The 71,524-nt window shown below is 46.5% G+C and overlaps 3 protein-coding genes across 4 annotated transcripts; 1 reads left to right on the forward strand and 2 right to left on the reverse strand.

Moving 5' to 3' along the window:
* Nucleotides 1-346: 346 nt before the first annotated feature.
* On the reverse strand, nt 347-42,796 carry LOC132225186 (transmembrane protein 185A). 2 transcript variants are annotated; one of them, XM_059680474.1, is made up of 7 exons: nt 42,606-42,796; nt 17,851-18,027; nt 15,530-15,737; nt 7,913-7,996; nt 4,120-4,296; nt 3,418-3,541; nt 347-2,000 (listed from the first exon to the last, which is right to left on the reverse strand). In XM_059680474.1, exons 1-7 carry the CDS (start codon nt 42,641-42,643, stop codon nt 1,756-1,758), a joined length of 1,053 nt encoding a protein of 350 aa, XP_059536457.1. In that variant the 5' UTR covers nt 42,644-42,796; the 3' UTR covers nt 347-1,755. The 2 variants fall into 2 exon arrangements, with proteins under 2 accessions (XP_059536457.1, XP_059536458.1); XM_059680475.1 differs by lacking the exon at nt 42,606-42,796 and adding an exon at nt 16,290-16,330 and having other exon boundaries at nt 17,851-17,968.
* Nucleotides 42,797-49,641: 6,845 nt separating this feature from the next.
* Nucleotides 49,642-53,411, reverse strand: LOC132224159 (melanoma-associated antigen 10-like). The gene is made up of 3 exons (XM_059679264.1): nt 53,108-53,411; nt 52,070-52,176; nt 49,642-50,908 (listed from the first exon to the last, which is right to left on the reverse strand). The coding sequence occupies exon 3, from the start codon at nt 50,832-50,834 to the stop codon at nt 50,094-50,096; it is 741 nt and encodes a 246-aa protein (XP_059535247.1). The 5' UTR covers nt 50,835-50,908; nt 52,070-52,176; nt 53,108-53,411; the 3' UTR covers nt 49,642-50,093.
* Nucleotides 53,412-70,368: 16,957 nt separating this feature from the next.
* Nucleotides 70,369-71,168, forward strand: LOC132223398 (melanoma-associated antigen 9-like). The gene has a single exon (XM_059678621.1). It carries the CDS (start codon nt 70,369-70,371, stop codon nt 71,116-71,118), a length of 750 nt encoding a protein of 249 aa, XP_059534604.1. The 3' UTR covers nt 71,119-71,168.
* Nucleotides 71,169-71,524: the final 356 nt, after the last annotated feature.

A 71,524-nucleotide genomic window follows, 5' to 3' on the forward strand; every position in this document is an offset into this window, starting at 1 on the left:
TAAATGCTCATTAAACTGCACAGGCAGCTAGAGTGAGCTAGACAGAAATCATAGACCATTGTATTTCATAAGCAATACTCAGCCACTAATGTGACCAGGCAATGCCTTGGGACCACCAAATAGCCAATTTCAGCTTTAAGATTGTCTTAGAACCACAGTACACTTTTGTAAGGCTCTTGAGCTGTAACAATTGCAGAACTGAGTTCACACTGTACCAGAAGATTCATTAGGGATGTTCACCCACCACCACATGTCTCGGCCACTTGTGGCAGCTAGTAGTTTCCTTTCCTCTGGATCAGAACAATTTCAGTGTCCTAGACCATATTTTAAGCAAGAGCCATAAGAGTGCATAGAAAATGAGGAACCAGTTTATTGAACAGCTAAAGTGAGCAAAAATAGTGGGCTGATCTACATTTGTTACACACCAAGCAGGAAAGTCTACATGATTCCAAATGTTTCCCTTCCCCTAAGACAGAACAGCCTGGCTGGAGGCCAGGGAGCAGCTGGAGTTATGTATGTGGTAGACATCAGTAGAGCTCAGTTTATACAAGTTAGCAGATGCCCACCTTAAACCCTCCACACTTTTCCTGGATGAGAATTCCAGTGCTCCCTTTACCCTCCTTTTAAAAAGTGCCCTACTTTTTCCCAGGCAGAAGGCTGCTGCCTATAGGATCTACTTTGACTCGTGGCTTTACCATCAGCTCTTGGAGCAACTGCTTTCCTAGTTAAAAGCATAAGCCCCACCAGAAGTGTTCTTGTTGAAGGCAGACAGAAAGCCTCAGATCTTCTCATATACACAATTCTACTGGTAGTTCCTAGTCTCAGCAACTTTGTCCAGTGTTCCAGTTTTAAGTCATGCTTGATAGTTTTCTGGTAAGCCAATATTCCCAGACTGTTAGAAAAGCACAGATCATTTCTTGCTTTATTTTGGCTGTTCTGGCAGTAGCAGCTACTACGTATGTGCAGAAATTCAAGGGGAAATGGTGATGTCCTGTTAAGGGGTGGCACCACAGTGGGTGGGACAGGTGGGCCACCTACTTCTACTTCTGCAACAGAAGATGTATGTCTCCAGTACAAGCTTGTAAAAAAATACTTTAACAGAATATACTGTACAGAACTAGGATTTAACACGGTATATTACAATGCTAAAATATTTGTATAAATACTATACAAGCACGGAGTCACTCCATTAATTAGAAAGGGCTCACTGATAGGGCCATTAAAAATTGCTGTCAGCATGCCCAAAGAGAAACTACTTCCACAGCAGGAACACGAACAGTAATGATTGTGTGGATACACATGGTACCAGAGAGGCTTATTTACAGTTCCTACTGACTACGCCACAACAGGAGAATCTGAGTTAAGCAGAGAGGCTGGCTGGGTTTAAAAATACATTTTCAAATAACACTTTTGATAGGAATTTTAGCACTTTGAAAACCAGCTCTGTAGATGTTACTTCTCTGGCCTAATCAGCCATCGCCAATTGGTCAGAATCAGCTTCATCTCTCCATCTCACAGATGCTCCCTCCATGGCATCCACATCCATTGACACACCCCACATGTTCCAGTCACCTGCCACCTGTGTGCCCCATTGTGGTGAGTCACTGGCAGGAATTGAGTGCAAACAAGGCATGAGATGGAAGTACCTGGAGCCCCAGCTCCAGTACCAGTTCTGGGGGATGAACAAAGAGGCAGAGGAAGGTAGAGGAGCGCATGCGTCCCAGTGCGCTTGTGTTCTACCCCAGGAAGTGGTGTCTAATCTGGCATTTCAATGTTTAATTTGGGAGGTGGGAGGATGTATTTCCCAGGGCTTTGGGTAATAACTACCCTGGTCTTCTTTCGAAACAGAGGAGCAATTTTAGGAGGTTCAGGAACTGGGGTTTCCTCGGTTTCCTCATTATCTTCATGATGAATATCATAGGAAATGTTTCCATATTCTCTCAAAAATGGGAAGATTTCAAGGAGAAACTGACAGAAATCCTTGCGAATACCAAACCACCCTGAAAAAGAAGAATGCAATTTTCAAATACTAGCCTACACTGAATTTCAAATTACTTTTCCATCCTGAATGAGTTCATCCTGATGTCTTAGAAATGAAGATTGAGCAAATCTAAATACCCACTAAGGACAAGGAGTCAGATCTGAGCTTCATGGTTTTCCAAGTGGGGCTCCCAGACCAGCTATGATAGTGTCCCTGGGGTCTCGGTAGGGATACAATTTTGGCCCAGCCCAGACTGAATCAGAATCATAAGTTGGGACAGTCTGCTTGCACAGGCCCTCGCAATGATTATGAGGGGTGCTCCAGTTTGAGTTCTTACTCTAGTGCAGTGGTTCTCAACCTGTGGATCATGACCCCTTTGGGGGTCGAATTACCCTTTCACAGGAGTCGCCTAAGACCATTGGAAAACACATATATAATTACATGTTGTTTTTGTGATTAATCACTATGCTTTAATTATGTTCAATTTGTAACAATGAAATTGGGGGTCACCACAACATGAGGAACTGTATTAAAGGGTTGCAGCATTAGGAAAGTTGAGAACCACTGCTAGTGAGTCTCAAATACCTGTGGAGTCTAGACTCTGTAGACATCCTCTAATCTTCCCTACCCAGGATAAACTAATGTATGACAAAGAGTGACATCCAAGGAAAGCATTTCTGTCATCTTCTGGAATCCAGGAGAAGAGCAGGCATATGTCAGTCCAGGCCAAGAAGCAGACTGAGCTCATGAGGCTACCTCAAAACTGCTTCTTTGAGGTCCACTCTTCCTATCTGTTTACCACAGGACCATCAGAGTAGTGCTGGCTCTCCTGGGACACAACACCCTCTCTCATTGGCTTCTAGAAGGGCATGTTCAGGGACTACATGCAAAGGAACTTTCAGTCTAGTGAAGAAGGGACCCTTTCCATAGATCACAGCACATAGTGAAGAGGAAAGAGAGCTAGCAGGGCACCACTGACAAGACTTGGTAATGTCAGGAATGACATTGGGGAAAGCGAGGAGGAAATAGCACCTAGGAGGAGTCCTGGGAGCCGATGGGCAATGTGGATTTTCCTCTAATCCTAGGATCCCCTGAGAAGGAGGTACCTTGACTCTAATGCTGCAGTGGATGGAATGGAATCAAACAGGCCACCTACCAGGGCTAGTCCTACCTCAAACTGCAGTGTACTGCTAGGGAGGCTGTAGTACAGGGCAGGGAAAGCAAGGTTGACAGCATGCCCTTCCCTTGGAAGATTCCAGATTTTCCTCAGCCCTAGCTTTCCCATGCAAGCTCCTTAATTGGTACCCTCAGGCTCATTCATTCTCTCTCTCTCTCTCTCTCTCTCTCTCTCTCTCTCTCTCTCTCTCTCTCTCTCACACACACACACACACACACACACACACACACAAAAGATTTCTGAAATACTGAGTACATACAGTGGTTTCCTCCCTTCTGTCCAAATGTGGTTGCCATCAGAGTAATCAAGGAAAGCCAAAGGGGGACAAATATTGGGATACAGGAGAATGCATTGTGGCCATCCAGTTTGTGAACCAGCAGGATCTAAAGAAAGAAAAAGAGCTGAGGTTCTTGGATACAGCATCTGAAAATGGACAATGTCTGAAGCCATAATGCTCCTCCCTCACCAGGTCTCATAAGTGGAAAGTCAGCTGTATGAGAGACCATAGAAGCTCTCTATTTTTTGGAAAACAAAATCCATACAGTCTAGTGAGGAAGTATCCAACTGTGGAAAACAAAATCCATCCAGTCTAGTGAGGAAGTATCCAACAACAGCATTGTTATGGGGACTTCCTCCTGCTGCTGGCTTTGAGGAGTCAACGGTGCCCATCCTATAACTTTCTACAGAATCATACATGAAACACAGCATTCAACTTTCTTTCTAGAAGTAGACAAATTGATCCATACAAATGCATCATACCTAGAAAGGTACATTTCTGTCAGTCCCTAGCCCTTCTCAAAGAAACAACTTTCTTATTTTACTGTCATTCTCTTGGTGTACTCTCCAAGGGTTAGCTCATGGTGATATCTAGAAAGAGTGGGTTGCCCTTATAGGTACACAGGGTGCTGTCATAGGAAAGGGTGGTCTCAGAACCTCAGAAATTCTGCTGTCGAAAGCTTACCTCAAATGTAAGAAGAGGCACAACAATGGTCATCCAGCTCAGTGCCATTGTTATGTGTGTCCTGCGCTGTTCTGCAATCACATCCATGGATCGCAGGAACAGGACAGACCACACAATATAATAGAGAACCACCAGGCACAGAAAGGACATGAGAATCCACAGGGGTACACACACAACCTGAGAGAAGGAGAGAAAAAATGTCTTTATAGTATTCTAGTTTCTGTCCTAGAATCTGAGGGAAGGCATAGTCAACCCCTTGCTGGATTACTGTGGTGAAGATAGTGCAAGCACGAACAAGGACAGCCTTACATGCTAGGAATGCTGTGAGGACACACAGGGTGCTCACTGTGGGACCTGCTACCTGCCCTGAAGTATTCCACCGTGGATTACTCTTGGAGTGAAGAGCTTTGCAGCTGCTTTTCCTAAGGTATGATCTAACTCAGTCTGTACCTGCTCTGCCAACATCATCATCATGCACACTCACCTCATCTTACCCTAATGTGCCCTCTTCATAGGCCATTTCTCTATCCTGCCAGAGGTACTTTAGCAAAAGACTGGGGAATGTGTGCCCTAGAAGCTTCAGCTGCCCAGGGTGCACAGGTCCTCTGCAAAATTGCACATTGATGCTGGGAGGACTCTGCTACCTGGTCCCTGCCTCCTCTTCCACATGGGTTCTGTGTCTGTTGCTGCCATACCACAAAGACCTTGTTTAATACCCATACAAGCCCACAGGCTAAGTTCTTGGGGGGTGGTGGGGGCTTCATGATCTCTCCTCTGCTTGTACTGCCCCCTTGGACATGTCTGTTAGCCCTCTATCTTGTGTTATCAAACAGTAAACTTGTTTTCTTTGGTGTACATTCTATGACTTTTCATGCATGCACATGTAGAATACAGGATAGCTCCTTGACCCCACAAAACTCCCTCATGCTGTCCCCTCACTGTGTCACCTCCTTACCCTACCCATAAACCCTGGCAACCACCGAACTGTTCTCTATCACTACACTTTTGTCTTTTCAAAAACATGCTACAGATTAGCATATAGCATGTCATACTCTGAGATTCCCTTCTTTCAATCAGTGGAATGTCTTTGAAATTCATCCAAGTTGTTGAGTGTATCAACAGGTCGTTCCTTTTCATTGCTGAGTTGTGTTCCACTGGATGGATATACCACAGTCTGTTCATCCAGTCACTCATGGAAGATTTGGGTATTTTCCTACTTTTGCCTATCCCAAATATAGCTGCTATAAACACTTGTGCATGGGTTTTTGTGTGGCTATATATTTTCACTTCCCTGGGGGAAATACCCAGGGTTGGCACTGCTGAGTCACACGGTAACTCCATGTTTAACTTTATAAGAAGTTGTCAAACCGTTTTCCAGAGTGCCTATACAATTAGGCATTCCCACCCAGTAATGTGTGAGTGTCCATGTCTCTCTGCACTTGATAATTGTGTTACCTTTGCCATTCTGATATGTGTGTGTTGTGGTACCTCATCCTGGTTTTTATTACCTTTCCCTAATGGGCAACAGTGTCCTTTCCACATGCTCATTCAGTATATGCATATCTTTTTTGTGAATGTTCTGTTCAAGTGTTTTATAAATTTTTAAATTAGGTTGTTTGGTTTTTATTTTTTTTAAGTTTTAATAGTTCTTTAGAAATTTTGGATACAAATTCTTGGTCAGACCTGTGCTTTGCAAATATTTTCTCTTAGCCTGTGGCCTGTCTTTTCATTAATTTCATTTCGCTTTCAAGCTTCTTTTATGGGCCATGTTATTGGTGTTATTTCCAGGAACTCTTCACCTAACTCCAAGTCCCAAAGATTTTTTCCTATGTTTTCTTCTAACAGTTCTTTGGGTTTACCTTTAATTTTTTAGACCAATGACCTGAGTTGTTGTATGATTGTTTAGTCCTCCTGAGTGGAGCTCCTGATCATAGGTTTTACTGTAGAGTCTATGCACAGTCTCTTCCCTGTGATCAGACTCTTACTTAGTGGCATGTTCCCTGTGGGTGAAATATTAGTGGTCCTAACAGCCTCATTTGGTCTCCCTTAATCATTGTGGTAAATGTGCAAGCGGACTACTTCATCTGCTGGGACCTGCACAGGATCGGGCCTAGAAAAATTCTTCTGTTCACCTACAGAAAACATTCACAACTCCTATTCTTTTTTTATTTCTTCTGATTTACCTAACACTTAGATTTTGGTCTTACTAAAATTTGTTTCCTCCATATCACAACAGAAAGTCTGAAACCCAATTACTGTTGTCTAGATCCAGTACCCTGAAGATGTAGGATGGGTGCCTGGACAATATTTTCTATTATGAATATTTTATCAAAGACTTTGGGCAGAAATGATGAGCCTTGTCTTTAATCAATGTGAAGGCAACATATGTTCCCTTATTTTCTTCCCTGTTGCCAAATGAATAGTTTCTCAATTTTTTTTCTTTTGGTTTTTCTTTTAAAGGTAAACCATGTGAATTAAGAAAATGTCATGGGGGGGTGAGGGCATGTGCTGGGGGGTAGGGGAGGCTGGGGAAGGTCAATGGGGAAGAAAAGGAGACATATGTACTACTATTTGTAATACTTTAAACAATAAAATAAAATTAAAAAAAATAAATAAATAAGCTCTATGCCTCCCCTCAAAAAAATGAAAATGTCTTATGTGCAAAAATACACAACCAGCCCTAGCTGGTTTGGCTCACTGGATAGAGTGTTGGCGTGTGGACTGAAGTGTCCTGGGTTCGATTCCAGTCAAGGGCACATGCCTGGGTTGTGGGCTCGATTCCCAGTAGCGGGTGTGCAGGAGGCAGCCGATCAATGATTCTCTCTCATCATTGACGTTTCCATCTCTCTCTCCCTCTCCTTTCCTCTCTGAAATCAATAAAAATATATTTTTAAAAAATGCACAACAAGCAGAGGGGGATGGGGGCGGGTGGGCGGGAGGGAAACACGGGCATGAACACTTCCCAGAGGCAATGGAGCTCCTCTACCTTTATTCTCATTTTTTTCTATGCATTAATAATAGAAACCATAGTATATTCTCTAATTTATAGCTTGCCATGTATGTGTATGTGTGTGTGTGTGTGTGTGTGTGTGTGTGTGTGTGTGTATATATATGCATGTGTGAATGTATCTATCCATCAGTCCTTCTATCGATCTATGCACAGTTAATATTAAACAAACACACATTAGTTGAAGCCACAGTTACAAGCATGACTTAGACCTCACCCTTGGCAGGAGTATAAATTGGCACAGCTTTTTTTAAAAGCAAATTGGCAGTTCAGTTTTTATTTCAAAATCTCTAAAAGTTCCCACCCGCTGGTCTACTAATACTGTTTTTGGAGTCTTTCATACGAAAACAATGAATAAATTAGGCAAAACTTTAATGCACAAAAATATATGCTGCAACATGATTTATAATGCTGAAACACTGGTAAGAACCTCAATAGTCAGAAATAAGGGGATGGTTTGGTAGATGCATTTGAAGAATATTTTCCATCAATTAAACTTTAACAGTTATGGTTTTAAAGACCTTTTATTTACATGGGAAAATGTTTATGATACATTAAGACAAAAAAGTAAGATACAAAATTATACATGTGGTATGCTCTCAACTATCATTATGAAACAATAAACCACAAAACAAGAAAAAAATATTCTAAACATCTTATCTCCCAGATTATGAGTTATTATTATTCTATTATGTATGCTTATCTGTCCTTTCTAAGTTTTGTACAATGAACACAAAATATTTTTATAATAAAAAAGTTTATTTAAAGCTTTAAAATGTTACATACAAGCCAGGGCCAATGGATGATCTTGTCCAGTCTTAAGGCAATGAATATAAACTGGAGAATGTTGACAGAACACAGGATTTCTAACTAAAAGTCAAGAGAAGAATCAGTTAAACAAAGTAAATACTGCAATTATTTGGCTAACATATTAAAAGGCAATGCAAAATACAATATAGTAAACATTTTATTAAGTTGCACTGGGACTGGAAGATTTTCAGCACATAAGAGCACAGCAGTGCTATGACTAGGAGAAACCTGCCCCTGGCTTCCTGCCTTGATCCCTCTGCTTAGAGACTGCCCTGCTCTTTATGTTCTGCCAGGCAATGACCTTGTTTCCAGGATCCCTGAGTATAAAGGAAATCTATGGGACTCCCTAAGCTTCCTCCCTGCCCATATCCACAAACACCTCTATTCCTAACCACCCCTGTATTTCCTTCTTGTACCCAGGACTCAGTCCTGCATCTAACCCTTTCTTTCTGGCTCCTTGAGCACCTGTCACATTAAGACATCAATTATAAATACTTTACTGCAGCGGTTCTCAAACTCTGGGTCGAGACCCCTTTGGCGGTCGAACGACCCTTTCACAGGGGTCGCCAAAGACCATCCTGCATATCAGATATTTACATTATGATTCATAACAGTAGCAACATTAGTTATGAAGTAGCAATGAAAATACTTTTATGGTGGGGTCACAACATGAGGAACTGTATTTAAAGGGCCAGAAGGTTGAGAACCACTGCTTTACTCCATCTTTAACTCTGCCCATTCCACTGATCTTTCCCAGAAACACAGAAACAAGTTCAACTAATTTCCATTACACACAAAAGGACCCAAAGACCAAAGGAACTCACCCTTCCCTTTATCCATTATATACTCCTAGTTCTAGCTTTCTCTTCCCATGACCATCAGATTTTATGAGACATCAGGGATACTTAAGCCCCATGACCTCCCCTGCCAATCCAAGCTCTACACACTGTGATCTGGCCTCCACCCCAATGACCACCCAAAAACCGCTTTCATCAAGTTGGCCAATAACCTCTGCAGCATCAGACCACTTCAGTTCAAATCTTATTGATCGTCTCTGCAGCATCTGATGTTGCTGACCACCCCTTCCTCCTTGTAAGGCAGCCGTGGGCAAACTACAGCCCGCGGGCCGGATCCGGCCCGTTTGAAATGAATAAAACTATTGAAAAAAAAAAGACCGTACCCTTTTATGTAATGATGTTTACTTTGAATTTATATTAGTTCACACAAACACTCCATCCATGCTTTTGTTCCGGCCCTCCGGTCCAGTTTAAGAACCCATTGTGGCCCTCGAGTCAAAAAGTTTGCCCACCCCTGTCTAAGGTCTCAGTGCACAGTCTTGCCCACCTCTTGGTACTCTGACAGTTCTTTTCAGTCTTTTTTCCTCTCCTTAAATGGTGATGCTTCCCAGAGCCTTAAACTTGGTCTTCTCTCTCCACTAGAGACATAGACACAAACACATGTTTTCACTCACTTGCTCTGCCCTAGAGGTTGGGGAGAAATGTCATCCACACCCCTGGTTTGCATTACCTCCAATTGGTTGGTCCTGTAATCTCTGTTTTCAATCTAGTCCCCAGGCTGTGGCATGGACCCAGCTCTCCTTGAGGCACCTCAGATGAAGCCAGTCCCAAACTGAGTTCATTGTTCCCCAGATCTTTACCCTTTACCTTGTCCCACCCTTTTTGATAGCCTCCCACCTCCCTGTAAGGTATCACAGTGGCCTAATTACCCAAAGCATGATGCTAGAAAGCGCCCTATATTTCTTTTCCCAGATTCTTCTCTTTAGTCACCACATCCTGTCTTCTCTACTATCCAGACTTTTCTTGAATCCCCTGCCTGCTCTCCATCCCAACTGCTATTGCCTAGTCAGGCCCTCCTCATCCCTAACCTTCCAAAGCAGTCCAACAGCCCTCTGAGAAGCTTCCCAGCCTTCAGTCCTGAAGGTCCGCCAGTCCCCATCCAGACTCTCTGCTTCTGCCTGCAGCACTCACTGCTCTTCAGTGGCTCACCAGTGCCTACCAAAGTAATATCCTATAGGCAATTGGATTTGGGCCAGAGCTCCTCAAAAGTTTTCAGTTCATAGGACATTTAGTGACTCAGAAATTCTTTTGTAGGCTCTGGACCGAAAAAAGTACCTAATAGTTCCATTTATTTAAGTAATTAGTTCTAAAATTAGTAGCTATATACTAAGTAGCCATTAAATAATCTCACATAGCTTTTCAGGGGAAGACCTTTGCGTATCTGGTTTTTGCTTTCAGTCAAGATTCCAAATAACTTTATTTGGGAAAAGAAGAGGAGCCACCTCACCTTTTTGGCAGATGATAATGCTTTTTAGGTCCTCTAAAGTGATAGCTATTTTTGGAAGATAAGTAACTGCCCTTTGGAATAAAAAACATGGAACAGGACAGAAATGTATATTCTCAGTCATAGCTCCAGGTCTATATTAACTGGTAGACTAATAGAATGTTCCATTGGCCAGGTGGCCCATTGAAATTTATGAGTAATTACAGAAGGCACTGAGCATGGGTAGGTCTATTAAGACACTATGGTCCCTGGACCTAGAAGGACCAGGGAACTTTTCAGAATGTTTAAGGCAAAAAAAATTGAAATGATACTTAACCTTTTTCATCCTCAAAGCTGGCTTTCTAATTGCATAGCTTAATGAACAGAAGGCAGAAGCCAATGAGAACCTACATGCCATTTTTAAGGTCCATTTCTAATGTATTTATGAATGATAATAAAGGTGACTATATACTTAAAAAAAAACCTCACATAAATCAAAATCATTCTTAAATAAGCACAACTAATTGCTAATGGGATAGGTGTGTCTGCTGGGTGCTGAACAATTTCTCAACAATTTCCACCCTTGTTACCTCTTCTCCATACCAATTTTTGCACACTAATACCTTTCATCACAGAAACAGCCAAAAATCAGCTTCTTTTGTGATGTTATCAAAAGAAATGTAATGTGACTAAAACCATAAACTACTTGGAGCTAAGTAGTTCTTATGGTGTCCCCTCAGATATCAGCTATCACTGGTTTTCCCTCAAAAATGTCCACTACCTCATAGTGCCCTGTGAGTTCACTATGGAACCTGGGGTAGCTCAGCACATGCTCTGAGGACTGAAGATCTGGCCCCTACTCAGCCTAATCCCTTTATGCAGCCTCTCTTTTCCCCCAACTACCACAATGTCTTCCTTTACACTTTGTGTTCCAGGCATATATTTTTTCTTGAGGTAAAATACATACAACATAAAACTTGCCATCTTTGCATTTATATTATTTTGCACATATTACCACTATTCATCTCCAAAAACTTTGCAGCTTACAACACTGTGCTCCGGTCATATTGGAGCCACCATAATTCACTCAACATAATAGACTTTCTCCTGCCTCTGCCTTTATATGTTTTGTTATTCCCTCTCCTTAGAAAATACCATCTCCTAATCCTCCTCTACATACATAGGGCCAATCCTAACTCTTCCTTCACATCTCTGTGTGAGCCTATTCCCAAACAATCCTTAGCAAATGTAGGTACTCCTCCTTCTGGGACACAAGAACCAAGGGGGAGATCAACTCTCCAAATTATGTTTTTTCTTGTAGCAGAAATGCCAAGAGTGTGACTATATGAACAACTGACTTTCTATAACTAACTCTTCATTAGGAAAGCACTGTTTTATGCTCAATGCATTCCTAGCCCTCATATATGCTTTTACTTTTAAGAAACAAAGTAACAAATTTTTAGTTTTCTTAAACTTCCTTCTCAGGCTCTAAACAACTTGGTGCTTTTCAACCTAGGCGACAGCTGTTCCCTCGGGAAGGGGCAAGGCCTGTGTAGGGGTACTACTGAATGTCACAAGGACTAGGGGAAGAGGTCCTGCAAAGCATAGGACATTCCTGTTCAACTAAACATTTCCTATCCAGAAGGCCAACTGTGTACCCCATCCGGCACTGAGAAATACTGAGCCAAATAAGCAATATCTGGAATATTTTAGCTCAGTGATTTTATTTAATGTAATCTTTTGCAAGTGGTTTTTAAAGCTTGGTTTTACTTCGTTTGCTCTGGTAATAGAAAAATGTGCAAAACGAGAGAGGCATAACGTAGAAAGGTAGTACTACTGGGTAGGAATGGTGCCTTTAACCAATATAGAGAATACATATTTAGGTGAAGCTTGATATGGAGACTGGAGCTAGAGGAGAAATCTGAGGTTAGAAATATGAATTTAGGATCTGACAGCACATAAGTGGCAGTGGAAATAAGAAGTCAACACATGCTATTCAGACGAAGTATACACAGTGAGGACAGAAAATACCCAAGACTAGGACACTAAGAAACAGCAGTAGAGGTGGCCGAATGATCAAAGGACCAGGAATGTCTGGAGCTGCAGAGTGGATGGTGGCCAGAAAAAAAAAACGAAGTGAGGATTTGACCAGAGGGTGTTCAGTGCCAGTTTTAGGGTATGCAGAAGCTGAGTAGGGAGTGCAAGGTTAGAACAGAATTGTTTCAGGGAGCCTTTTTGCAAATGGAAGGAAAAAGCACAATAGCCAGAGGACTGAGAAGGTTTTGCTGCTGTCATTTTGTTTTCTCATTCAGATGAGAGACCAAAGTTACCAGAGAGATTATGGATGAGATCAGGAGCAAATGCTTAGAGGAACATGTAGGGGAGAAGTGCTAAAGCACAAGCATGACTGGCCTGCCCCAGGAGAGAGGATGAACTGGACAGTCAGGGAAGAGAGAGAACAGACAAAGTCTCCAATGACTCCTGGGGAACAGGGGGTGTGGAGGGGTGCCATGCAGAGATGGCCAGGTAACAGGTTGCAGGGAAGAAAGGAAGATTTTGCTTAGAGCTTCCCAACCTTGCTCAAATAACTGTTTCCTCAGGAGTCTTTTTAGACATTTTTTTTCTTAATCATTCACCCTCCTGAAATTTTAATACTGATGGCAAGCAGCCACAGGGGGAAGTGAAGAGAAGTGACTGGATTGGTCCATCTTGGGGAAGTAAGTAGAGGGTAAAAGTTGGCCTTCAGGGGTACTCTGCCTCCACAGTCCACCCAGCACCAGAGGAATCACTCCATGTTCAAGATCAAGCTCTTCCTGGTGATTAGGGTCCTGTTACCTCTATTTGTCACAGACCCACATTCCATCACTCTCCCTCTCCATAGGAACCTTCTTCTCCAGGTTCACACATCCTAAGTAAGCCACTCTCCAGCCTCCTTCCAACACAACTGCCATCTCCTTCTTCCACTTTTTACCCACAAAGCTCAAAACAAAGTGTCCATAGTGTCCAATTCTCCCCTGAACCAATCTGTATAGGGCTTCGGACCCACAGCTTCTAAGCAATTTGGTTAATATGAACTGAAATGTGATCCTGATCCTGCCCTGAATGAGTCCTTAAAATAAATCTTCCTATCTAATAATAGAGAAACATGGTAATTAACCGTAACTTCGCTACGCTTCCCATTGGCTAATCAGCGAGATATGCAAATTAACTGCCAACCAAGATGGCGGCCGGCAGCCAAGCAGCTGAAGCAAACAGGAGGCTTGCTTGCTCCAGTGATGGAGGAAGCCAAGGTTCCCTGCCTGCCGCTGCCAGCCTCTGAGCTTGCACTCTAAGAAAGAATGTTGCAATTATAGAAGCTAAACACACAGGAACCTGCTTTCAGCCAGCTGGGCCTCAGAGCTGGAGCTGAAACAGTGTTTCAAATATAGAACCCAAACAAACCCAGATCAGCAGCCGAGGTCTCAGAGCTGGAGCCGAGCCTCAGAGCTAAAGCTGGCTCTCAGTTCCAGTGATAGCCATAGAAGGTAAATAAATCCCAGAATAAAAAAGGAAAAGAGAAAAAGGAGAGGTTGGGAGCTTCAGTAACCCGCCAGCCTGAAAAGGGTCCTCAGCCCCTCACCTAGACTGGCCAGGCACCCAAGCGGGACCCCCACCCTGAAGGGGGTGCGACCAGCTACAAACAGCCATCATCCCCTCATCCAGGCTGGCCAGACACCCCAGTGGGGACACCCACCCTGATCCGGAACACCCTTCAGGGCAAACCAGCCGGCCCCCACACGTGCAAAAGGCCTCTATCCTATATAGTAAAGGGTTAATATGCCTCCCGGCACTGGGATCAGTGGAGCCGCGAGGCCTTATGCCCAGGGATCAGTGGAGCCGCGAGGCCTCCCAGCACCAGGATCAGCGGAGCAGCAAGGCCTCCTAGCACCAGGATCAGCTGAGCAGTGAGGCCTCACTGCCCCGGTGTCAAGCAGAGCCACGAGGCCTCCCAGCACCAGGATCAGCGGAGCCGCGCGAGGCCTCCTGGCCCCTGGAGCAGCATGACAGGGGGCAGTGCCCAAACCCCCTGATCGCCCTGTGGCTCTGTGTGTGACAGGGGGCGGGGCCACAACCTCCCTATCCACCCTGCTCTGTTTGTGACAGGGGAAGGCACCCCAACCCCCTGATCGGCCCTGCTCTGTGCTTGATAGGATGGAGCTCCCCAACCCCCTGATCAGCCCTGCTCTGTGTGTGACAGGGTGCGGCGCCCCAACCCCCCTATGGGCCCTGCTCTGTGTGTGACGGGGTAGAGCTGCAACCTCCCCATCGGCCCTGCCCTGAGTGTGACAGGGGGGAGTGCCCCAACCCCCTGATCGGCCCTGCTCTGTGGGTGATAGGGGGTGGTGCCCCAACCCCCGATCGGCCCTGCTCTGTGTGTGACGGGGGGAGCTCCCCAACCCCCGATCGGCCCTGCTCTGTGCGTGACAGGGGGGAGGTCCCCAACCCCCTTATCGGCCCTGCTCTGTGTGATCGGCCCTGCTCTGAGCGGGACAAGGGGGAGCTCCCCAACCTCCCTGATGGGCCCTGCTCTGTGCGTGACAGGGGTCAGCGCCCCAATCCCCTGATTTGCCCTGCTCTGTGCGTGACAGGGGGCAGCGCCCCAACCCCCTGATCGGCCCTGCTGTGTGTGGCAGGGGGTGGCGCCACAACCTCCACATCGACCCTGCCTTGAGTGTGACAGGGGGCTGTGCCCCAACCCCCTAATCGGCCCTACCCTGAGCGTGACTGGGAGTGGCATCGCAACCTCTTGATCTGCCCAGCTCTGTGCATGACAGGGTGTGGCACCCCAACTCCCCAATTGGCCCTGCTCTGAGCCCGACCAGGGGGTCCACCTAGGGATTGGGCCTGCCCTCTGCCACCCGGGAGGGGGCCTAAGTAAGCAGGTCGTTATCTCCAGAGGGGTCCCAGACTATGGGAGGGCACAAGTGGGGCTGAGAGACACCCCCCCCCTCGCCAGTGCACAAATTTTTGTGCAGCGGGCCTCTAGTTTATTTATATTTATATTTATAGCTACAACTACATCTAAATCTATCCTATTGGTTTTGTTTCTCATGAGAAGCCTGACTAAAACAGGTAGATAGGCAAAGCTGGATGAAAGCTAATGACCTGGGTGAAAAATCAGTGTTTTAATTCAAGAAAATACAATGTGATTATTTCCCTGGTCTTTTGTTTCCTAATATACTGGGATCTAGAGTTAATGATCAATCTCTCCCTAACAAAGGGTAAAAATTTACATTACAATAACTAATCATTCTTAAATATAAGAAATCTTACCTCCAGTGACCTGTCATGTCGAAAGCCCCAAACACAAGCTGCAACAGACACCGGGGAAACAAAGAACAGGGGCATGAAGACCAGAAGCCAGAAATGGCTGCCTCGCTCAATCCTGTCACAGACCAGCACTTCAAACATCAACAGGAGTAAGTGGATGCCCACTGCAATTAGCATGGCTTTAAATTCCACACATGTTTCTCCTTCTGCTCTAAAAAGGGACAGAAGAAGAAGAACACCCTCAGTTCAGAGTCTCCATAATAAGCAAGTATTCCAGGGAAAATACCAACTTATGTTGATAATGTAAGTTGTATTTGTAAATTGGACAAAAAGCAAAGGAAATATCAGGCAGAAAGCTAACTTAAACTTGATATTTAATAGTCGATCTTTCAAAAATAGAATTGCTGCATAAGAAATAAACATTATAACCAAACCAGACTTAAAGTTTTAACTATATAAGGATATTATCAGAAGTAACAGCACAGTTATTATTTCCCTGACAAGGCACAAAACACTTTTATTCATAATTTTAAACTACTTGCAAGATTATTCAAGCTGATTGCGTCTATTGCTAAAAACTGACAAATATTCCTTAAATTTTATGATTCTCATTTCTTAATGAATTAAAAATCATGTACATCACATTTCATGCAATGCTATAAAAACAACTCTAGCTTTATGAACAAATGTGGGTTATATTTCAAGAAAATACATTAACTATGGTTAGGTGCTATTTTAAAATGCAAGTAAAAAGTATTAATGCCTTTTTATTTTCCTTTCTATTCCAATAGGATGAATTAACACCTGCAGATGAAAGAGAGAAGAGCAAAAGAGTTAAAACTGTTCTTAAACAAAATCAGTTTAATTAGCTGTCTAAATATCATGCATGAACTTACCAGATGAACAACAGAAAAATAATAAGGCCACTAATCAGGAAAATGCTTCATAATACATTTGGAAGGACTACAATGTTTCATTCAAAATATGGATGAACATTTATGAAGTATCTTGATGATGATAAATACAACTGAGTTTAGGACACAGAGAAAATAAAGTTATTTCTATAAGACCCAACAATGTTTCCTTGACTACTGTTGACAATAGAACGACCACATCTGTATACTGAGTACATTAAACTACACACATACAATTCATATCCTTCCTCTAAAAATATTAAATTGAATGAAGATGGAAAAGCTCAAATAGTTTCTAAATATCAATTAGTGGAACCCAACATGTTCGGTGATTTAACTTTTTATTTTTGTAGTAGTAAATATAGATATTGGAAAGTATCTCGTTAGAAAAAAAATTGCAGCCACACAAATAATCTGGAAAAAACCCCGACCCCAATAACATTAAAACAACTACACTTGAATGTTCCCCATCTACCAAGGCTCTTTGTGTGGCTATGTTTAAGTTCTTGGACATGTATGTGGCAACATGTTTTATATAATCTAAAGCTTATTTTAATGTCAATAACCAAGAATTAAACAAGTTGAGATGTCACAATGTCTACACTTTTCTCACACTAGCAGCTGCATGTGTTCTTCCCCTACACGGCATTCCTTCACTTCACACCATCCTGCTGAGGTTCAGAATAGCCCTCCTCTCAATTCCTCCTTTTCATCCTTTCTGAAGTTCCAGTATCTACAAAGGAGTAAAGAGAGACTCTAACAGGCCCCAGCAGGCTACACGTTGGAGTGAGTCAAGTCCAGGCACTTGAATCAGCTGAGCCATCCAAGAAGAAAAAGGCACAGAAGACCTGAAGGTAAAGGTCACACACCTGCCCAGCCCCCAAAGGTTCTGCTCTCCTGCACAGCATCTGGGCCTCATCTCTCCAGGGACTCACTGTTTCCTGGCCAAACTACCTCCTCCACATTGATTACAGTCCTAAAACCCCTGGACTAAGAGATTGAACAAGGAGAGCCCCAGTTCCATGACTGAATTGGAGAAGGATATACCCCTGATGATCAGAGCTAGAACGTTGGTTTGTAGAACTGCTCCTACAAATATGGTGGTTTCACACTTCCTAGTCAAGCATGGCTATAACAGTTCTATATGTGGCGTGAACTTTAGATCACATAGACTTTTGTAGGCTAGGTAGGAAATGAACCACCCAAAATAACACTGCTTTTGCAAGAAAAATGCATGTTGAATACCTTAATTTTTAAAAACTTAAGACTAGAACTCAGTGTGCTTGTGTAATAGTTCTAATAAAACATTGACTAGGGAGAAAATAAAATAGTCTTTACTTTATTCAAAGTGAAAAACAAAATATTGCTCCCTCAGGATAGAGACCGATGAGTTTTATAAAGCAGTATTACCGATACTGGGGATTTCGTGCCCAGACTCCAGTTCCAACGGAGGCTCCAACAATGACCATTAACTTCCACAGCCATATTGGTGCAAAGACAGCCCAGTAACTCCACTGAATGATGCCATCCAGACGAAGGGCCAGTAGCACAGAGAATAGCAGCAGACATGCATAGATGAGGAATTTACTAGGAGAAAAGTAAAATTATTAAAGATGATTCACATTTACAAATATCTAATACTAAAATGGGGAATAATAACAGCAGTATTTTTTAGCACATGAAAAGAATCACTAATTCCACAATCATTTATTGAAAAGTTCTATGTAGAAGACATACTATGTTAAGAGATAAGAAAAATATAAAGAAGACTAAAATCAGTTCCATTTCCAGGGCTTCCTGTAAGAGGGAGTCCATACAGAAACATATAATTGTAATACAGCATGATATGTGCCATAATGGTGCTATGGAGCAGGGTGTGATGGGAGCCCACAAGAAAAAATATGGGCACTGGGAAGCAGGGGTGATGACGCTGGAACTGGTTCCTGAGGATACGTGGAAAGCTGCCAGGCAGGAAAGAATGTGAAATTAGGAAGCATTCCAAGACAAAGGAACTAGGCATACCAAGACACAGAGACTGGGAAAGAATGACATGTTTAGGAATGGTCAAGTTCTGTCAAAGACTAATTCTTTGAAGGCATGGGACGAGGTAGGCCCAAGGAGCATTATCCTTAACCCCACTGCAGCCTTTCCACCCCGGGAAAGTGCAGGAATGGCAAGCTCTCCCTGGGGTGATAGATCAGGATTCAGGTAGTAGCGGAAAGCGCCAATCCTACTCTTAAAATGGATACAAGAGAGCATTTCAGGTTTTTCTTTTAATGCCTGCCTTTAAAAAATAAAAAAGGGGGAATTTGCCGGGAGCCGGTCCATGCTTGCTGTTTCAAGGGACCTGGCATATATGGCATACGGTTCTTAATATGTTTGCTCCCCTTAGCGCTGTGTGTTTTAACCAAGGTCACCTCTCCGAGAAAGGTTGTTTCCCCAGGTAGGAATTTTTCCCTGAAGTCAGGGAGGGGATGAAACTCCTTAACTAAGTGCCAGGCGGGTAGTTAATCACTACAAACAATCATGCTTAAGCTACATAATCTTTACTCCCTGGAATGGAGATAAGAAACGCCCTAACCTTTGTAATAGAGATTGATAGGATTGAATCAACTGGTATAAATACAGATGTAACAAGACAGAACTTCAGAGACAGAACTTAGGAGACAGGGCTTGGAAGACAGGACCAAAAGAGACAGAGCCTAGGCACAGAACCTACACAGAACGTTCTCTAGGGACAGAAGAACTTCGCTGGTGAGAGCATGCCGGAGGATCCTGGACAGGGACTGGCCTCGGAGCCTGGAGGCGGAGCCTGGCGAGAGAGCATGGCAGGGGATCCTGGACTGAACCTGACTGCGGAGATTGGCAGGAGAGCCTGACGAGAACCTGGTGACTGGACCTGCCTGGAGAACCTGGACAGAACCTGGCTGGAGATCCTAAGCAGAACCTCTCTGGAGATCGAGACCAGAACTTGGCTGGAGATCCTGGCTAGGCTGCTGATCAACTGAACGCTGTCTCCGTGTCATTCCTTCTTCCAACTGAACGCTGTCTCCGTGTCATTCCTTCTTCGCCGACTCCGTCTACGCCTTTGGGAACCCCTGGACCTGCAGGGGTTGGACCCCGGCAATTCTATTTTTAAAAAGGCTACCAACTCATAAATGCATAACCCATGTACATAGACAATAGGGTGGTGAAGGTCTGGGGTCGGGGGCAAGGGCAGGCTAGAAGTAGTCAATGAAGGAAAAAGGGGGCACTTGTAATACTTTCAACAATAAAGATTTCATTTAATTTAAAAATAAATTAAAAGGCTGCCTTCTGTCATGTTCATATACAGTAACATTTTAGTACATGTGTTATACTTTTAATGACTGAATAAATTTATCTCTCTCTTTTTCTCTTTTTCCATATCAAAGGAACTTCCTGAGGAGTATATCCTTAAAATATTAATTAGAAATTACATTGTTGAGGACTTCTATTTTTTATGTAATAAGAGGTATGGGGTTTTCCTTCCCACCTTAAACAAGAAACTAGGCAAAATATAAGAAAAAACAGTTTTCAGATACTGGACAACAGACAGTGAAGGACCTTGATGGCAGAAGGAAAGACAGAAAACAAAGAAGATAAACAAACTCTATTATTGTCCCAGCTTACTGTCTGGAGGCAGTTTCTAGGCTGTAGCAGAAAGTAGTAATTAAAACCCAACCCAATGAGCAATTACATTAAATGTAAATGATGTAAATAACAATTAAAAGTCAAAGACTGTCAGATTGAACTGAAAAAGCAAGACAACTGTAAGCTATCAATAAGAAACACACTTTATCTATAAAGTCACATATAGACTAAAAAAAAAAAAAAAAAAAAAAAAAACCAGAAAAAAGTTATACCAAGCAAACACTAACCAAAAGAAAGTTAGAGTGAACAACATTAATATCTGTTTTAGTATTCTATTGCTGCTGTAACAAACTACCACAAATAGAAGCTTAAAATAATACAATTTTATTATCTCACAGTTGTGTATGTCAGAAGTCCAGACAGGCTTCATTGGTTTCTCTGCTCAGAGCCTCATAAGGCTGAAACCAAGATGCCAGTTGGCTGGGCTCTTATCAGGGGACTCTGGGAAGGATCTCCTTCATTCACGTTGTTGGCAATCTGGTTTCTTGTGGGTGTAGTACTGAGATCCAAGGTTCTTTGCTAGTTGTCAGGTGGGGGCCACTCTTGTGTTCTAGAGGTCTCTCTCCCTCTGATTCCTGTACATAGGCCTTTACATCTTAAAACCAGCAGCATATCAAATCTTTCTCATGCTTGTCAGGCCAGCATGGCTCAGTAGGTGAGCATCAACCTATGAACCAGGAGGTCACGGTTCAATTCCTGGTCAGGGCACTTGCCCGGGTTGCTGGCTCAATCCCCAGTGTGAGGTATGCAGGAGGCAGCCAATCAATGATTCTCTCTCATCATTGATTTTTCTATCCCTCTGTCCCTGTCCCTTTCTCTCTGAAATCAATAAGAATACTTTTTAAATAATCTTTCTCATGCTTGGAATTATTCTGATATTTCCTTCTGCCATATTGCTCCTGCTTCTTAAGAAAGTTCTTTGCTTTTAAGAGCTCATGTAACTAGACTGGGTCCACCTGAATAATCCATGGTACTATTCCTATCATAAAGTCTGTAACTGTGGTAGGCAGAGAATTCTAAAGATGTTCCCCAAGATTCCTGTCCTCTGGTTAGTCAATCAAACACAAATCTAGGTATACCATGAAGTAACTTTGCAGGTGGAAGTATGGTTACTAATCAGGTCATCAGTTCACCTTAAAATAGGGAGATTATTCTCGATTAGCCAAGTGGGTCCAATGCAATGATATGTGCATTTAAGAGCAAAAGGCTGCATATAAGTAAGTCAGAGAGATGAGGCAGAAAGGTGAAGTCAGAGATTTCAAGCATGAGAAGGACTTGACCTGCCTTTGCTAGCTTTGAAGTCAGAGTAAGAGGTCCATGAGCCAAGGAATGCAAGCAGACTCTAGAAGCTGAGAATAAATCCTGGTTGACAGGTAGCAAGGAAATAGGTTCTTTAGCCCTTCAACCACAAAGAACTAAATTCTGACAATTTGAATGAGTCTGGAAACAGATCAATCCCCAGAGACTCCAGAAAGGAATATAGTAAGTCCTCAGTTAATGTTGATAGGTTCTGTGACTTTAAGTGAAAAGATATAAACAAAACCAATTTCACTATTGGCTGATATAAATAAATAAGAGTGAAGTTCTCCCATTTCTTGATTTTACAAGCTCTAAATCAAGGTGTCAGAAGGGCTGTAAGCAGAATATCCAACAGAGCCATGCTGTATCTGTAGTTTTTATAGTTTTAAGACACTAAATCTGTGGTAATTTGTTCTGGAAGCAATATAAACTAATATTGCAAAACTAAATACATCTGCAAAATCCCCTTTGCCGTGTAACAACATATTCATAGGTTCCAAGGCTTAGGGCATGGATATCCTTGGGGGGGTGGGGGGGACATTCTACCTACCACAACATAAGACAAGGCATATTTCTTAACAAGAAAAAGTACCAGAGACAAACAGGGACAGTGCATAATGATAAAGAGGTCAATTTTTCAAAGAGGATCTAACAACTGTAAGTATTTATGTACCTAATATCAAAACTTCAAAATACATGTAGAAAATATTAATATTTAAAATATTAAGGAGAATAGAAATATCCACCATTATTGGAAATTAATACTTCTCTCTCATCTGATAAAACACACAGAAAATTATTAAGGCTATACAAGATGGTAATAACACTATCAATCAATCTCACCTAATTTATATTGATAAGGCATTCCTTCCAATACCAGCAGAATACAAATTCCTTTCAAGTATACATAGAACATTCACCAAGACAGACTGAATTCTGGGCTATAAAACAAGCCTCTACGAAATTAAAAGGACTGAAATAAGACAAAGTAAACATCTAAACACAATAAAATTAAACTAAAAAATCAATATAAGATATGGAATATTTTCATGAAACTTGTAAATTAAACAACCCTCTTCTAATAATTCATAGGTGAAAGAAAAAAACACAAAGAAAATCTGAAAAATTCTGGACTAAATGAAAGTGAAAATACAATGTACCAAAATTTGTAAGAGACATCTAAAGCAACATTTAAAAAAAAAATTGTAGCATTGAATGCTTCCATTAGAAAAGATATCAAGTAAAAAATCTAAGATTCATTTTAAGTAAATAGGAAGAGAAGGAAATTTAAAAGAAGAAAACAGAAGGAAGGAAATGATAAATATAAGCACAGAAATTAATAAAATACAGTAAAAACTCATTAGAGAAAAACTGATGAAACTAAAAGCTGGCTCTTTTAAAAAATCAAGAAAATTGGTAAACCTATACCCAGAGTGACTAAGAAAAAATAGTATACACAAATTACCAGTATCAGGAATGAAAGCAGAAACATCTCTACAAATCCTACAAACATTATAGAGATTAGAAAGGGATATTATGAACAACTTTGTACAAGTAAATTTCTTGAAAGAAAGACATTATCCAAGTTCACACAAGAAGAAATAGATATTTTAATGTCCCTATAACTATTAAAATAACTAAAATTATAGTTAAAAGTCTTCTAACAAAGAAAATGTCAGGCTCTGACAAAATCTACCAAACACATAAGGAAGAAATAGCACCATTTTTTAACTAACTCTTGCAAAAATAGAAAAGGAAGAAACATTTCACAATTTATATTATGAGGCCAGCATTACCCTGATACCAAAACCTGGCCAAGAAAGAAAATTACAAACCAGTATCCTTCATGAACACGGATGCAAAAACCTTTAAAATTAGCAAATTGAATCCATATACACACACAGTAGAGGGCCAGTGCACAACATTTGTGCACTGGGAGGGGGTATGGGGGTCCTTTAGCCTGACCTGCACCCTCTCCAATCTGGGAGCCCTCTCCAATCCGGGAGTTTCTGTCTGTCTTTTCAATCATATGAGCAAACTGTCTGAGACCCCAACTCAGTTTGGTTTGTTGTTCACAGAATAATAGAGGCTTTTTTTTTCTTTGCTTCATTGGTGGAGATTTCCCAGAAGTTTTAGGGTATCTTCCCTTTAATCTTTCCTAGACACTTTGATTTTGCTCATGTCTCTCAACTTTGCTTTCCCTCCATTCCTCACCACAACAGTAACTTACTCCAGGCTCACTTTGCTCTAGTGCAGTGGTTCTCAACCTTCCTAATGCCGCGACCCTTTAATACAGTTCCTCATGTTGTAGTGACTACCTACCATAAAATTATTTTCGTTGCTACTTCATAACTGTAATTTTGCTAGTGTTATGAATCCTAATGTAAATATCTCATATGCTATATGTGTTTTCCGATGGTATTAGGCGACCCCTGTGAAAGGGTCGTTCGACCCCCAAAGGGGTCGCGACCCACAGGTTGAGAACCGCTGCTCTAGTGTCTAAGACAGGGGTGGGCACACTTTTTGACTCGAGGGCCACAATGGGTTCTTAAACTGGACTGGAGGGCCGGAACAAAAGCATGGATGGAGTGTTTGTGTGAACTAATATAAATTCAAAGTAAACATCATTACATAAAAGGGTACGGTCTTTTTTTTTAAGTTTTATTCATTTCAAACGGGCCTTAGTTTGCCCACAGCTGGTCTAAGAGATCTGCCTGCCACCAGAACTACGATTCCCAACATTCCTGGTGCTCCCCATGCTCTGGGCTTCTGCTTCCAGTCCTGGGGCTGCCACCAGAACTACTATTCCCAGAATTCCTGGTGCTCCCTGTGCTCTTGGTTTTCCCTTCCTGCTCTGTCACCATCCCGTGGCCTCCCACTCTGCCAGGTCCTCCAAGCCTCCAGCTCTCCCTCTCTACTCTCTGTCTGGTGGCTTGGGGAACCAAGTTCCCCAAGCCGCTCCATTCTCCGCCCAGTGCCTGTGTATGCAAATCAGCCTGCCATCTTTGTTGGTTTAATTTGCATACTCACTCCTGATTGGCTGGTGAGTATAGCGGAGGGATGGTCAATTTACACACACACACACACACACACACACACACACACACACATATATGGCATTATGATCAAGTGTGGTTGGTGCCAGGATTGAAAGCTTGACTCAACATTTGAGATCAATTAATAAAATGTGTAGTATTAATAGCATGAAAAAGAAAAAAAAATACGATTATATCAATAGCCCTAGAAAAAGCATTTGACATAATTCACTACCCATTCAACTTCAAAGCTCTAAACAAATTAGAAGTAGAAGAATATCTATTTAAAAAACCCTAATACTTAATAGTGAAAGATAATACTTAATAGTGAAAGATAATAATTTCCCCCTAAGATTGTAAACAGGCAATTGTGTCCACTTCAATACATCTATTCAATATTGTACTAGATGTCCTACCACAATGATAACACAAGAAAAAAGAAATAAAAGGAATAAAGATTTGAAAGGAAGGAGTACATTTGTTCTTTGCAAACAATACGACTGTATATGTAAAAATTCCCAAATCAGCTACTAAATCTAATAAGTGAACTAGGCAAAGTTGCAAAGTACAGAGTAAATGTACCAAAAATATTATTGCATTTTTATATGCTAGCAATAAGACATTGAATACTGAAACATTTAAACTATCATTTATTGCAACTTTCCTATAAATCTAAAACTATCCTAAAAATAAAATTTACAACATCAAAATATCAAATACTTATAGATAAATGTAACAAAATATGTGCAGGACTTGTACACTGAAACCTACCAAACACTACCAAGGAAAAATTAAATATCTAAATAAATGGAGAGATATACCATGTTTATAGATATAAATTTTCATTATTGTTAAGATTTACATCCTCTGTGTATTAGTTTCCTATGTTTGCTATAGCAAATTACCACCAACATGATGGCTCAAAACAGCACACATTTATTCTCTTATAGTTCGGAGGTCTAAAATGGGTTTCACTCAGTTACAACTAAGGGCCCCGATTCCTCCAGAGACTAGGGGAGAATCCATTCCTTGCTTTTCCCAGTTTCTAAAGCTTCATTACTTGTACTCCTTGGGCCCCTTCCTCCATTATCAAATCCAGCAGTGTAGCATTTTCAAATCTGTCTGTTTCCATCAAATTGCCTTCTCCTCCTAATAGCATCTCTTTTACCTCCTTCTTATATGGAAACCTATGAATACATTATGGTCCACGTGGATAACCCAGCATACTCTTCCAATAAGAGATCTTTAATTTAATCACATTCTGGCATATAAGGTAATTAGCACCTTTTTGCCATGGTTTAAGAAGTGGATATCTTTAAGGGCCATTATTTGCCTTGCACCACTCATCCAATTACTCTACAGATTCAGTGCAATCCCATTAAAAATTCCAGCAGTCTCTTTTCTAGAAATTGGCATACTGATTCGAAAGTTACATGAAAATGCAAAGAACCTAGAATGGGCAAACAATTGTTAAAAAGAACAAAGTTGGAGAACCTATACTACATGCTTTCAAGGCTTATAAAACTACAATAATCAAGACAATGGTATTACACAGAGAACAGAATAGAGTCCAAAACAGACCTATACATACATGGCCAGTTAACTTTTGCCAGGGCAACTCAATGGAGAAAGAATTGTGTTTTAAAAACTACTACTGAATCAACTGGATAGATGGGAAAAATACACCTAGACCCTTAACCTCACAGCATATACAAAAATTTACATGAAATAGATCACAAACCTAAATGTAATCACCAAAACTACAAAATGTCTAGAAAGCATAGGGGAAAAAATAATTGCCACCTAGGATTAGGTAAAGATTTCTTAGATGGGATACAAAATTGGACTTCTTCAAAATTAAAAACTTTTACACTCCAAAAGACACAATTTAAAAAATGACAAACCAAGCCACAAACTGGGAGAGCATATTCTGAAAACATATCTGACAAAGTACCTATGTCCAGCATACGTAAAGAACGTTTATAACTAAAAAAATCTGATTAAAAATAGCAGAAAAAATAAGAACAGATATTCCATCAAAAAGTTACATAAAAGGCATATAAGCACGTGAAAAGATACTCAATATTTTCGTATAGTAAGGAAATGCAAATTAAAACAACAATGAGATAAAACTACCTACTCACCACAATGGCTAAAAATAAAATAATTAATTATGGCAATTGTTTCTAAGGATACAGAGCAACTGGAACCCTTCATATATTGCTGGTGGGAATGCAGAACAGTACAGCCACTTTAGAAAACACTTCTGCAGTTTCTTATATAATTAAGTGCATACTTACCTTATGACCCAGCAATCCCATGTCTAGGTATTTACTCAAGAAAAAGAAAAACAAATGTGCACACAAAGACTTGTATTCAAATGTTCAAAGCAGCTTTATTCATAATAGCCACTCGAAACAACCCAAATGTCCATAAACTGGTAAACAGTTAAACCAATTGTGGCATATCTATTCAATGGAACACTAATCAGTAGTAAAAACTAACAAACTAGGGATGCATGTAACAACATGGACAAACCTCAAATGCACTATGCTAAGCAAAATTACTTATACTGAAGACACAATATAATGTATGACTCCTTTTATTTGACATTCTGGAAAGGCAAACATACAGATACAAAACACAGATCAGTGTGGTTACCAGTGGCTGTGTTGGGGGAAAGATTGACAACAAAGGACATGAGGGAAGTTTTTTCAGCAATAAAACTCTTCTATACCTTTGGGTGGTGGTTTTACAAGTGAATGGATTTATTAAAACTCATAGGACTGTGCACTAAAAATGGATAAGTTTTACTGCATGTAAAATTTACTTGCATAAACCTGGCATACCTATTGATCTACCTACACACACAAGCAACATCAACAGGTAACATTTACTAGATGTTTGTGGAATGTCAGGTACTGTGCAGTTTCTCATGCATTATCTCATTTAAGCCTCACAGCAACCCTATAAAGGAGACACTCTGACTATTTCCCTTTTACAGATGAAGAAAGCTTAGATGTTAACTTGTTCAAGCAGCTAGCAGCTCAGAGCTGGAATACAAATGAAGATCTATTTGACGCCAAAAGAGGGAGAGGAGAGAGAGAGAGAGAGAGGGAAACATAGATGGGTTCTCTCCTCTAAGCTTGAGCAGACTGGGGATTTAACCTGCATCCTTTTGGTGTACTGATGATGCTCCAACCAATTGAACCACCCAGCCCAGGCTCCAAAATATTTTCAATTGAATACTATACACAAATAACTTTATACTGATAATTCAACATTTTTTGGAAAAGCATCCAGATAGATATACACTGTGGATGAATAGCGATCTCCAGCAGGGAAGATTAAGGACAGTCTTCACACTTTTTACGTATGATTGCTGATCTTTTTGCACAGTTCATGCACTGTGTATTACATATACTTTGTATTATGAAAAACACCGTAAGGAATGTCAATTGGAAAAAAGGGGGTGTTGTAAGGAAAGGAGACCTACAAAACTCAACTCTGAAGCAAAACTGCAGTGATTTGGAGAAGTTGCTACCCATATATATATATATATATATATATATATATATATATATATATATACACATATACATATACATATATACATATACATATATACTTACATATACATACATACATACATATATACATATATACATATATATATGTATATATATATATATGTATATATATATATCCTTTTTGTGTTGTGGTATTCTGCTCTACAATATCTGGATAATATGTACCTTATAAAGTGGTTTTGAATGTAAGATCATGAGTATGAAAAGTGTGTTGTGTAAATCACTAAATGAGTAGTTCTCGAAATATTTTGTATCAGGATTCCTTTACAATCTTAAAAATTAATGAGTATCCCAAACAGCTTTGTTTGTGTGTTATACCTATCAAATTTTTAAACTGTTGTTTAAAAACATTAATTAAAAATAAATAATAGCCCTGGATCAGTTGGTTGAGTGTAGTCCCATGCACCAAGAGGTCCTCAGTTCGATCCATGGTCAGGGCACATGCTGCACATGCCGGGTTGCGAGCTTGATCCCTAGTGGGGGTTGTGCTGGAGGCAGCAGGTCGATGTTTTTCTCTCTTCCTCTCCCTTCCTCTCTCTCTCTAAAAATCAATAAAAACATATTTAAAAATACAAAAAAGAATAAAAAGAATGTTTTAAAAATAAATAATAAATTCATATCTTAATACAAGTAAAATAATTTTAATTAAAAACTATTTTCCAAAATTGTTCTTATAGTTTTGCAATATTTTAAGTGTCTGGCTTCATAGAAGATTCATAGATTCTAATATCAACATCTGCAATCATTCTGTTGCAATATGTTGTTTTTATTCAAGCATATGAAAAAAATCTGGCCTCACAGAGATATGCAGTTAGAAAAGAACTAAATATTTTAATAGCTCTTTCGGATAATAGTAGATATTCTTCTTTGATAGAATACCAAAGCTGAAGCAGTGATAGTTTCTGGAAGGTTGACTGTAGTGTGGAATTTGAAACCCTATCAATGAGCTTCTGGAAAATACTGGTTCACTGAGTAATAAAGGACTTTCAAATGTTGACATATTCCACTATATAATAGTAAAAAATCATATTAGTTATTATCACAACCCACTTTATCAGAAATACTTTATGTATTGGGAGACTCTCAAGCTCATGATGGTGGATATAACATTTCAAATATTCTGATTTTCCCTTGAAAGCTCAAATTTTACCATTTGGATAAACACCATCAGTTGTTTTCCTTGAAGTGACAGGTTCATTTGCATTTTTGAGTAAATTGCTGTCAAATACCCTAATACAAACAACTACAGGCCCAGATAAAAACGATGTTCCATGAAAATAGCAGCTTGCAACTTAGGTACACAAGTGTTTTTCCTTGAGTCAACTACTGTATTTCAGTATACAGCAGAGGGCCTTTATGTATTCTTTCTGTTTTGTCACATGGAATACGAAAACAATGTATATGCAAGGGCTAAGACTGAATGAGATTGGTATTTTTTTCTGTTTTGTCAAGAACATTCCGCCAAAACCGGTTTGGCTCAGTGGATAGAGCGTAGGCCTGCGGACTAAAGGGTCCCGGGTTCGATTCCGGTCAAGGGCATGTACCTGAGTTGCGGGCACATCCCCAGTGGGAGATGTGCAGGAGGCAGCTGATCGATGTTTCTCTCTCATCGATGTTTCTGGCTCTCTATCTCTCTCCCTTCCTCTCTGTAAAAAATCAATAAAATATATTTTTAAAAAAAAACAACAAAAAAAAAGAACATTCCTAAGTAAAGCTGCCCTTTTTTTAAAAAGTGCAAGCACAATGGTGAATAATCCAGAGAGGACTTGTACAGTTTCCTCTCACCAGTGTGATTTGTGTTCAGGTGCCATCAGTTTACCCACCACTGCTTTTGCACCATCAGTATAAATGTCAACCCAGAGATGGAGGCAAAGAATGTCTTAGTATTATTATGCAAATAACTGTGACTTGCAGACCCCTGGAAAGGTTCTCAAGGGCCCCCAGGTGTCTGTGGAAAATAGCTTGATAACTGCTGCACTAGATGCATGTTACTTATGATTATTAATGCTCAAAGACGAAGGGAGGCTTTTACAAGCTGCTGCAAAGAAAAAAAGAGCTGCCACTGAAAGATGCCAAGTGAACGACTGCATCCCTAGACTTTGGAGAAGAAAGTGGGGACTCACAACTAATAAAAATGGAGTGAGCGCCACAAATAGAGAAATAACCAGTTGAGATGACTTTTTCTCTCTGAAAGTACAGGGGGAAATTCAAAATCTAGAAAATCAGAACCCATTTGTCAACCAAATTCAGCAATACATATCATTACCAGAAACAATGAACTTAAAAACAAACAATATTTAAAAGAAATACAGTGGAACCTCGGTTCAGGAACATAATTTGTTCCGGAAGGCTGTTCCCAGAAGCTATTTGTTAGAAAACTGAATCATTTTCCCCATTTGAAATAATGTAAATTGAATAATCCGTTCCCCACCTCTAGCTGATTCCCTATTTTAACCTTTCTTATATACATTAGATGTCTAATGCACTATTAAATCTATAAACAAACACTTCTTTTCTTAAATTTATGGAAACACCCCCTGCTAGCCTTAAACAAATCACTTTCAGCACTGGGTGCAGCATCTTCCTCTTTCACATATCATTGCCTCAGAAATGCTGTCACCTGCCTATTGCTTTGCCTTTCATCAAATCAACAACAGTTTTTCCACCTCTTCAATTGTCTGTGAACATTGTTTCTTTCATACTATTAGCAACATTAGCACTCTTAATGTTTTAAAATTGTGCTGATTTTCCATTTCACCAGCAACAAAAGAAAAAAAAAGAAACGAAAATATTCACAGCATGGTAAATGACTCACATTCTCTCCTTTGTTAGTGGCCTGAGAGACGCTTTTTGTCATGCTGATGTGTCAGCATTACAGGGTTGTCAGGTCAGAACTGAAGTTTTGTTAGAAAAAACTAAGACATTTTTTCCATGAACAACTTGGTCTAGAACTGAATTGTTCGAGATGGGAGAGATTTGAGAACTGAGAACCAACCATGGTTTGACTGTAAGTGATATGCAGCTGGAAGTGGAGCCCTGGTGCTCTTTCAGTAACTAGAACAGAAGTTGAGGGCTGGTGATGTCATTAACTCTCTTGTTCCCTGTGGCTCCATTCTATTTTTCTTTCTGGGCACAAATCCCTATCCAGGCAATCCTATTTGACTTTACATAGAAACAAACCTCTCCCTTCATATTTTAGATTAAATCACTGTGAGATCCTAAAATTAAAATAAAAGAAATAAGTGATTTAGAACATCAATAAATGAAAGGAGAATGATAAACATAGGATTCATAAGTAAATTAGATAATATGTAAAGGTAAAATTTTTCTAAAGGAGTTTCAGACTTAAAAAAAAAAAAAAAAAAGATGAGTTAGGGGGAGATAAACCCTGTAAGTTAAATTCATTATCTTTCCTAAAAGAGAGTTTTCTTTAATAGAAGAAAATAGTGGAAATAATAAAAATATAAGTACCAAAATGTGTAAGATGTTGTAAAAGAGATTATTATGTTTTGAGATAGTCTAAAGCAGTGGTTCTCAACCTTGGCTGCACATTAGAATCACCTGGGAATCTTTTTAAAATCCTGATTTCTGGGCCTCATCCTCCGGAAATTCTGTTTCTTTCTTATGGGGTGGGGCCACAACATTAGTAACAAAGAAACTGAATTTCTGGAGGATGTGGCCCAGAAATCAGGATTTTAAAAAGGTTCCCAGGTGATTCTAATGTGCAGCCAAGGTTGAGAACCACTGGTCTAAAGGAAAAATAGGAGTTCTGGGCCTATTACATGAAAAATGAAAATTAGGAAGGATACATAATGAACTTACAAGAGGACAAATAGTAGTACAAAATATTACTCCCAATTCAAATACTAGGGCTGGAAAATAGAAATAGGGTGAATGTCTTTTTATTAGTTTTCTATTGCTGCCATACAAAATTGCCACCCACCTAGTGCCTTAAAAAGCACAAACTTATTATCTTTCCAGTTCTGGATATTAAAAATCTGAAATGGGTCTCACTGGGCTAAAATCAAGGCATCACCAGGGCTGTGATCCTTCCTGAGACTCTAGGAGAGAGTTTCCCTGTCTCAACTTGTAGAGGCTGCCTCATAGCCCCTTGGCTCATGGCCCTAGGCTCCAGTTTCAAAGCCAGCAGTGGAGAGTCCAGTTCTCCTCACACTGACTCACTCTGACCTACTCTTCTGCCTCCCCTTTCTCCATTTAAGACCTGTGATTATGGGTCCAACCAGATGATCCAGAATGATTTCCCTATTTTCAGGTAAGCTGATTAGCAACCTGAATTCCATCTGCTACCTTAGTTTCTCTCTGCCAGGTAACAGAACATACTTCCAGGTTCTAAGGATTATGATGAGGGAATATTTGGGGGGGGGGGGAGGGGCATGTCATTGCTCTGCCTACCACAGTCCAATAATAACAAAGGTCACTTGCTGGATTAAAAAATAAAATCTAAATCTGTTGCATTTAAGAGTCACACTTGCAACCAATGTGAAATGTCAAACAAACTACAAGAAAAGAGATGACAAAGGTTCATCATGCCTGGGTAAGGAAAGAGAAGCAGTTTACTAGTACAGCAATTTAATAAATCAGATTTCAAAAAAAGAATTAAAATAGAAAAATGATTAATAAGGAAAATCTAAGTAATAAAAAACTAACAACATGACCATAGAACAGCGGTTCTCAACCTGTGGGTCGCGACCCCTTTGGTGGTCGAAAGACCCTTTCACCAGGGTCGCCTAAGACCATCCTGCATATCAGATATTTACATTATGATTCATAACAGTAGCAACATTACAGTTATGAAGTAGCAATGAAAATAATTTTATGGTTGGGTCACAACATGAGGAACTGTATTTAAAGGGCCAGAAGGTTGAGAACCACTGCCATAGAATATGAAAATAACCTGACAATTTTTATTTTAGAATATGCGGACATATTCTCATTGCGGGCTTCTACATACTACTATTATATCAAAATAGATAAAGTAGACAAAGTTCCTAAAGAAACTATGGACATGAACACTCAAGTAGATAAAAATAGCATGGTTCTATCGAGAGAATTAAGTAGCAGGACAAAAAAAAAATGCTTTCTTTACATGCAGACAGATTTTTCCAGAAGGGGGTAAAGAATCATGGGGCACTGATACACAATAAACACAAATCTAATTTAAAATTTAAAAAAAAACTGTTGGAGTGCCTACAATGTGTGAGATATACAAAGATGATGAAAAAACAGTCTCTGCCCTGAAGATGCTCAAAGATTAATAGGAGCAGAGGGGGACTATCGATCAACAGTAACTATATATACCATGGTAAAGACATGGAAGTTTAACTTCCCTGGAAGAGCTGTGAAAGGAGGTGGGATTGGGTCAGTAGGTTGGGGAGAGGGAATTCTAGGCAAAGGGATAAGATTTTTTTAAAGTAGGAGACAGTCTTTTGTATCCAGGAGACTGGAACACATGGAGTACATTCTCTGAATTTTGTGGGGTAGGGTGCTGGAGAGGCAGGAGAAAAGGCACCTGAGGAAATAAGGGAAAGGCAGGCTGGGATAAGAAGGTAGGGGAATTAAATAACAAGGTAAACTCCTTTGAATTTATTAATGGGCAATAGAAAGCCACTGAAGATTGTCTGGGAAGAAGGGTGACAGAAGGTATAGAAGAGTGTGCAAGCTAGACTGTAATTGGTAGAGATCGCGAGGCAGAAATTCTATGCAATTCATAATAAACTGACAAAAACAGACTGAAAATGGTCTAACTATCTGGGTCTGTTAAGCAGTATAGTAGTGTTGAAGAGATTATTTGTGCAACTTCATTTGAACTTCAGGTTTCTCACAAGCAAAAGGCAGATAGATAATACAACCTCTACCAGGCAGTGCTAAGAAGGACTAAATAACTATCAGAAAGCATTTATTGCAGGGTTTGGTATCAAGCAGGTAATAGTCAATGAATGTTAGTTTCCTTCTTGAAGTAAGGACTAAATCAAGGATGAAATACAAAATTATCACAGAGTATTTAAAATACTGCTAAAACACAACTGAAATATCAAAATACTTGCTTGGACTGCTGCCAAAGCAAAACTCAGAGAAAATGTGTCCACTCAAAAGGTGTAAATGGAAGCGGAAAAAAAAAAGAAAGAAAAGTGAGGCAAAGGAAAAACTAGTGAACCGAGTGTCTAAGAAATTTAGGGGTGAGCGGGAACACAAAGAAGCCAAAAAATAATAAAACTAAAAGTAGAAAGATAGATACAAAAACGGAATGAAGTTACACCAATAACTGGTTCTTTGGGGGGAAAAAAATAAACAAACTACACATTTGATTGAAAAAAACAATACAATCACCTTTAAAAAATCTTTATCCATTGATTTTAGAGAAAGAGAGATAGAAACATTGATATTGTTTTCTACCCATGCATGCATTCAGTGCTTGATTCCTGTATGTGCCCTGACCAGGGATAAAACCTGCAACACTGGCGTATGGGGACAATTCTCCAGCCAACTGAGCTACCCAGCCAGAACCAAGTTTTTTAAAAAAATACTGCATACTAAATAGGAAATTACAAACCTGACAGGCAAGAAGAAAATAGGCTACAGCAATAACACAGTGATAAGAAAAGTTATTTTTTAAGAAAAAAACCATGGTCAAAGCCAACACTACTCTGTGTTACTTTGCAAGAAACATTCAGACTAGAGAACAAGTATAAAATAAACTTTGCTTGGTTCTTCACAAACCAAAAAATGGAGGTTCCAATGGATATTCTGGCACTAACCACTATTTCCTAAATTTCACTTGTTCAATCACACCTTTAAAATAGATTTATTCCACTCTTCATCTGAATAAGTAATGCTAGCATATGATCATTAGTAGTCTGACATGGATCAAACTACAAAGTTAGTATCCTCTCTAAAATCTATATGGAGCCTTGGCTTGAGGCTCAGATTCTCTCTCCACGTTGTGGGGAGGGGAAAGGAATTGAGAGAGGGAGAGAAGAAGGGAGGGAATATACCTAGTAAAGAGATGACTCTATGAGTGTAAATGTTCTAGTATCTGTTTTCTGCAAATCAAAAGAATGCAGCTGAACTCTTTCTAGACCCTTCCATTTTCTCCAGTGAAAGCTGCTGGCTTAACTAGAACAGGCACACATGCACACACATGAATGCTCTGGGTGACATATCCCTGTGGGTGCTTCTATGTCTAACACTTCAGACAATGACCCCAACTGACGATCTGCTGACACTGTCCCAAACACTGAGCATAATCTTACTAACCAAATTTAATGTCTTTTAGTGGCCATTTTAACTGGTTTTATTAAGATAAAAATGTTTAAGAACATCTAACCAATAGATATAAGGAAGCACAAAAGCCAAATAAAAACAAATCACTTTTAAAGAGGACTATAAGAAGCCCAGGACTGCACAAAACTGTGTGGTCGTGGGTGGAACAACCTGGGCCTAAGCCTGTCTCCTCATCAGGCTGCTCATATATCAATCAATATGTTAATATAAGCAAAGTGAAAGCCCTGCGCCAATAATCAATTTTACTTAGTTTAGTTGCTACACCCATCTATATAATGAAGAGGTAATATGCTAATTTGTCCATTACAGTGTCCCAGCCACGACCAGTCTGTGGGCAGGGCCAGGGGCAGGGACTTCTGTACCCAGCCCTAAGGTCATGCTGCCTGTGTGCATCCCCATTCAGCACTGGTATGACGCTGTGGGGTGGGGGAGGGGGCTGGACTTGATGGGGACCTCAGGCCATGCCCCCTGCCCTGGCTCTGGGTCGGGAGACCTCAGACTGTGTCCCCCGCCCCAGCACTGGGCCGGGGGAATTCAGGCTGTGACCCCGCTAGCAGGGCTTGACAGGGTACCTCAGGCCACACCTCTCACCCAGTGGGTCTTGACGGGGGACCCCTGCCCTGGCTCCGGGCCGGGTGACCCAGACTGCGCCCCCCCCCCCGCCCCAGCACCAGGCCCGGGAGACCTCAGGCTGTGCCCCCCGCCCAGCAGGTCTTGACAGGGGACCTCAGGCTGAGCCCCTTGCCTGGTGGGGCTTGATGGGGGACCTCAGGCCATGCCCCCCACCCCAACTCTGGGCCAGGAGACCTCAGACCGTGCCCCCTGCCCCAGCTCCAGGCCAGGGGACCTCAGGCTGTGCCCCTTGCCTGGTGGGGCTTGACAGTGGACCTCAGGCTGTACCCCTTGCCCGCCGGGGCTTGATGGGGACCTCAAGCCACGCTCCTTGACTGGCGGGGCTTGATGGGGGACCTCAGGCCGCACCCCCCCCCGGGGCCGGGCCAGGAAACATGAGGCTGTGCCCCCCGCCCGGAGGGGCTTGACGGCAGTGTGGCCAGCCAGGTCTAGGTCTCACCCAATGGGGGTGGGATCCGCTGGGTCTGGTTCTCGTGCGTTTTTCAAAGCGCGTGAGGGTGGTGGGTGGGGACTTGACTCTAGGCCCCGCGGAGCGCCCCAGACTCTGACAGGAGGGAGAGTTTATATACATTTTACTAATTTTCTTTCATCTCTGACACTTCTATTATAGAAAAAGGGCAAATAGCAATATTATAATATTTCTTCGCATTAATTCTCTTCTTTTAATGTGCATGAATTCCATGCACCGGGCCATTAGTTTTTTATAAAACAGAACAGCTGTAACAATCTCATTTAGCAATCATTTTTCTCACTGTTAGGTCTTAATATAACCAAGAGACTCTTCTCCCTATTAGGACACAGTACAAATCATCAGTTATAAAGACCCCATCTCCAGAGCTTAAGTCAAGGCTTTCATGTTAAATTCTGGTCACCTTGTATGGACATGAACTATAATCAGGCAAGGCAATTAGAAACCCCAAGCTCAATATTGGCAAGCTTAACCCCGGAGTCCTAGGAAACCTACTAAAACTCCTCCAACCCACTGTTTCTCCCCTACAACAAAGTCTCCAGTGGTATATGTCTACTTACACTTAACATCACTCATCAGTACATTTGTTGAATGCCTCAACATCCTGGCCTTCAAAGAACTCACAGCCAAGAAAAATATGTGTGTAATTGCCAAGTATAAGAAAAATATTTTTAAAACCAGAAATTATACATTCAAATGAGACTTGTCTCCTTTAAACAGTTCCCCTGGGATGCAATGCACTATTCCACTTCTTTGCTCAAACCATCTTTAGAGTGTGCCTCCTGGAATCACTTGAGAGCATGCAGTCTGTTCTTCTGAATATCTTCATTGCTGTCAAAACTTGACCAAGATGATATTCAATTTTCAGAAACAACCAAAAGTCAGAGTCAAGTTTAGTGAATAAGATGTGTGATCAAACTAGGTGGCATTATTTGAGTTCAAAACTATATATGATTACAGAACAAGAAAACATTTCCTTATATGATTTGTAATCTGATTCCAAAGGAAATTTCAGATATGTAACAAGGAGTGTAAGCAATGGAATAGATGTACATACAGGGTGGGGCAAAAGTACACTGACAGTTGTGAGTACATAAAAAAAGTTTATTCTTGAATCATTTATTAACTAGAGACCCAGTGCATGAAATTCATGCACTGGGGGGGGGGGGGTCCCTCAGCCCAGTCTGCACCCTCTCGCAGTCCAGGAGCCCTTGGGGGATGTCCAACCAATGGCTTAGCCTGCTCCTAGTAGTCAGACATCCCTCTCACAGTCTGGGGCTCTCGCAGTCCGGGACCCCTCACTCCTTACCGCCTGCCTGCAGCGGAGGCTGGAGAGGCTCCCGCCACCACCATTGCGTGTGGGAGCACACTGACCACCAGGGGGCAGCCCCTGCGTGGATCATCTGCCCCCTGGTGGTCAGTGCGCGTCATAGCGACTGGTTGTTCCACCCTTTGGTCGATTTGCATACTAGCCTTTTATTATATAGGATTATTGTATTATTTCCCATATGAACTGTAAACTACTTTTGCCCCACTCTGTATATATTTCTCTTTTCCCTAAGTAGCTTCTTTGGAGGATGATACACATTTGGATGTATAAACTCTGAATAAGGTTCCCTTTATTTAATTAGTTAACTCATAAACAGAAGGCTCCTCAGTATAATGGACATACTATGTCGTGGGGTGGGGGAGACTGTCACTAAATTAGAGATTAGTATGGCATGCAGGAATAAGCACAACCTTCAGAAGTAGATCTACTTGTATTAGAATCCTGGTTTGGCCCCTTATTGCCTGTGTGACTTTAGGGAAGTCACAAGATCTCTAAGACTACAAAATAAGGCTGATATCTAGCTAGCAAGGTTGTTGTAAAGATTCAAGATAATAGATACAAAATACTGACACTGTGCCTGGCATATGGTAGGTGCCACATAAGTCACTGCTATTACTAATAATAACCTCAGTATAATCAAGAGACTTTTCTTACTACAGGTGCTTTGAGATGACAGAATGACAGGTAAACAGACATCTGGGTGGTGAGTAGTTCATTCACAGTACTGACATATACTTAGCGCTGTCTTTAAAAAACATAATATGTGAATAATATTTTAAGTAATTGTTAACACTGTGTACAGCATTTTTAAATTACATGGCACATGTAACTAGCAGTATTCCCAGTACACTGACATTTCACCACTGTCTGAACATACCCTGCCCTCCCATGAACCCGTGCCTTTGCATACTTTGTACCTTTCCTGCCCTCTGGGCTGACAAAACCCTATAATTATACCCTTCAAGATCGAGCTGTGGAACCTTCCCAGCATGCTCCAGACAGAATTAGTGGCTCTGCCCCTTGTGTTTTCACACATTTGGTTCCTGTCTCTGGAATGCCTCATCCTGTGTTGAGCCAGAATTTCTCTCTCCATTTCTGCTTCTTTTAGGCTTGAGCATGGAGAGGGACTATGTCCAATTTCTTTTTGTACTTAGAGCACAGAGCACATGTCTTGGCACACAGCAGAAACTTGGGAGATATTTGAGTAATGAATGCTTTAAATATGAATCTTTTACAAATAGACTGTTAAAGGCCAGGTAGCTGCCTTTTATTAATAATTACCAGAAATCACATTTCATTTTTTCCTGACTTCAAATAAGAGACAAGATAACTTAGACTCCAGAATAACTTTGTAAGTTGCAGCACATGGAAGTTTTTAAACACTACTGAACTCCTCAGTACTCCACACCCACTGGAAGGAATCCCTACAGCAGGGTTCCTCAGCTTTTTTCTCAATCCAGCATACCTGTACGATGCACCACTCTCTGTCAGGAGCTCACTGCAGACAACTCAGAATGCCTAGCAGAGTCCTCACAGCCTTCAAGCACTGCCTGGCTACCAGGGCTAAAGGTCCTCCTCTGAGCCAGTGATTCCACCAAGACAGCAGAAAATCCCAGTGCTTCATGGGGAGGGCAGGGTGATAACTGAATGCCACCTACTTCCAGACCTCTACCTCTCAGGAACACCTTGGAGTCAGAGTTTGCCAATTCTGTATACTTCTAATAGTTTGCTAATTCAATGAATAAGCTCCTTAGCTGTTAGGAAGCCTCAAGCATGCAAGGAAGGACTTGGTCCGTCCAGTGAATCTGTTTCAGCAAGTCCTAACCTGTGTAACTAAGAAGTAGTTCATGACCAACCAGTTCTATGCCAGATGGAAACAGGCAGAGGGTCACCAGTCTTATGCAACTGAGTGTTGACAATTGTGAATCATTCTCTGTCACTGTAGTTTTTCAGAGTGTTGGCAATACAGTAGCGAATTCAGACTGGCCAGGATCAAAAGGTTGGAAAGGAGATCTGGAGCCATGGCCCATGAATTGGGACCACCAAACCATGATAGTGACTATTTCTGTGACACACATAATCCAAGAAACAAAGGCAGTCACATCCCTCCTTAGTGTCATCGCCTTTCCTGTCTCTGCAGTGGAATGGCTGCTTTCTAAAGGAGGGAAGAGGATGAGAGGAAAGAGAACCAGGCCACAGACCACCAGGAAAGCAGTGACTGAAAGAAGCATTTCTAGACTTCTCTTATAGGCTCTGGAGAGTAATTCGTTCATTCATTCCACAAGTATTTCTTGAGCCAGATACTATTGCAGGTATGCATGGTACCATAATGAATGGAGCCCTGGCCCTGGCCCTATGGAGCTTATAGGAGAGGACTATAGTAGGGGATAATTTAGTAGGGGAGACAGGCATTAGTCAAATAAACACACAAATATAAGGGTACAAATAAGTACTACGATGGAGAAATACAGCATGCTACACAGATAGTACAAAATTGACTCAATGGACCTGGTCGGGAAAGTCAGAAGAGCTTTGAAGTGAGCTGAGATCTTAAGGATAAATAGGAGTTAACTAGGCCAGGAGGACAGGAGAAGAGAGAAGAGGGGAAAATCTCCAGCAAAGAGTACAGTATGTGCCAAAGTCCTGGGGTGAGAAGGAGATGTTGAACTGGTTCTAAATTAGAGGCAAGGGAGCAAGGCAGCGGTGATAAAGTTTGAGGTCCTAGCACAAGATATCTCTTGTCTAAACACCTCAGGTTGCTTTCTAGTTGTCTGGAGGGCCCTACTCCTCATGGAACAAGACTAAAGAACAATGTAAAAAACTAGATGTGCCCACAAGACATGACACACCACCAGCTAAAAATATATATATCAGACTTGCTGATATTCCCTGGCCACTGTCTTAGCAGTCACCACTGTGGGGTAATACCATTCACTCCCATTGATTCAGGAAAATGGCACCCTATAAAAGATTTTTAAACTTTTCAAGTAGAATTAAAGTGTTGATAAATATGCTGATGATTACTACAAATCTGTTTAGATACCTAATCGTTCATTGTAATTTTCATATACCAATTTTTTGAGGGCACAAGATGCTAGTGGGGGGAAAATAGCTAAAGATAGTATCTGTGCAGCACTATTTTGCTTTGGCAACTCTGAAAGCCAGTTAGATTACTCCTCAAAGTTCTTTGTGACTTCTGAATTATCTATCACCTTACAAAATATAGTCGTGGATCTTTCCATTTGTAAAGCACTTTGTGCTCAATCATTAATTTGGCCTCTCTATCCTGCTAAGAGATTATGGTCATTATACAGATAAAATGGACAGATAAAGGAGTAGTCCAAGGACAAAAAACAATTCAGGTTTGACATATCTTACTACCCTCACCAAACAATGCAAACACACAAGGCCTGTCCAACTCCAGCACCAATCCTGAAACCCAGCCCTAACTCCTACAAGCAGCAGAGGAAGACACTGCAGTTTGTTTTCAGTAACCTGCTCTCAACAAGATCCTCTATGTAGAGTGCCTTCAGGCCAAAAAAATCATGACTACAGTGACTGGGACTTTGTCACTCCAGACCCAAATATGAACTCAGTAGTGCTCAAAGAGGAACAAAAGCACCTAGGAAGTCACAATGGCTCATAGCTTAAAATGTCTCTGTCCCTAAGGAGACTGCACTCTCAACACTCTCTATGTCTTTCTCCCTCCCACCTCAGACTTTCTTTCATTCCCCATAAGCGGCCCAGATAGTGGGCTCCCACGGTACAATACTGCACGGTGCTGTAAACCATCTATTTACATGCCCTTCTCCACCCCCAAGCTGGAACATCCCAGCATCTGAAGCACCTGGCATAAGACCTCGCATACAAAAGGTTTATTGAGTGCATGGCTTCCAACCAGCAAATAAGGGAAATAAGCACAGCCTTCATAGAGTAGTGGACTTTAGAGATCAATTAGGTCAACTCCTTATTTTTCATATGAGCAGAGAATCACCTAGTTACATATGGCCTTGTCTCCAATCCAGGTCTCATGGCCCGGTTAGGTTCCCTAATATTTCATAAGTGCCTACTATTTGTCAGACATGATGGGAGGTGCTAGGGACAGTGAGATGATCAGGAGATGGTCCCTGCTTTAGGGAGCGCATAGCCTGGGGGAGGGAACAGTTACAGAACATTTGGGCAAGTGCAAGGACAGATGCTTGATTCTTTAGCCAGTGTTCTCTCCATATTGTCCACTGTTATTCCCCCACTGGGAAATAGGACAGCAATATCTACCTCCTGCAAATAAACTTAGAGTGAACGTATGAGAAAACCCGTATGGAAAACTGTAAGGTTCACCCCCAAAGGCATTATGTAAGGTATTGCCATACCCTGGCACCGACTCCAAGGATTCAACGTTTCAGATATCTGCCCCACAAAGAAGCAAACAAGGGAGGAATGGGCTTACCTCCAAGGAAACCTCAAAGGCTGAGAAGACCTGTGGGATAGGGGAGTGCGGGCAAGTGAAATGGCCCTTGTGAGGGGAATAGGGGGCAGGCAGAGGGGTGCGAAAAGCTGGAACTGAGAGGGGGACGTTGGGACAGCAATAAGAGAGGGCACGCCAAGAAGACCGGGGTTCCTGGCCGGGAGAGTAGATTGTGCCACAGGCCAGAGGACTGAAGGCACCGGGCGCGGGAGGAGGAAGCGGGCCTGGGCCCAGACCAACTGTTTTCCCGGAGAGTCTCTCGCACCGGCAGGGAAGCTCAGGCAGGCGCCCGGAGCTGCAGGTGCCCTGCCTCTCTCCCTGCGGCTTAGCGCCGGTGAGCCTCCCTAGAGCCGAGCCCGCAGCGCCTCACCTCGGGTTGAAGTCCTGGAAGAGGCCCCTCAGGTTCATGGCGGAGAACTTCACCGCGGCGGCCTCCTCCTCCCCCCGCCCCCCCCGCGCAGCCTGCGCTTTACAACGGGTTCATGGTGCCCGCGCGCCAGCCGCGTCCCCGCTGCTGCCGCTGCCACCCTGAGAAACCAGAGCCACCGCCTCCCGCCCCTCCTTCCGGGATGCCGTACAGCAGTCGCGCATGCGCCCTAGGCCCCGCCCCTCCACCCTGTGAAGAGCCTGGCTCTTGAGCTATGCCAGTCCCTGACCCTTTCCCTTCCTGGCGTGCTGAGGAGACTTTGGGGTCTAGAGGCTGGTGGAGACCGGGGTCCTAGGGAGGGGCGAAGAGCCCAAGGAGGACGCTGACCAGGTGCAGACTTGCGGGGAGGGAGCAGCCGCTTAGGAGGCCTGCAGTAAGGTCTTCCAGGACACCTGCCTTGACCCATGCTGCCTTCTGGACATTTCTCCTAGTGAGTACTGAGCCTCCTAGGGAAAGGGAAGAAGTGGCCAAAGGTGAGAAGTTGCATTTTGGCGATCTTATCCCAGGCTTCACTACTCAGATGTGTCAGTGACTCCAACGTTTGCTTCTCAGCTTCCCTCCCAAGGCGCAGACCAGCTCAAAGGGATATGCTGGCCTACCCAAACTCAGGTTACCCTGCACCAAAGTCATCTTCCCTCCCTAAGGCCTACCCCTACTAGGTTGCCTTCTCCTTTAGCAGCAGACATTCACCGGTGGGGGTGGGGGATGCCCAAACTGGAAATCTGGGAATCATCCTTGCTTTGCTAACCTAATTCAGAGACTCCTTGGCTCCTGCCTAGACTTTTTGGTCACCTTACATCTGGCCTCTGTCCCCATTGCAGACCATCTATTTCAACTCCCAGGTTCATCTTCATTGGACAAGTCAACATCTTTGAGCCTCAATTTTTCTCCTCTGCAGAGATAATAAAACCTACTTTCTAAACGTGTTGGGAACATTCTATGACAACTTGCATGATACACACTAGGTGCCCTAAGAATGCTGTTGTTGTTTGGTGCTCTTACAGTTGTCTACCTCCTCAGGGAGTCTGTTTACTTTTGGAACTGGAGAGCAGGACAAGCTCACAGCAGGTGACTTAGTCTCCCTTCTTCATTTCCTTCTGGATTATTTAAGAGTTTTCCATGAACACAGCAATACTTTAGACATTACTCTGGTATTGTGGATAATAGTCGTTGTTACAATACCACAATTTCATGAATGGAAATTTTATACAGGTAAGCCCTGAGGCAGCTTCAGAAGATCACAATTATGATAGGCATATTTGCTGTGATGTATCACCTTTCTTCTGAGAACCTGAAAACATCTCACAAGTAGTAATTTGGCTTCCCAAACCCACTGGGAAATGGGTATTATTATATGAGCTTGTTTTAAGGATGAGTACTCTAAATCAAGTTTGTCAACTGCTGAAGCACCAGAGTTTTGGGTCCACCTCCCCTGCCTATCCTTCAGGCAGAGTCAACCAACCCTTAGGAGGTTCCCAATGAACATTTAAATACAGGAGAGAATGCTGAGGCACAGAAAAGCTTGTAGAATGTGCCCTGAGCCACCCAGCTAGCAAGGATGTAGGAGTAAAGATGCAACTGGGGGGTTGGGGGGGGGGTTCTGGCTGAACTTGTAACCCACACGCAGCTAGAAAGACGTACTTGACAGTGGCCAGTGCCATCTTAATTACTGTCAGACTCACCCCAAAAAGGCAATAAGGAGTAAAATTGTTTGTCTGATAGGACACTTGACTAATAGGCATTGTTGCCCTTTCAAGAGTTTCATAGAGACCAGGCAAGCTGTCAGTGTCCCCAGAGCCTTGATGGCAGGTACTACTTTGGTGAAGTTACAAGGAGTCACACAGCTGAACCCTCTGCTCTGAAGGACCACAGTGGGCCCAGAGATGACCACGTCAGGGGGTACTGTTTAGCCTAGGCCAGTGGTTGGCAAACTGTGGCTTACGAGCCACATGCAGCTCTTTGGCCCCTTGAGTGTGGCTCTTCCACAAAATACCAGGTGCGGGCACACACGTACAGTGCAGTTGAAACTTCGTGGCCCATGCGCAGAAGTCGGTATTTTGTGGAAGAGCCACACTCAAGGGGCCAAAGAGCCGCATGTGGCTCGCAAGCCACAGTTTGCTGAGCAGCAGTTTGCCAGCCACTGGCCTAGGGAATAGGACACGAATACACAACAAATTGTCCATGTATTCTTTTGTTCTGACAAATTGCCAAGGAGAACATACAGCCCTGTCCACGAGGATATATGGCAATAATAGGACTTAACCAAGGCCTCACATACCCAATTTTCCAGAAGTATTTGTACCGCACTGCTTCAAATTTGCTGTGCTTTCAAGGAAAGCAAAGTTGTCCTGTGGCTCACACCCCGGGGCAGGCTGGAGGTCAGGCACATGGCAGGTCAGCAGTCTCCTGCACAGTACCCACAGGGACTATACTCTCTTGCATCCACAGGGGGTATCTATGAGGCCCTTTTGGATAGGATCTCTGGTGCTGGGCAAACATGGCTTTGCCTCTGATTCTGCCTTGTGGATACCCACTGGTGTCACACACTACATCCTGCCACTCCGCAATGAGCCCACCCCTATCCTTATGCCAAATCCCAGCAAAGGGACCAAAGACAGGCTAAGACCTGGGACCAATTACTCTCCCAGGACAGCTGCCACACATAGTTCCTGCAGAGGACGTTAGGTGAGAGCCAAGCAGGAAGTCAGCACCTTGCTCAGGAGGCTGGAGTTCAGAGCAGGCTATAGTCCTGGCAGGGGAATGGTGATTTCTTTCTTTGTTTTTTTAATTTTTTTTATTAGTTAAGGTATTACAAATGTGTCCTCATCCCCCCCATTAACCCCCAACCTTCCTCCAGCCCCCCCGCCCCGCACACTCATGCTCGGGAATGGTGATTTCTTATGGGAGCAGGACCAAGGCTGAGACCCATCACACCAGCCACTCATGGGGCAGGCTCAGGGCATCTAAAAAAATGTCAGAACATTCCTGCTGATAGGCAGTAAAGCTCTTGTGTACTCTGCCCCAACATCATCAGGACTGGCCAGACAACTGGGTGATGTGTGTTTGCAGAGGCTACATTACAGGTTTCTGTACCCTGAAAAGTCCTCCCTGAAGAACCTGGGAAATTCTCAGGATGTTCAAGCTGTCCCTGCCCTGTGGTCCATAGCCTCCTTGTGTGAGCACTATCTCACACCAATCAGTTCCCTCCAGGAATGGGCATTTGGTGTTCCTACTTTCATCCTGCAGTGCCCCACAGGGTTCTGGTCCTGGCACTTGTCCCAAGGACACTCATTTCATGATGTCCCGAGGGTTCCAGCTCATCTCCTGCTGCATCTGCCCTGAGTTCTTCCACAGGCCAGTCCAGGGCAACTCAGATGGAATCTGGTGGGTGTTCCTCGTTCCAACTCTCCTGGGATTGCTGAGCATCTTCCAAGCCTGCATCCCTGGACCCTAAAGCCCTCCTCTGTTCAGGTCCTTTCCAAATTCTCACTTGGCTCTCAGGTATCTGGGGCCTGGGAGGGGACATCCTGTTGACCACCCCTGCCATCTTCTACCTTCCTCTGCTCAAATTGCCTGTTTGGAACACAAGATCCAAGCTGGTTTTGTGGGTGACTGACAAGGCACCCTTGCCACCCTCTCTACCCTCAGCCTCATCCTCAGACACCAACCCCTAATAATCACCTGAATAAGACCATCAGTTTAATCAAGCATTTGAGCATAACCATGGGAATTATTTGAAAACTGGTGGCCTGGTGCACAAATTCATGCACATTGAAAGGAAATTAATTAGAATAAATATTTTAATATTGCTATTCACCCTTTCTCTATAATAGAAGTGTCAACCAAATTCACAATTGACAATGACAGATGGAAATCCATGTGTGCAATTGGCCCCAGTGAGAGCTTTATATATATATATATATATGTATAAACTTGCTTAATTAGACCTGTTTTCTAATTTAGCTAAACTTTTCCCAGCCCAGTGAAGCACCCCAAATTCTCTTTCAGGTAACTGCCAGCAACACAGCAGTAAATATCAACATGAAGCAGATTATTATTGTAGATCACGCAGGGAGAACAGTGCGTAAAATATTTAACTGCAGCAGTATTTAACTATAGTCTGCACAGTGACAAAAACCTGAAGTCATTTTCAAGGTCTGCCATTTCTTACTTCTTTTCAGTTGGGTCAATTTCTAAGCTTTCTAAATCTCCCTTTTCTGGCTAATGAAAAGAAAGTAGGATTCCACCGAGTCTCTGATCTACCTATTCCAGGACTTCTGTGAGGATCAAATGAGATGAGGAACAGGAAAATGCTTCACGGACAGTTGGTTAAAGTGTGAAATGTTTGCACCTGGCTATAAAGCAAGTTGTGTCCCTGGGCTGAAGAAACTGCAAGAAGGTTAGTTATTGCTACGTGACATCATTACTCAGTGCCCACAGCCACCGTTTCTGGGCAGGGCTGAGCTGTGGGCCACATTTTTCACCAGGGGGTCTCAGCAGCGTTGGCTGCAATTTGGTGGGGTGTTGCTCTGGGGTGGTGGCAGGGACTGTGTCCACTTGGGGGAAGCCAAGTGTTGCTTTGTGGGCGGCAGGTCTGCAGTGCCATTTCTCTGTAAATGGCCAGTGAGCATCACAGAAGCTCCTGCACTGAGTGTCTGTCGCCTGGTGGTCAGTGTGCGTCATAGCCACTGGTTAGATGGACAATTAGCATATTAGCCTTTTATATATATAGAAAATAACTTGCAGTCACAGTGATTAGTCACATGACAATGATTATTATTTATCCATCACTAGGAAACTCCCCAGGAAGATATCTCACATCCTGCCAGCTTTGCCTGAATCATACTGGCTGAAAGGGGATACTCTTCTGGGGCTGTCATATGAAGATAACTGCACATGAACATCATTACTGGGGACACAGGAAGAGCAAAGCCCTAAGATGTGCAGACTGGGGCCAGGGTGAAGAGAGAGTGGAGAGCAGTGGTGATGGGGGCAATGGGCAGGGACCCAGAATGAGGACACCACCATGCCAACAGAGCCAGTTGGCTGCCTGCCTCCTTATCACCACTCATCACAGCACTGAGGGGTAGATTGGAGAAGCTCAGGAGCCTAGGGATGCAGTAGGCATGAAGGAATTCCCGCAGCCAGCTACCAGTGGGCCGGCTCCTCTTTTAAACATCCCCATCCCTGCCCAGGGCCTTAAAGGCACACAATCTGGCATCTCACTTCTCAAGGGAAAATGTGCGTGGCTTAAGTCTCTGGGTGAACTAGCACACTGCTCTGTGTCTGCATTCTCATGGCCTAAGAATGAATCCGCAGACCCTGTGCAGCCTTCTGTAGAAATTGCTGTGATAAACAATGCTGCTGCTCAACATTCAGTGGCAAAGGGTCATCACACAGCCCTTGCTAAGTACAAGATTACTGGCAATGCAGGGTCCCCATTCATTCAGGGAAGAGGAAAACAAGGTGAGGATGAGCACTTGACATCTCCCAGTCAACAGTTGCATGGTAGAAGCTCCAAAATATAGTTGCTGTAATCTGTGGTGACAAAATCCCCTCCATTTCTGGGAGGACTTTCTCAGAAAGTCACATTTCCCTTGAAATTCTCCATCTTTTTCCAGTGCCCCCCACTACTATGTGAAAGATGCTTCAAATCCCCCATCACATGTAATTTTCAAATCATTCTACACATCTCAGCAGAGAAAGCTCACCCTCTTAATTCCAGAGGACCTTTCTGCACTTTCCATAGCAATACCCCCTGAAATCTCATGAGGCTGTGGATTTTCTCCTTTCTTCCTGTTCAATATCACAATATCTACCTGTGGGTCTCTGCTGCCTTCCACATTTCTGAGTGTACATGAACAAGGTAACTGGTGTATATTGGATTTACAGTAGTTAGTAGCTATTTCTTATATAGTTTTGACCCCAGACACTACCAATCTCTCCTTTGAAAATGTGTTTCTCTGGTCAATCAAAGATCTCAGAGCCCAATTAGAAACTAAATAGTAAATGAGCCAAAATGGCTGCTTGCTGAAATTTCCTCCTAAAAGATAGACTATTCTTTGTGGGTGTGGACTCTCAAAAACAGGGTGCAACCAACACAAAGCCCCCAGAATTCCAGTCCAATACCAACTTCTTTCCTCTTTGCAGCTACCCTTCCATTAAAACCACCTATTTTCCTTCCTGTCATCTCACTAATATCCAGCACTTGCTTATAGTTGACCGAGGTAAACTGAAGGTAACTGTAATAAATTGTCAATTCAATGGAGTCAGCCCTGGCTTTCCCAGGCCAGAAAAAAAGAGTGCATGTCCAGTAACTTAGGGGCATTGTTTTAAGGAGCAAGACCCTTATTGCTCAGGAAATCCTTGTAGTTAATGGGGATAAAACACCTATCTCTTCACTGTGTTCTTCTGAAATGAGACAGAAGCACAGGACAGACAACCTTCCCTTCCTGACTGGGGTGGATTTTTCTCTCTGATTTATACATGATCCAGAAGGAAATTCAGAGCAATTCTCCATTTCAGACGTTTACGTCCAAGATACACCATCTGCACAGTCTAGCCACTGCCACCACCCAGCCTCTTTACAATCAACCCCCACAAGGGAAACACAGCTTCCCAAAGCCCCAAGCTGTCCTGGCTCAAGCCATTTACACTTGAGTGCTGTCCCCTGGAGCCCCACTGCCTCTCCCCTTCTATTACTTGTTCTATGGAACTTAGGGGACACCTCACCACTTTCCTCACATGACTGTGGCTCCTAAACTATCATCCTGTGTGTGGGTGTGCCCTGCTTATGTTGGTGTCCCCACTACTAACACAGGGCCTTCCAGAGGACATAGGCTCAGTCTAGGGATTAAATGAACCACTGAACCATCTTTATTCAGATTAAATCCCTCCACTTTCTTGAACGAACCAAGCAAATCCAAGGATCCTTATACAGTTTGTTTCATAGAAAGACAGACAAAAAAAGGATCAGAAATAAGAATTAACAACCTTTTGCTTTTATTTTTGTTTCGTGAACCCATTGTTTGTACCGATGAGGTCTTTCACATTTCCAAGGAAATCTTTTTCCAATGCCATATTATCTAGTTTGGGATCACAGAGTAGGATGGGAAGTGTCCCAATTTGTGTTACACAACAGCAAAACTCTTTCTTTTGAACTAGATAGTACAAATAAATGTATGGTCAATGTCATTCACAAACTTAGATACTGAAGCTTCTGAAACGTCTATGGAAAGGAACAACATTTGAAAATTTCGACACAAATCAAGGATAAATTTCTAAACCCAAAGATACTACAGCCTTTATTCCTCCAACTTTCCCTGGGCCTCACTACCTAGAATGTTGACTACCCCCTTCTCAAACACAGAGAAGAATTGGCCTCACATCATGTCAGATGTGGGCCTGAAACATGCCTGGGGGAAACTTGGTTCAGGCTCCCTCTTCCTCATCACTCAGAGCCTCTTGAAACAGGGATGGGATAGACCTGGGATCCTTTCTATAATCTCTGAGAAAAAACTTGAGGACTTTCAACTTGGTGGTCTCAGCGTGGGCCCTAGGGCCCCACAGGAACTCATAGCGTGCAGGATCACTGTTGGGCACCTGTCGGTACTCCAGGTACTTTTCCTGCACCCAAACTTTGGTGAGGAGCTCCCTGGGCTCCCCATAGATCCAATGCTCCTTCCCATCACACACACCCATGACATTCAGTGCTTCCCAGACATTCTCCTCAGGGGCACAGTCACCCTCTGCAAGGATCAATCTCAGGAGCATGACCAGGAGGCCAGTGTTGGGCATGGATTGCCCATTGGACACCATCCCATCATATGTGAGCCCCAAAGTGGTGACCAGGACATAGGTGAGGTTGCTGGGGTCCACTTCCTTCACATCAATGCCAAAGAGGAGCTGCATGCATTCAGAGGCTAGGCTGAAGATCTCAGGGAAGTGGTCCTGATACTTTCTTATGACTCTACTCAGCATTTCTGCCTTAGTAGTTGGCTGCTTTGCACGATACTTCAGGAGTAGAAACTCCACCAGTTCAGTCATCTTCAAATATAGGGCATCATGGAGTGACGACTCAGCATCTCCAGAGTCCTCTCTGCTGCTTGTCTCCTGTTCATCTTGGCTGCTGAAGCCCTCATCTTCAGACTGGCTACACACAGGGGCCGCCATGGCAGAGGCAGAGTCAGGAACCCAGAGGGCTCTGGGGAGGACTTGGTGTCTCAGCAGCACACACCTTCTCTAGGCTGCGTGGGAACAAGGCAGAGAGGGACAAAGATAAGGAGACAGACACAACCAAGTCCTCATTCCTAAACAGCTGCACTTCAAACAGGCTTTGATTCTCCCTTGAGTCCTGATGGTCTTCCTTGAGATTACAGAGATCCCTTTCTAACCCAGAGGCATGATGACTCGTGTTGGCCGTCAACCAGACTGTGGGTAGGAGATGGGCCATGGGGAACAACCAGTTGGATAAAGAGAGGGAACCTGAGGCCCTTGCTGGCATGGTTCAGTGGTTAGAGGATTAGCCTGCCCACCAGAGCATTTAATTCCTGGTCAAGAGCACATATCTCAGTTGCAGTTACAATCTCTGCTCCAGGCCTGGACGCTTGTGGTAGGCAACCAATGAATGTGTCATTAACACATCAATGTTTCTCTCTCGTTCTCTCTCTCTCTACCCCCTCCCTTCCACTCTCTAAAAAGCAATTGGGGAAAGTATCCTCACACCTCCTATGAGGATGAAAAAAGAAGAGGGGGAATGTGAGTATCCTCAGCTGAGAAACACACCCTCAGTGGCTCTGAAAATGGAGAATTTTAGGGCTACTCTATAAGGGTGTTCTTAGGTCTCACAGGGGTCTCTCCGCCTGGGCAACTTTCCCCCTAAGATCCTGAAGGTGAAAGTAAGAAGACTCCTCAGGGTGCAGCTAGCACATTTGGAGATACTGGGTCTGACAGTGGTCCTGTAGGGTGGGAGGGTATAAAGTCTCTTTATGGGGGAATGATCCTTCTGTACCCACTGAAGGCCTGCTTCTCCCACCCCACCCCCTGCTTTCCTGAGATCACACTCTTACAACAAGAACACACATCCCTGAAACTTAAGAGAAGTGAGAGGTCCCCATATTTCGAAGCACCTGTATAGGGGCTTATCATTGCCGTCAAGGGACAGCAATGTGTGGCCATAATCTATGGGGCCTGGCTTCCTGCCTCACCTAGCTTGAGTCCAGATCAGTAGATCAAGGCCCTGCCATTCCTGGGTCCATGGAGGTGAAAATGGAAAGAGGCCCAGCCTGAAAGCCCTGCACATGGTTTCCAGGGCTCACAATAGGAAAAGACAAGATTTTTTTTTGGGGGGGGGCACCCACTTTGTTCTGGAGATTGGGCTATACTCTTTCCACCTTTAGGGACCTCACCTTGACTCTTGGCAGGACGTAGGACTCTGCTCTCAGTTGAACAGGTGTACTTCCTCAAATGACCTGATGTTGTCCTCTCAGACCAAGGTCCTCACCTCCCTAAGAGACTACAGAACAAAGTGAGACAGTTTCATATCCATGCCCCAAATCATCCCTACCCCTGTCAACATCACAAAAGTCTAGCAGCAGAGACAGGGCTCTCTATCCTGGTTGGATTGGCCAAGTACCCCTGTAGATTATTCACTTTTACTCTTGCCAGGACCTGCCCTTTTTCCAGGCCCTCCTCTTGGAACTCTTGACCTCTCCCACCAAAACCTCTCCTCTTTGATGACTCCCCACTTTCCTGTCCATGATAGAAAAGAGAATGCCACTTAAAGCCAACATTCTTCTTTCAGGTCTGAGAACAGGGGACATCTGGACTTTGTTTCATCCTTCCATTTCTGAGAAGTCGGTGCACATTCAGGTTTCACAAAAGGTCAGCACATTGTCACCTGGAAGATCGTGAGACACTTCCCTCCCTTGACCTCACATTTTTCTCAGACCCAGGTCCTCACAGATCAAGGCCTCTCATAGACCTCAAGTGAAGTCTGTGGCTATTACATCAGGCAACCAAGCCAGGGGATAGCCAGGCTACCAGCAGGGGACTGAAAAATTCCTTGGAGTGTTTAACCCTTCCTCTCATCCTCACCTTGTTTCCAGGTAAAGACTGGGCCATGACTACAAACCTCAACTTGCTCCTTTCTGACCTTGTCCTTGGCTCCAGAGTTCTCTGAAGTGGTGGGGGCTGATGGTTTCTGGGAAATGGTACTCAGCCAGACAACTCAGCCTCCAGGACTCAGGGTGCTGACAGCAGAGGCAAATCTGGATTCTGTGGGAGCCCCCAGTCCTCTTTTAGGTCAATAACTTGATTCTATGCAAGACTGGGCCTCTTCCCTCTATGGGCCTGTTGCCAGCCTCTCTGATGTGGCCCTCACCTCTCTCAGACTTCCGGGGTGAAAGTCAGTGACCATTATTTATGAAAGCATTCATGGTGCCTACCAGGGCTAAAACCAAGAGTGAGCTTTTGTGGGGCCTCTAGTTGGGGGTTCCTGGATCCACTCAGTCCTCCCTCCAGGTCCTCATCTTGACTCTGGCAGGCCCTGGGTCCTCTCTCTGCATAACCAAGGTCCTGTTCATTATAATAAAACCCAGAGTTTCATGGGCCCAGATGTGAAGCCCTGAAATACCACTTGGCTCGGGGAAGCATCTCTACACTCTGTTCTGTGGACCAGAGGCCCTACACTTTTTAAAAGTTTCTATCTTTATTGTTCAAAGTAGTATAGATGGGAGAGTCAAGATGGCAGCTGGCAGGATGGTAGGGAGGGAAGAAAGTGTGACTGAGTGAATGAGTGAGCAAAAGGGGAGTGTGTGGACGTGGTGTGTGTGTGTGAGGGACAGTTAGATCCTGCCGGAGTCTCGGGGGCTGGCAGACCAGGCTATAATAGAGGGGGGGGGGGCGGGGGACACTGCTACCCCTGCAAGCACTACTCGAGCGGATGGCTCTGGCACAGAAATGACACATCTTGAAGGGGAGAGCTTTTGTGACTAGGAGCCCAGCCTTACCACCACCCAGACTGGCCTCAGACACCATACAGGACCCTACAGCCACTCCAGCCAAAGACCTGTTACCTCATCTGCAGACCCACAGACACTGGCACTCCAGACTCCCTGGCCACAGGATCTTGTGAGCCACAGAGTTTGCCCCCCTCCTGCCAATCCTGCCACTTCAGCCACAGGCCCTACCCAGCTACCCAACACCTGGGCCCTCTGGTGAGTCTTGGAGTGAGCGACCCTCCTGCCAAGCCCACCGATTCAGACACAGGCCCCACACGACTCGGCACATGGACCCCTTGGTGAAAGCAAAAATGGGGAGAAAAAGAAACAACCCCCAAAGGAAAGAAAGGGAGGAATTGCCAGAAAAGGAATTAAATGAAATAGCGGCATGCAATGTCAGAAAAAGAATTCAGAGGAAGGACCATACAGTTTGTAAACCAGCTGCATGAGAAAATCAACAACCTATGTAAGAATCAAGAGAAAATGAAGAATGATATAGCTACAATAAAAAACACAATGGAAGGTTTCAATAGTAGAATAGAAGAAGGTGAGGACTGAATTAGCAAGTTAGAAGACAGGGCAGAAAAACACATCCAATCTGAACAGCAATTGGAGAAAAAAATTAGAAAGCATGAGGAGAGTCTAAGGGGGTTTTGGGACAACATGAAATGAAGTAACATATGTATAAAAGGGGTGCCAGAAAGACAAGAAGAGAAGCAAGGATTAGAAAATCTATTTGAAGAAATAATGACAGGACATTCTGGGGGTGGCCAATGTGGGCACAGAGACCACACCATCTTGAAAAACAAAACTGTTTGAGATTAGGATTCTAGCCTCACCACCACAAATCGGGACCCTACAGCCACTAGGGACAAAGACCTGTGACCACAGCTGAAGACCCACAGACACCAAGAATCCAGACATCCCAGCCTCAGATTTCTGAGCCACAGAGCCCATCCCCCTCTGCGCAGGCCTGCTGCAGTGGCATAGGAACTGCTAGATCTGCTCCATGCAAGCAGGCCTCCTGCCCACACAGGGCAGCTGCGCTCCCTGAGTTTGAGCTTGGGCACACAGACCTGGGAGGTTGTCTCCCGCAGCATGGAATCGCGTGACCAGACCCCACAGCCACACAGGGTGGCTTTTCCACCTGACTGATTTTGGGCAAGCTCATATGGAAGTCTGTTTCCCGGAGTGCAGGAGTGGATGTCCCGCTGACACAGGGTGGCTGTGCAACCCGGTCCCCGAAGCAGATCGGGGACCCTGATTCCCCACGAGAGAGGCAGCACTGAACACCAGTGACTTGACTCTGTTTCTCATTGCACACACGTGGGATCCCTGATTCCCAGTGAACACACACTAAGATCTAGTGACTCCAATTCTCAGTGCATGCGCACACAGGGACCCTAATTCTCGGTGTGAGGGTGCACCAAGAAACAGAGATTCTGATACTTGATTCTCAGCATGGGCACAGGGAGACTCTTGGCACATGCTATGGAACTCTGATTTGGGGCACACGCCAGCATGGTCTCTTTTTCAGCATGGTGCAGGCAGGGTCCCTGATTCTAGGTGTGTGCACGAGACCACACTGAGCGCCAGTGACTCTGATCCTGGTCGAGTGTGGCTCCCACCAGCCCAAGGCAGCCACACGTCTTGGTGTTGGAGCTCTTCAGTGACACTCAGGTGTTGCGAAGCTCCCACTGCACATGGCCCAGGCCTCTACAACTCAGCATTTGAACCTTCTAGTGATAGTTAGAATGGGGAGACAACAAAACAATCCGCAGAAGAAAGAAAAAGAGGAATTGACAAGAAAAGAAATAAGTGAAACAAAAGCATGCAACATGACAGAAAAATAATTCAGCGTAATTGTACAGTTCATAAACCAGATGGACAAGAAAAACAACAACCTATGCAAAAACCAGGAAGAAATCAAAAGTGATATAGCTACAATGAAAAGCACCTAGATACCAGATTTCTGGAATGTTTTCCCATTGACATCCAGGACGCAAAACCCTTTGGAGTAGACACCACCTTGTCTGAGCTCTGCTATCCCTCTCTTCCACCCAGTATGAGCTGTGGCATCCTGCATGCACAGCCTAGAATGCATGGCGAAGCCCTTGTTTGAAATTACCTTGCTGCTCCGTGAAGACACAGGGCCAATTCTGTCATAAAAGTGTAAAAAAATTAAGTCTTAAAAGAAATACAATATGAACCACAGTATCTGAACAATAAAATTTGAGCAGGCCCTAAGGGAGATTGAAAATTGTGATGAGTTGGCACTTATGTCTAGGGTGGGAGTATGGGGGAGTAGGGAAGTTGGGAGGGACTGTAGGCTGTATGACACAGATGACAGGGAAGGTAGGAAGAAAGATTTTAAACTTATGCTCTATATCTTGGCACAAATCTGGAACATTCAGACCACAAATGCCAGTAACCTTGGGGGAGTACCACTGCCTTGGAAAAGCTGGGGCAGTTGAGGTATATTATCCAGAGACTATGCTAATAATTACCTGAAACCATCTTGGTGGGTTAGTGCTGGCTTTTCAAAAATTACTGTCTTAATAGTTTATAAAGAACAGACTAGAATTAGAATAGTGAGTAACATAATGAATCATGTACATTAAGAGTAGGCATCTTTGCATAAAATACCTTACATGGTATCTATATATATAAAAGCCTAAGCGACCATTACTACTGAATGACTGGAACAACCAGTGGACCAGTTGCTATGACATGCACTGACCACCAAGGGACAGACGCTCAATGCAGGAGCTGCCCCCTGGTGGTCAGTGCACTCCACAATCAACCTCCCGTGGCCCCTCCCCCTGGCTGGCTAGCCCCCATTGGCCCCTGGTGCTAAACCATTCCTAGAGACCTGCTTCTGTGTCAGGGTTTCAGACGTAGCAGAGCAGCTCCCTCACTGTGATCTATTGAAAGCAAGCTCTGAACACAAGGGTTTGTCTTGCTCCTGTCCTCTCCCGTCCCCGGGGGCCACCCACCTGCTGTGGTGGCAGTGTGGCAATGAGGGAAGGAGGAGGGCAGGGGGAGCCATGAGGTGGTGGGGCACTGAGGGCGGCATTGGCTTCAGGTATCTGTTCCTTCCATGCCTGGCCTGGTGACCATCACCCCCTCTCCTGACCTCGCTGCGGCCTTCAGGCCCTGGCTGGGATGGGGAACTGGGGGTGGGTGGTGATGAATGTGGCCCCTTTCCCAGGAGGGTTAAGGGCCAGCTCCCTCCTTGGGGCTGGCGGCCAACCTCCTGCAGTCCCTCCCCAAGCCAGCCAACCTCCTGCAATCCTTCCTCCTCTCCTCATGCATGTATTTGTGCACCAGGTCTCTACTATTATATAGAAACTATAGGCCCAGTGCACGGATTCTTGCACCAGTGGGGTCCCCCAGCATGACCTGTGGGGATCCGGCTGAAACTGGCAGTCCAATGCTGCCTGCCGCTCCTGCTCATCCCGGTCCTGCTGTGCCTGCCGTGGGCTTGCACTCAGTCAGTCCCCATCCGGAAAGGCTCACAGTGGTGCTTGCCAGCTATGAGCCCTGCATCTGGTGCCCACTGGTCAGCTGAGCAGCGCTCCCATTGTGGGAGCACACTGACCACCAGGGAGCAGCTCCTGCATTGAGCATCTGCACCCTGGTGGTCAGTGCACATCATAGTAACCGGTCGACTGGTCCTTAGTTACTCCAGTCATTCAGTCACTTAGGTTTTTATATATATAGATACACATATAAATACATATGACATAAGCATGCATATATATATATACGAATTTAGGTACAGGTACATACATGTGTGGGTATATAAGCACATGTAATCTACATTTATGTTATATGCATGTAAATAATATACACAAACTAGATAGCGATGTAGAATGTATTACTGAGAATGAGGAATGAAAGTGAAAACACCTGCAGTGGACAAGGGAACTGTAGACAGTCAACCACAAACCCACACCTCCCCAAATCCCTGCTGCTGCTCAGCATCTTTAGTAACAGCTAACTTTTAGAACCCACAGTTTCCACAGGATCATCTGAGCTGGTGAAGACACCCCATAGTAAGGGGGGTTTCTCTACTCCCCTCCATGTCCTGGGAACAGCGCCCCTCCAGCATCGGTCTTGGTACTGCAGCGATCTCTGCAAGGGTTGTGAGGCCCTCCTGAGTGCGGACTTTGGGATCCACTGGCTTCAGAACAGAGGGCACCACAGCATCCATCTCCTGGTGCTCCTGTCAGCTCTAGGGACCCTGGGTGGGGCTCTGGGCTGAGCATATGCCTCCACCTGCCTGGGCAATACAGGGAGTTAGAGCCTAGGCCTGAGGGACACAGACTGAAGTCCACAGAAGGGGGGGGGGGGGCTGGTGTTGTCAGATGGAGGAGGGAACAGAGACAGGACTTCCAGGCACCTAGATCCCCTCTCTGCCCCTGCTCTCAGCCCCGAGGACCCAGAGAGCCAGACCGGAAGTTCCGCCCACTGACTTAAACCCAGGAATTCTGAGAGAGGAGAGCGCCATCATTGGGAGGCCGGCTTCGGTCAGTAGAGGGCAGGAGCCCAGGGCTGCAGAGTCCAGGTATGACCCTGAGGGACCACGGAGGCCCCAGGACCAGGGAGGCCCTCCTGTCAGCACTGAGAGTCCTCGGTGGGGCGTCTTATTGGGAACTACTTCCTGCCCCCCTCGCCCACCTCCTCAGAGAACGGGGGGAGGGGCGGCAGGACAGGCGCTGGGGGGAGCACCTGAGGTTGGCAAAGGCGGGCCCAGGCTCTGCCTGGGATCAGGGTGAGGACCAGACGGAGGTCCCCGGGAGCTAGTTCAGCCCCTGCCGGGAGCCCTGGGGAGTGAGGCCCACAGGCCTGCCCTGGGGTCTGGGGGCTAAGGGCCTCCGTGTGGGGGTGCGGCCTCCCGGTTCACAGAGGGAGGGTCCCAGGACCTGCAGGCCTCACGGTGAGGCCGTGGGGGGACGAGGTGACTCTGGGCCCAGAGCAGTCACTCCCGGGAGCCCCAAGGCGCGGGGGGACCACGAGTGGTCAGGACTGACTTCCGGGTCCTTGTGGTCTGAGACCCTCGGGCAGCTCCGTGTCACTGCAGCGTCTCAGGTCCGCAGAGGGGGTCCGGGACCCGCCAGAAGTCAGTGTGGGGACCCTGAGGGAGATCGGGGCCTGGACCCCAGAATCCTCAGTCCTGGGAAGGACCAGTGGGCAGGGTTCTACAGGGCGGGTTGGGGTGACTTCTGCATCGGGTGTGAGAGACGGGGGGGGCGGGGGGGGGGGGTGGTAGAAGGAGCTGGGCTTCAGCCGGAGTGGGGGTGGGGCAGGCCGTGCTGCTGTGAAGTTGAGGATCCTGGGGGAGATTGGGAGGCCCTCTCCAAAGTCCTGCTGTAGCTCAGCGATTTTACTGAAAGGAAACATGTACAACACAATGTTTCCATAGTGCCAGGCGGTCTGGGGAAGAGGCACCATGGGAAGTGGGGGCAGGGGAGGCAGTTAGGGTCTGATGCTCCCCAAGGACCCTGGCTCTGCAGCGCCGCCTCTGGGAACCGTGATGTGACCACGGTGTCCAAGCCAGGGCTGTGAGGACCCTCCAATAAGGACTGAGGGCTCCAGCCGCCCACACAGAGGGCCCACCCCGGGACCCAGGCTGGTGCTCCTGTGACATCCGGGTACCTCAGGCAGGGCTGTCCTGCTCCGCACTCCCGCCCACCTCCCGGACTCTAGGACCCAGAGGCACCTGGGGAGGCCTGCACTTGGCCTGAGGGGCACAGACCCAGGTCAGCACAGGGTGGGGGCCCAGGCCATCCAGCCCAGGTAGGGACCAGAAGGGGAGGCTGGGCACAAAGGAGGGGAACTCTGCCTTGGTCAGCAGGCCTGGATGACCCCACAATTGGTTTCCGGATGTGATGTCACTGACTCACTGACTTCCGCCTGAGAAGCCTGGGGGAGCTGAGCGCCATCTTGGGGAGGCCGGCTTCGGGTCAGTAGACCAGACAGGCGCTGAGGGGAGCCACCTCAGGTCGGCACCGGCGGGCCCAGGCTCTGCCTGGGATCAGGGTGAGGACCAGATGGAGGTACCCGGGAGCTAGTTCAGCCCCTGCCGGGAGCCCTGGGGAGTGAGGCCCACAGGCCTCCCCTGGGGTATGGGGGGCGGGGAAGGCCTCCGTGTGGGGGTCCAGCCACCCGGTTCACAGAGGGAGGGTCCCAGGACCTGCAGGCCTCATGGTGAGGCCGGAGGGGGGGGGGGGGACGAGGTGACTCTGGGCCCAGAGCAGTCACTCCCGGGAGCCCCAAGGCGCGGGGGGACCACGAGTGGTCAGGACTGACTTCCGGGTCCTTGTGGTCTGAGACCCTCGGGCAGCTCTGTGTCACTGCAGCGTCTCAGGTCCGCAGAGGGGGTCCGGGACCCACCAGAAGTCAGTGTGGGGACCCTGAGGGAGATCGGGGCCTGGACCCCAGAATCCTCAGTCCTGGGAAGGACCAGTGGGCAGGGTTCTACAGGGCGGGTTGGGGTGACTTCTGCATCGGGTGTGAGAGACGGGGGGGGGGGGGGGGGTGGTAGAAGGAGCTGGGCTTCAGCCGGAGTGGGGGTGGGGCAGGCCTTGCTGCTGTGAAGTTGAGGACCCTGAGCGAGATTGGGAGGCCCTCTCCAAAGTCCTGCTGTAGCTCAGCGATTTTACTGAAAGGAAACATGTACAACACAATGTTTCCATAGTGCCAGGCGGTCTGGGGAAGAGGCACCATGGGAAGTGGGGGCAGGGGAGGCAGTTAGGGTCTGATGCTCCCCAAGGACCCTGGCTCTGCAGCGCCGCCTCTGGGAACCGTGATGTGACCACGGTGTCCAAGCCAGGGCTGTGAGGACCCTCCAATAAGGACTGAGGGCTCCAGCCGCCCACACAGAGGGCCCACCCCGGGACCCAGGCTGGTGCTCCTGTGACATCCGGGTACCTCAGGCAGGGCTGTCCTGCTCCGCACTCCCGCCCACCTCCCGGACTCTAGGACCCAGAGGCACCTGGGGAGGCCTGCACTTGGCCTGAGGGGCACAGACCCAGGTCAGCACAGGGTGGGGGCCCAGGCCATCCAGCCCAGGTAGGGACCAGAAGGGGAGGCTGGGCACAAAGGAGGGGAACTCTGCCTTGGTCAGCAGGCCTGGATGACCCCACAATTGGTTTCCGGATGTGATGTCACTGACTCACTGACTTCCGCCTGAGAAGCCTGGGGGAGCTGAGCGCCATCTTGGGGAGGCCGGCTTCGGGTCAGTAGACCAGACAGGCGCTGAGGGGAGCCACCTCAGGTCGGCACCGGCGGGCCCAGGCTCTGCCTGGGATCAGGGTGAGGACCAGATGGAGGTACCCGGGAGCTAGTTCAGCCCCTGCCGGGAGCCCTGGGGAGTGAGGCCCACAGGCCTCCCCTGGGGTATGGGGGGCGGGGAAGGCCTCCGTGTGGGGGTCCAGCCACCCGGTTCACAGAGGGAGGGTCCCAGGACCTGCAGGCCTCATGGTGAGGCCGGAGGGGGGGGGGGGGGACGAGGTGACTCTGGGCCCAGAGCAGTCACTCCCGGGAGCCCCAAGGCGCGGGGGGACCACGAGTGGTCAGGACTGACTTCCGGGTCCTTGTGGTCTGAGACCCTCGGGCAGCTCTGTGTCACTGCAGCGTCTCAGGTCCGCAGAGGGGGTCCGGGACCCGCCAGAAGTCAGTGTGGGGACCCTGAGGGAGATCGGGGCCTGGACCCCAGAATCCTCAGTCCTGGGAAGGACCAGTGGGCAGGGTTCTACAGGGCGGGTTGGGGTGACTTCTGCATCGGGTGTGAGAGACGGGGGGGGGGGGGGGGGTGGTAGAAGGAGCTGGGCTTCAGCCGGAGTGGGGGTGGGGCAGGCCTTGCTGCTGTGAAGTTGAGGACCCTGAGCGAGATTGGGAGGCCCTCTCCAAAGTCCTGCTGTAGCTCAGCGATTTTACTGAAAGGAAACATGTACAACACAATGTTTCCATAGTGCCAGGCGGTCTGGGGAAGAGGCACCATGGGAAGTGGGGGCAGGGGAGGCAGTTAGGGTCTGATGCTCCCCAAGGACCCTGGCTCTGCAGCGCCGCCTCTGGGAACCGTGATGTGACCACGGTGTCCAAGCCAGGGCTGTGAGGACCCTCCAATAAGGACTGAGGGCTCCAGCCGCCCACACAGAGGGCCCACCCCGGGACCCAGGCTGGTGCTCCTGTGACATCCGGGTACCTCAGGCAGGGCTGTCCTGCTCCGCACTCCCGCCCACCTCCCGGACTCTAGGACCCAGAGGCACCTGGGGAGGCCTGCACTTGGCCTGAGGGGCACAGACCCAGGTCAGCACAGGGTGGGGGCCCAGGCCATCCAGCCCAGGTAGGGACCAGAAGGGGAGGCTGGGCACAAAGGAGGGGAACTCTGCCTTGGTCAGCAGGCCTGGATGACCCCACAATTGGTTTCCGGATGTGATGTCACTGACTCACTGACTTCCGCCTGAGAAGCCTGGGGGAGCTGAGCGCCATCTTGGGGAGGCCGGCTTCGGGTCAGTAGACCAGACAGGCGCTGAGGGGAGCCACCTCAGGTCGGCACCGGCGGGCCCAGGCTCTGCCTGGGATCAGGGTGAGGACCAGATGGAGGTACCCGGGAGCTAGTTCAGCCCCTGCCGGGAGCCCTGGGGAGTGAGGCCCACAGGCCTCCCCTGGGGTATGGGGGGCGGGGAAGGCCTCCGTGTGGGGGTCCAGCCACCCGGTTCACAGAGGGAGGGTCCCAGGACCTGCAGGCCTCATGGTGAGGCCGGAGGGGGGGGGGACGAGGTGACTCTGGGCCCAGAGCAGTCACTCCCGGGAGCCCCAAGGCGCGGGGGGACCACGAGTGGTCAGGACTGACTTCCGGGTCCTTGTGGTCTGAGACCCTCGGGCAGCTCCGTGTCACTGCAGCGTCTCAGGTCCGCAGAGGGGGTCCGGGACCCGCCAGAAGTCAGTGTGGGGACCCTGAGGGAGATCGGGGCCTGGACCCCAGAATCCTCAGTCCTGGGAAGGACCAGTGGGCAGGGTTCTACAGGGCGGGTTGGGGTGACTTCTGCATCGGGTGTGAGAGACGGGGGGGGGGGGGGGGTGGTAGAAGGAGCTGGGCTTCAGCCGGAGTGGGGGTGGGGCAGGCCGTGCTGCTGTGAAGTTGAGGATCCTGGGGGAGATTGGGAGGCCCTCTCCAAAGTCCTGCTGTAGCTCAGCGATTTTACTGAAAGGAAACATGTACAACACAATGTTTCCATAGTGCCAGGCGGTCTGGGGAAGAGGCACCATGGGAAGTGGGGGCAGGGGAGGCAGTTAGGGTCTGATGCTCCCCAAGGACCCTGGCTCTGCAGCGCCGCCTCTGGGAACCGTGATGTGACCACGGTGTCCAAGCCAGGGCTGTGAGGACCCTCCAATAAGGACTGAGGGCTCCAGCCGCCCACACAGAGGGCCCACCCCGGGACCCAGGCTGGTGCTCCTGTGACATCCGGGTACCTCAGGCAGGGCTGTCCTGCTCCGCACTCCCGCCCACCTCCCGGACTCTAGGACCCAGAGGCACCTGGGGAGGCCTGCACTTGGCCTGAGGGGCACAGACCCAGGTCAGCACAGGGTGGGGGCCCAGGCCATCCAGCCCAGGTAGGGACCAGAAGGGGAGGCTGGGCACAAAGGAGGGGAACTCTGCCTTGGTCAGCAGGCCTGGATGACCCCACAATTGGTTTCCGGATGTGATGTCACTGACTCACTGACTTCCGCCTGAGAAGCCTGGGGGAGCTGAGCGCCATCTTGGGGAGGCCGGCTTCGGGTCAGTAGACCAGACAGGCGCTGAGGGGAGCCACCTCAGGTCGGCACCGGCGGGCCCAGGCTCTGCCTGGGATCAGGGTGAGGACCAGATGGAGGTACCCGGGAGCTAGTTCAGCCCCTGCCGGGAGCCCTGGGGAGTGAGGCCCACAGGCCTCCCCTGGGGTATGGGGGGCGGGGAAGGCCTCCGTGTGGGGGTCCAGCCACCCGGTTCACAGAGGGAGGGTCCCAGGACCTGCAGGCCTCATGGTGAGGCCGGAGGGGGGGGGGACGAGGTGACTCTGGGCCCAGAGCAGTCACTCCCGGGAGCCCCAAGGCGCGGGGGGACCACGAGTGGTCAGGACTGACTTCCGGGTCCTTGTGGTCTGAGACCCTCGGGCAGCTCCGTGTCACTGCAGCGTCTCAGGTCCGCAGAGGGGGTCCGGGACCCGCCAGAAGTCAGTGTGGGGACCCTGAGGGAGATCGGGGCCTGGACCCCAGAATCCTCAGTCCTGGGAAGGACCAGTGGGCAGGGTTCTACAGGGCGGGTTGGGGTGACTTCTGCATCGGGTGTGAGAGACGGGGGGGGGCGTTGGTAGAAGGAGCTGGGCTTCAGGCGGAGTGGGGGTGGGGCAGGCCGTGCTGCTGTGAAGTTGAGGATCCTGGGGGAGATTGGGAGGCCCTCTCCAAAGTCCTGCTGGGACTCAGCGAATTTACTGAAAGGAAACATGTAGAACACAATGTTTCCATAGTGCCTGGTGGTCTGGGGAAGAGGCACCATGGGAAGTGGGGGCAGGGGAGGCAGTTAGGGTCTGATACTCCCCCAGGAAACATGGCTCTGCAGCGCCCCCTCTGGGAACTGTTATGTGACCACGGTGTCCAAGCCAGGGCTGTGAGGACCCTCCAATAGGGACTGAGGGCTCCAGCCGCCCACACAGAGGGCCCACCCCGGGACCCAGGCTGGTGCTCCTGTGACATCCGGGTACCTCAGGCAGGGCTGTCCTGCTCCGCACTCCCGCCCACCTCCCGGACTCTAGGACCCAGAGGCACCTGGGGAGGCCTGCACTTGGCCTGAGGGGCACAGACCCAGGTCAGCACAGGGTGGGGGCCCAGGCCATCCAGCCCAGGTAGGGACCAGAAGGGGGGGCTGGGCACAAAGGAGGGGAACTCTGCCTTGGTCAGCAGGCCTGGATGACCCCACAATTGGTTTCCTGAAGTGATGTCACTGACTCACTGACTTCCGCCTGAGAAGCCTGGGGGAGCTGAGCGCCATCTTGGGGAGGCCGGCTTCGGGTCAGTAGACCAGACAGGCGCTGAGGGGAGCCACCTCAGGTCGGCACCAGCGGGCCCAGGCTCTGCCTGGGATCAGGGTGAGGACCAGACGGAGGTACCCGGGAGCTAGTTCAGCCCCTGCCGGGTACCCTGGGGAGTGAGGCCCACAGGCCTCCCCTGGGGCATGGGGGGCGGGGAAGGCCTCCGTGTGGGGATCCAGCCACGCGGTTCACAGAGGGAGGGTCCCAGGCCGTGGGGGGACAAGGTGACTCTGGGCCAGAGAGTCACTCCCGGGAGCCCCAAGGTGCGGGGTGACCACGAGCGGCGAGGCCTGACTTCCGGGTCCTTGTGGTCTGAGACCCTTGGTCGGCTCCGTGTCACGGCAGAGTCTCAGGTCGGCATGGGGGGTACGGGACCTGCCAGGAGTCAGTGTGGGGGAGACTGGGGGCCTGGACCCCAGAAGAGTGTCCATCTGGCAGGCCTCCTGGGGTGGGGGAGGGGTGAGCTCATGCATTGTGCTTTGTGATTTCTGCATTGGGTCTGAGAGACACGGGGGGGGGGGTTGCTAGAAGGAGCAGGGCTTCAGGCAGCACGCGGGGGGGGGGGACCCCAGGTCCTGCTGCTGTCAATTTGAGGACCCTGAGGGAGATTGGGGGCCTTGGACCCCAGAATCCTCAGTCCTGGGAAGACCAGTGGGCGGGGTACTACAGGGCGGGGTTGGGATACTCCTGCATCAGGTGTGAGAGACTCTGGAGTTTGGTGTAAGGAGCAGAGCCACAAGTCCGCTGAGGGAGAACAGACGGGACCCAGGACCCCGCAATATAGGGAACCCCATAAAGGGTCTCCCCTGCTACAAGCCATGGGAGACCCCATGTCAGATGACCCTGTGAGGTGTGTCCTGACTTCTACATGCAGGTCTGAGATATGCTGGCGCTCACTGTAAGGAGCACAGCCACAGGATGAAGGAGGGCACCCTGAACCCCACAACCAGGGGACCCCATAAACCCTACCCTGCTATCAGCCTTGGGATGTTCCCTGGTGAAAGACCAAGTGCCGAGTTTCCTGACTTCTGTATCCAGGACTGAGCGAGACTCAGGACTTGGTGAAAAGTGTAGGGAATCACACTCCTAGGAATATTTCCCTAAGAAACCGGAAATACCAATGAGAAAGAATGTATGCGCCCCTATGTTCATAGCAGCACAATTTAGGATAGCTAAGATGTGGAAACAGCCCAGGTGCCCATCAATGACCTGATGAAAAAGCCGTGGTACATGTATGCCATGGAATACTATGCAGCTGTATAAAGGGAAGGGTCTCTTACCCTTTGAGACAGTATGGAGGGACCTAGAGAGTACTGTGCTAAGTGAAATAAGCCAGTCAGAGCAAGATAAATATCACATGGTCACACTCATATGTGGAATTGAAGATACAAAGTAAACTGATGAACCACATAGATACAGACACATGCAAGCATGGGACAGATTGGGGAATCTCAGAGGGAAGGTGGGGAGGGTGGGAAGTAATCAACCAAGAACCTTGTGTGCATATATGCATGGCCCATGGACACAGACAATTGGGTGGTGAGGGCAGGGGAAGGGGACAGGGGTGGGGTGGAGGGGGTCATATGTAATCTATAATAATAAAAGCATTATATGCTAATTAAGACTGGACACCCTTCTGGACGTCCTTCCATAGGCAGCCAGGGCTGTGAGGGAAGCCCAGGTGTCAGGAGCCAGAGGGAAGCTGGTGCCGGCAGCCAGAGGAAGGAAGGCCTACTCTTGCATAAATTTTGTGCATCGAGCCTCTAGTTCTTTCAATAATAAAGAATTATTATAAAATGTAAAAAATAAAAATAAAGCCACATAGTGAATCAAGTCTACGGGGGGGCAGGTGGGATGGAGCAGAAGTACTGCCCGACTCAAGTGGCATTTAATGCCTTCAAATCAGGGTCTGTGACACTGTGGAGTTTAGTACCACAAACCAGCCCCAGGGAGGCAGAGGAAGAACCCAGGACCTGCCAGGGTCATGATGGGGACCCTGGGTGAGGACTGAGAGGACCCAGGACTCCCAGTGTAGAGGCTGCACAAGACCGCACCTTGCTCTCGACCTTGGAAGGCCACAGTGCTGGTGACCGCATGGGGGATCTCCTGACTTCAGCATTCAGGTCTGAGGGAGACTGGAAACTTGATAAGAACTGTAGGGCCTCCCTCAGGTCCACAGAAGGGATCCAGAAGCACTGCCCCGAGTCAAGGTGCTTTTCCTGACTTTTGCATCCGGGTCTGACAGGCTCTGGGGTTCAGTGTAAGGAGCAGGGTCTCAGGTGGGCAGAGGGAAGAGTCAAGGTGAGGACCCCCAGGGAAGACTGGGGGAATCCAGGAACACTAACCGGAGGGGAGTCCACAGAAGTCTGCCCTGCTCAAAGTGTTGGGAGGCCCTATGGTGGATGACCATGCAGAGAGGAACCGCAGAAGCCCAGACCTGATGTCAGCCCTTGGAATTCAGGGGAATGACATGTGGCAGAGGGGAGGACCGGGTCTTGCCCGGAGTCAAGGTGAACATGCAAAGGGAAGACTGAGGGACCCAGGACCCCACAACAGAGATGCCCCACGTTACCCCAACTGTGAACCCTGGGAGGTCCCCGGTCCATGACCACATGCTCTTTTCCTGACTTGGGCCTCTCAGGTTGACAGGAGGTTCCAGCTCCAGCCAGGAGTCACGGTGAGGATCCTGCAGGAAGACAAGCAGACTCCACCCCCTGACCTCTGAAGGCTCAGGCTCCAGGTAGGCAAAGAAGGGCTGCAGGGCTCTGCCAGGATACCAGGTAAGGACCTGAGTTAGGACTCAGGAAGCTTCCTACCACACCTTGAAGTGTCCCCAAGGTTTTGCCAGTGACATAAGTGTCCCCAGTGTGCCCTGTTCCTGTCATCAGCACCTAGAAACCTCATGGTAGGGCTGTCGATTTGGGTTGCATCTAGACTATTTCCTGAGGAGTTGAGGGGATTGTCCTGAAGGAGCTGTGTTCAGGGCAACAAGGGGAGGTGTCCCAGGTACTGCTGGTAATCAAAGTGTGGGTCTTGAGGCAGGTAAGGCTTCCTCCCACCCCAACAAAAACAGGGACCAACTGGCTTAGGCCCTGCTTGTGCAACTGGGTCACTGGGTCATGATATGCAATGTGGTGTGTCTTTTAAAAAAAAAATTATTTTAGAGAAGAAGGGAGAGTGAGAGAGGGATAGAAACATCAATGATGAGAGAATCATTGTATCAGCTGCCTTTTGTTCACTCCCTACTGGGGATCAAGCCCGCAACCCAGGCATGAGCACTTGAATGGAATCAAACCCAGAACCCTTTAGTCAGCAGGCTGATGGTCTGTCCACTGAGAAAAACCAGCTAGGGAAGTGGTCGGCAAACTCATTATTCAAAAGAGCCAAATATCAACAGTACAACGATTGAAATTTCTTTTGATAGCCAAATTTTTTAAACTTAAACTATATAGGTAGGTACATTGTTATTAACTTAATTAGGGACTCCTAAGGCTTAGGAAGAGCCACATTCAAGGGGCCAAAGAGCCGCATGTGGCTTGCGAGCCGCAGTTTGCCGACCACTGAGCTAGGGCAATGTGGTGTGTCTTGAAGTCCACCTTGGAGGTCTCTGAGAGATGGTGGACATGGCCTGCAGTACTCATTCTCAGTTCAGCAGAAGGGAAAGGTCCCAGGCACTATCTGAGTAAACCTGGGTAGCTCAGGGTAAGGAGGATACCACACTCCAGACAATGGGTGCCCTGAACCCAGTCTGTGCTGCTGTCAGCCCTGGGAAAGGCCTGGCATGGGTCTGCAGAGGTGGTTCTTCCTCATGTTTGTCTGAGGGCACTCGGGAAGGACAGGGCCTTGGTCAGAGGGAATGGCTTCAGTTCATGCAAAGAGGAGCTGAGGTTGTGGAAGGGTCATAAAGGTGTGAATGCTTTCTTGTGGGAAACTGCAGCTATGTGCTCCCTGAGAAATGAAGAGAGCCCTCAGCATCAGAGAGTGTCCTGTCCTCAGTATCCAGATTCCCCAGGCAGGGGTACCTGGGTGTGACATGCTCTCCCTTTCCCATGCCTGCTCCTCCTGAGCTTTTCTCACTGAGGACAGTTGTTCAGGGTGAAATTGGGTCAGCTGGATTCAGATCCAGGCCAGGCCAGGAAGAAAGGCAAGTATCCCCAGGCCAGACTAAGGGAACTCTGCACCAGGACTAGATGGGCCAGGCCCTGGTGTCAGTTGTGTGGGAATCTGGGTAGGGGTGGAGGCAGATGGAGCTCCTGTTCACTTTTGTCTCAGAGCTATCAGCAAGGTGAGGACCTTGGTGTGAGACCACACGTCCTATCATCCACCGGAACCACATTTTGTCAACAGAGAGACGAGTCCCAGATCCTGCCAGGAATCAAGGTGAGCACTGAGGGGAAGCAGAGCACATGGGAAGCCAGACCTACCCTGCCTCCTCTGTCAGCAATGGGGAAACTCAGAATGGTACCTGGATTACCTCAGCTCACTTCCTACTCCTGTACCTCAGGGAGGTGAAGCCTAAGCCTAAGTAGATTGCGCTCAGTCAGCAGAGAGAGTGGTCTGAAACCCTGCAGTGCGTCATGGTGAGAAGTGATCAGAGCCTTAACCCAGGATAGATGGACCCAAATCTTCAGGCGCCCCTTCTTGATCGTCTGGGAGAGGGACCACATGTGGGGCCCCCTCAGTTTCTTCACTGAAGTGTCAGGTGTGTGTTGTCTTGTTCTGAGAGTTTGACCTCAGGCCAGTAGAAGGCAGTGAGGGGCCAGGCCCTGGCAAGGGAAAGGTGAGGATCCTACATTTGCAAGGAGGAACCTCCCACCCACAACAGAGGGGACCTCACAGAGTCCCATTGCCCTTCCTCTCAGCTCTACAGTTCCAGGGCTGTGCTTGTCATGTGCATGCTGAAGTGCCCCTTCATACCCTCTGCCAGGGCCTCTGGGTTTCAGGATGTGAAGGCCTTGGTGTACACTACATATTCTCAGGTCTCAGAGTAGCAGAAGGCCATCAGTGCCAGGAGTTAAAGTGAGGTGCTCACCAGTATGTCCTCAGGGGCTCCCCAACCCAGGTCAGATATCACCACACCCCACCATTAACTACATAATCTTGGCCTGTGCCTTCTGTACCCTGAGCATTCATGTCACTTCTGACTTCAGGTTGTTACTGGACAGGCTAATCAGGAGTGATCTCTGTGAGGCCTGTGAGCACACCTAAAGCGGAGACCCATAAGTCACTTTTGTCAGAACTGCCTAGGGTGCTTTTCTCTGCTGAGGCCCCTCACACTCTCCCTCTCCCCCAGCCACATGGGTCCTCATTGTCCACCTTCTATCCACACTCGGACACTTTCCCAGCATGAGTCATTATGCCTGGTCATCATATGAGTGAGCCCTGCAAGCCTGAGGAAGACCATCAGGACTGAAGGGAGAATCAGAACATGGTGGAGGTGCAGCTGTTCTGGGCTATGCAGGAGGAGAAGGGGTAGGGGAGGGGGAGGGAGGAGGAGGAGTCGGCCCTCTCTCTCTGCTCCTCTCTATCTTCCTCCCACTCAGTCCTGCTTTTAGACAGCCTAGAGGAGGTGTCTGCTGCTGAGACATCAATCCTCCCCAGAGTCCTCAGGGTGCCTTCCCCTCCGCCATGCCATGGCAGCCTTTTCAGGGAGCCAATCTGAAGATGGGAGGTCCAGCAGCCAAGATGAGGAGGGTCCAAACACTGAGGGGGAGCCCTGAAGATGATGCCGATTCCTTGCTCCACAAAGCACTGCATTTGAAGACGATGGAAATGGTGGAGTTCCTGCTTCTGAAGTATCGTGAAAAGGAGCCAGTCACAAAGGCAGAAATGCTGAGTAGTGTCATCAAAGAGCTCCAGGATCACTTCCCTGAGATCTTCAGCAATGCCGCTGAGTTCATGCAGGTGGTCTTTGGCATTGATGTGAAGGAAGTGGACCACAGTACCCACATCTATCTCCTGGTCACTACCTTGGGGCTCACCTATGATGGGATGGTTAGCGATGGGCACAGATATCCCAACACTGGTCTCCTGGTCACAGTTCTGAGAGTGATTGCTGTGCACGATGATTGTGCCCCTGAGGAGAAAGTCTGGGATGCACTGAATATTTTAGGGGTGCATGATGGGAAGGAGCATTGGCTCTATGGGGAGCCCAGGGAGCTCCTCACCAAAGTTTGGGTGCAGAAACAGTACCTGGTGTACCACCAGGTGCCCAATAGTTATCCTGCACGCTATGAGTTCCTGTGGGGTCTCAGGGCCCACGCTGAGACCACCATATCGAAAGCCCTCGAGTTTATGTTCAGTGGTAATGACAGGGATCCCCGTTCCCTCCCATCCCTGCCTGAAGGGCCTGAGTGCAATGAGGACCACTATGCCTGAGCCAGAGTTGCATCCAGGCAAATTTCAGGCCCATATGCATCAGTTTTTTTTTTTTTCATCCTTTTTTCTGGGCATCAAATGAGGCCCATTTTCCACTCTGTGTTTGAGGAAAGAGCAGACAATATTCTACATAGTGAGGCCCAGGGCGAGTTGGGGGAACAAGGGCTGTAGCATCTTTGAGTTCCTATAATGATTGAGAAATTTATCCTTGATTGCTTTGGGAATTGTTTAAGGGAACTTTCCAATGTTTCTTTTCATAGAATGTTTCATAGGCTTTAGCATTTAAGTTTGTGAATGACATCGGGCACATATGTATTTGTACTTGTCTAATTCAAGCGTAAGAGATTTGTTACTGTGTTACACAAACTGGGATATTTCCCATCCTAGTTTTAGATCCCAAACTACA

Source organism: Myotis daubentonii, chromosome X, assembly GCF_963259705.1.
Source record: "Myotis daubentonii chromosome X, mMyoDau2.1, whole genome shotgun sequence".
Taxonomy (NCBI): Eukaryota; Metazoa; Chordata; class Mammalia; order Chiroptera; family Vespertilionidae; genus Myotis; species Myotis daubentonii.

What these genes read in the sequence shown, in the direction of transcription:
- LOC132225186 (XM_059680474.1), bottom strand. Translation starts at nt 42,643, where the DNA reads ATGAACCTGAGGGGCCTCTTCCAGGACTTCAACCCGAG. An exon ending in GACATGACAGGTCACTGGAG is followed by an intron (nt 7,997 to 15,529) that starts GTAAGATTTCTT and finishes CTTGACTTTTAG; the next exon opens with TTAGAAATCCTGTGTTCTGT. An exon ending in TGCCTCTTCTTACATTTGAG is followed by an intron (nt 3,542 to 4,119) that starts GTAAGCTTTCGA and finishes TTCTTTCTTTAG; the next exon opens with ATCCTGCTGGTTCACAAACT.
- LOC132224159 (XM_059679264.1), bottom strand. Translation starts at nt 50,834, where the DNA reads ATGGCGGCCCCTGTGTGTAGCCAGTCTGAAGATGAGGGCTTCAGCAGC.
- LOC132223398 (XM_059678621.1), top strand. Translation starts at nt 70,369, where the DNA reads ATGCCATGGCAGCCTTTTCAGGGAGCCAATCTGAAGATGGGAGGTCCA.